Source organism: Lynx rufus, unplaced genomic scaffold (assembly GCF_022079265.1).
Source record: "Lynx rufus isolate CCGP_SWC_20201006 ecotype Redwood Valley unplaced genomic scaffold, mLynRuf1.p SCAF_25, whole genome shotgun sequence".
NCBI classification, from domain to species: domain Eukaryota; kingdom Metazoa; phylum Chordata; class Mammalia; order Carnivora; family Felidae; genus Lynx; species Lynx rufus.
Window position 1 is genome coordinate 17428559 of NW_025814840.1, and position 70961 is coordinate 17499519.

The 70961-nt window shown below is 50.0% G+C and overlaps 1 protein-coding gene across 3 annotated transcripts; it reads right to left on the reverse strand.

The window, feature by feature from the left end:
* Positions 1-5689: 5689 nt before the first annotated feature.
* Positions 5690-50051, reverse strand: CAPN9 (calpain 9). 3 transcript variants are annotated; one of them, XM_047088722.1, is made up of 20 exons: positions 49839-50051; positions 43567-43636; positions 39117-39235; positions 37511-37644; positions 33301-33469; positions 32321-32404; positions 27011-27096; positions 24569-24646; positions 22444-22604; positions 21276-21433; positions 20911-21119; positions 18122-18158; positions 17000-17080; positions 15222-15279; positions 13443-13507; positions 12898-12966; positions 12499-12577; positions 11279-11395; positions 8582-8640; positions 5690-5716 (listed from the first exon to the last, which is right to left on the reverse strand). In XM_047088722.1, the coding sequence occupies exons 1-20, from the start codon at positions 50049-50051 to the stop codon at positions 5690-5692; spliced, it is 2073 nt and encodes a 690-aa protein (XP_046944678.1). The 3 variants fall into 3 exon arrangements, with proteins under 3 accessions (XP_046944678.1, XP_046944681.1, XP_046944682.1); XM_047088725.1 differs by lacking the exon at positions 24569-24646; XM_047088726.1 differs by lacking the exons at positions 39117-39235; positions 43567-43636.
* Between the last annotated feature and the right edge of the window lie 20910 nt (positions 50052-70961).

The window sequence follows — 70961 nt, forward strand, 5'->3', positions numbered from 1 at the left end:
ATTGTCATTCAAAGACTAGGTCTCATTCATCCCCGACCCTGGATGAGAAGTCGGGTGGGCCTCTTGCCGTCACTGGTCTTCCCCAGGAAATAAATCCGCTGGCACTGGAGGTCAAGAAACACACTCTCCATACAGTAATTAAAATGTCTTGTCCAAGGTTCAGATGAGCAATGTGAAGCTGAATCCACTGAACACGGGGGTCCAAGCAAATGCCCATGTGGTTGTTAATGATTTGGGGTATCACCCTCGCAGTCAGGGAAGGAGTGGGGACCTGTCTGGAAATATACCTATTTCACTCAACCAAGCTGATGTCTCTACTATTAAAAAGTTGGAAATTAACGGACAGATTAGCCTACTTAAATGTACTCAAACTCAGCTCAAACTGTGTTTTGTGAAATTGATGGCTACCGCCCTAAGAACTCTCGCCCCATCAAAGATGAGTGAAAGCAAGTATTCTTGAAACTAAGAAAAAAACACGAACACGCATTATCATTTTGACTGAATTAACAGAAACCAGTCACTAAGGTCGATGGTAATTAATTCAATATTATTTATCTGCTTATGCTCTCTCTCAGGTCTCTCTCTGGTCTCACAGATCATGTACTTTTTACTAAAGGCTTTATCGAGGTATTTATTTATTTATTTATTATTTTATTATTTATTATTTATATATAGAGAGAGAGTGAGAGACCGTGCGTGTGCATGCGAGCAGGGGAGGGGTAGAGGCAGAGAGAGAGAGAGAGAGAGAGAGAATCTTAAGCAGGGTCCACGATCAGCGTGGAGCCTGACTCGGGGCTCGATCCCACCACTCTGGTATCGTGATCTGATCTGAAATCAAGAGTCAGACGCTGAATGACCTGGGCCACCCAGGCGCCCCTCTTGAGGTATAATTTAAACATCACAAAACACACCCACTGTAAGAGTACAAACAAATACTCCTTAGTAAATGTATAGAGTTTCACAACCATCGCCACGATCCAATTTTAGAATATTTCCATCACCCCACACTGTTCTCACGCTATTCCGTGAATCCTCACTTCCGTTTCTAGCCCCCCAGCGACTGCAGATCTGTTTTTTGTCTCTAGGGATTTGCCTTTCAAAAGAGCTTTATGCACATGCGAAATTGAAAAAGCGTATATCAACAGTTTATTTTACAATATTTACATTTCATTGTGATGAATTTTGTTAACCTATTCCCCAGTTATGGGTTGGGTTCATTTTTCCTTCCGGCTTTATAAATAAATCTTCTACGGAGCATCATATACAAGTCTTGTGTGTGTATCATGTATTTTCATTTTTCCTAGGTAGGTCATTGAGAGTGGATTTGCTGATGTACATGGTAAGTATGTGTTTAACTTTTAAAGGAAACCCAACTGTTTTTCAAGTAATGGTACATTACTTTCCCCCCAGCAATGGATGAGGGTTGCAGTTTCTATACATCTTCACCAGCACTGGGTGTTGTCAGTCTTTTTCATGATAACCATTCCAGTGGGTCTGTGTAGTATCCCACTATGGCTTCAATGTGACAATGTGTGCATTTCTTTAATGACTGGTGACATTCAGCATCTTTTCATGTGCTTATTTCCATTGGCGTATCTTCTTCAGAGAAAGGTCTAGTGAAATCTTAGCGCATTTAGAAAATTGGGTTGTTTACATTAAAAAAAAAATTTTAAAAAGGGGAGGGCACCTGGGTGGCCCAGTTGGTTAAGCGTCCAGTGTCAGCTCAGGTCACGATCTCACTGTTCATGAGTTTGAGCCTCTTATTGGGCTCTGTGCTGACAGCTCAGAGCCTGGAGCCTGCTTCGGATTCTGTGCCCCCTTCTCTGCCCCTCCCCCACCCTCTCTCAAAAAGAAAGAAATATTTAAAAAAATTAGAAAATCAGGTTGTTGGTTTCCCTATTGAGTTGTAGTTCCTTACATATTCTGGAAACGAATCATTTGTCAGACGTCTGATTTGCAAATATTTTCTTCCAGTTTGTGGCTTTTCTTTTTATTATTATAATGGTGTCTTTTGAAAAGCAAATATTTTAATTCCAATGAAGTCTAATTTGCCAAAGTTTTCTTTTAGGAATTGTGCTTTTGGTGCCATATCTAAGAAATCTTTGCCTAATTTAAGATCACAAAGAATGACTCCTATGTTTTGTTTTAAAAGATTGATCATTTCAGTTCTTACATTTAGGTATGACACATTTTGAGTCGATTTCTGTATATGGTATGACATGACTGTTTTTGTTTTTGTATATAGCTATATGGATATTCAATCATCCCAGTCCCATTTGTTGAAAAGACTATCCTTTCCTCCATCGAATTGATTTGGCACCTTTGTAAAAAATCAATCGACTATAAATGGAGGCGTTTATTTCCTGACTTCTGCTCAGTTTATCTGCATGTTTGTCTTTAAGCCAAAACCATACTCTATTGATTACTATAGCTCATACTAAGTTTTGAAATCAAGCAGAGTGAGTATTCTTACTTTGTTCTTTAGGTAGATTTTATGCACAATATTCAGGAGTTTTTGTTGTGCACAGATTCAGGTCATCTATGAACCTATCAATAGGTGTACTCCTTCCTTTACAGTCTGTTTGCATTTAATGGCTTTTTCTTGCCTCCGTTACACTGGGTAGAACCTCTAGTGTAGTGTTGAACAGAAATGGTGAGCACTGATATCTTTGCCTTATTCCTGATCTTTGGGGGAAAGGATTCAGTCTTTTACCATGGCTCTTACCAGTAAGTATGACAGTTGTGGGTTTCTTTTAACTGCCTTTTATAAAGTTGAGAAAGTTTCCTTTTACTCTCAGTCTTTCAAGAGTTTTGATCATGAATGATGTTGGATTTTGTTGGAGATTTTTCTGCAAATGTTAAGATGATCATGAAGCTTTTGTCCTTTATTCTCTTAGTATGGAGTATTACCTACATGCATTGAAACTTGTTTGCCTAGTATATGATGTAACCTGGAGAATGTTCCATCTGCTTCTGAAAAAGTGTGTACTTATTTTAGATAGAGTGCTCTAAAATGTCTATTAGTCAAATTGCTTGGTAGTGTTATTTAAGTGTCTGCATCTTTGCTGATTTTCTGTCTAGCTGTTCTATCAATTACTGAAGAGGGATATTGAAATATCTAATTGTTAGACTGTCTATTCTTTCAATTCTATGCATTTTTGCTTCATAAATTTTGAGGCTCTACTGTTAGGTAGTGTTACGTTTATAATTGTTATATATTCCTAATGTATTCACACTTTATGATCATGCAATATCCTTCCTTGTCTTTAGAAATACTTTTTTCTGGAAGTTAATTTTGTTTGATAGTAATATAATCACTCTGGGTCTCTTATGGCTACCATTGGCCTGGTATACCTTCCTTATCATTTTACTTCTAACCTATTTGTGTCTTTTTGTGTGAAGTGTGTCTCATGTAGACAGTAGCCATTGAATCTTATTTTTTTAATCCATTCTGATAATCACTGCCTTTTGATTATAGTGTTTATCCATTTATATTTAATATGATTATGATGTGGTTGGATTTTGGTCTGCCATTTTGTTTTCTATTCCTCATTTTTAAAATATGTTCCCCCTTACTGCTTTTGTGCTAAACAACTTTTTTCTAGGTATACCATTTCAATTCCTCTGTTGCTTTACTTCATTTTTGTTATTTTCTTAGAGGTTGCTTTACAGATTAAGATATGCATATAACTTATACCATCTACCTCGGGTTAATACTTGCTTAATTTCAGTAAAATATAGCAATATTGTTTCAATATATCTCAATTTCCTCCATTTCTTTTGTGTAATTATTATATCTCCAAGAATGCTATAAACCCAAGGATATAGTGTTATAATTATCGTTTTATATAATCTTATGTCTTTTAACAAAATTAAGAGAAAAGAGAAAAGAGGTTTAGAAAAGAGAAAACATATATGTATAGTCTTCTGTCTTTGCCCACAGATACCATTTGTAGTGCTGTTCATTTCTCCTGACACATTCGAGTTATCGTGTGGTGTGAGGCCAGCAGATCAGGAGACGGTTGCTGTTGAAAAGGTAACTTGTTATACTCACAGATCCCAAGAGGAGGAGCCCTGCCATGTAGGACCATACAGAGACCCCCCGGGGTTGCTCAGGAAGTGGAGGGAGCAAGAGGAAAACATGGGCAAGAGTCTTAACTGTGGTTTCCATGGGAAGAATGAGTGAGGCAGAGTAATTTCAGCAGGCTCTGGGGCATAGGGGTGCCCCTAGTTGTATGGCACCTGGCCCCGTGGTGATTGGGGGTGGGTGGGTAGAGGCCTGGAGTGTGAAACCCCCATAGAGGGGATGGTTGGGGTATGGGCTCTGGATTGTGTGGCTTGTCAAGGCAAGTTGTTTGCTCTCTCTGGGAATTGACTAGCCCCGAGAGGGGCAGTCCCCCCAGGGACAGCAAGGCCTCAATGTGTCAACGATCAAGTGCAGAAACTAGAAAATACGGCTGTTACACGTCGCTCCTGTCCTGCATCCATTGCTGGGTGAGCTCAGGGAAGGGTTGGGAAGCGAGAGAGAAGACCGTGTTGCCCTGACACCTTCAGCCAGGGGGCAGGGCTCTTGATGAGGTTTTGTTTCTACCTTCATGTTCATCCCAACCATGCTTCCTCCTTCCCTCTCTGAACACCTTTCCATGCCACCTCACCTGCCACAGGTATATAAATAAGAAAGCGAGACCTAGCATTTACTGAGGCAACATCTTATCATGTTATTTTCCATGATCCAGTTTGGTGGGATTTTCCTATGCAGGGTCAGGGAGCTAAAACAAGGCTTCTCCACTCTGTTCTTCCCCCATCATAGTGGAAATGAATGCAATCCAGTCTGACCTGAATCTGGACTCCCGAGAAGAAATAACACTGCCTTTGGCGTTTCTGACCCAAAAGCTTTAGACACAAAGAGTGTCTGGACTGGATGGAGAATTAGTTACCACCTCTTGGAGGAGGAAATAGAGATTTTTGTGTTGTTCCGCTCCTACAAGTAAGCCTCCGGAATTCCCTGATGTTTGCCCCCAGTAAGCAAACACACCTAGGATGAAGAAAATGCTTACTTATGACATCACACCTTTCCCTTCTCATCCCCAACGTACTTACAAAAACATTGTCCTGTGGCGCCTGGGTGACTCAGTTGGTTAAGTGTCTGACTCTCGATTTCGGCTCAGGTCGTGATCTCAGGGTTTGTGAGTTCAAGGCCCGCATCAGGCTCTTCACTGACAGGGTGGAGCCTGCTCTCCCTTTCTCTCTGCCCCTTCCCCACTCGTGCATGCACACACATTCTCTCTCTCAAAATAAATAAGCTTAAAAACAAAACAAAACAAAACCCAAAACATTGTCCTGTGTCGGATGTTTGAGTATAATGATGGATGCTCCGTTGAAGCCAAGGTTCTATGCACCAAGTTACACTTTGGATAATTAGTAGTGGGAAGAGGTGGAGAAGGAAGGGGGAATGCCTGAACCTGAAGGTAAGGCACCAGCCATCTTCGGGAAGTGATTGTACAGAGAAATAGCATAAAATCCGAGGTCAGAGCTGTGTCCATTTCATTCTTCCAAGATCAAGATGGTGGGGCAGGGGGAGGAGAAGGTTGGGTCATGAGAGGAGAGCTCTACACCAAGAGATGTTCTGAAGTTCATGGTCCAGAAGTCAAGACTCAGCCGGACAGAGTGTGTCCTTGCCAGGGAAGCCTCAGATGTTCATTGTCAGCTTGATGAACTGGGAACAAAAAGGAGAAAGAAAGAGAAGGGCTAGTTATCCCTCTAGGTCCCCGCCAGCACTGGCCTGTTGAGTCCATGGCAACTCTGCTATGCGATTGCCTTGCCTGCGAGTATGGACTTCTGCTTCGACATGAAATATTAAAAAAAAAAAAAAAAAAAAAAAAAGAATCCTCAGCACTTTGTTTTCCCAGAGGTCCTGAGTTCTGAATTGGCTCAAGTCAAGTGCAGACGGTGAGAGAGAGAGGGAAGTGTGCTTTCTTCTGGCAAAGCAGCCTTCCTGAGGCTCCTCAGCCGTTTCCTCTTTGATGAGGGCCCCCCCCCCTCTCGGTGGGGACACAGGTGGCCCTCCATCATGTGGAGGCTGCGGGCTCAGCATCCGGGCTCTTTACAAGTGAGCTGGTGGAGAAGTTGCATGCAATTCTCGTTTCCTCCATCCTGCCTCTGCCTCCCCGCCCCCCACCCCAGCTTTCCTATCACAGCATGGTGACGTGGGGGACCGTGCTTGTGTGGGACGTTGTTTTCTCTCCTCTCTGCCCCTCTTCCTGGGCACAGCACGTGCCGAGGCCAGGGTCAGGGAAGGCGGCTGGGTGAAGGATGACGCACAGGCTCTTTTAGCAGAGTAACTGTGGGTGGGGCCAACCCAGGCAGGGCAAGGATCCATTGTTACCTAGGTGGATGGGGGGGGGGTCCCAACTGTGGCTCTTGAACTTGGCCGTATATTGGACTCATCGGGAAATTTAAAAAATATCAATGCTTGGGCATGCCTGGGTGGCTCGGTCGGTTAAGCATCTGACTCTTGACTTTAGCTCATGTCATGGTCCTAGGGCTCTGGGATCGAGCCCCACCTCAGGCTCTGTGCTGAGTGTAGAGCCTACTTAAGATTCTGTCTCCCTCTCCCTCTGCCCCTCTCCCATCCTCTCTCTCTCTCTCTCTCTCCCTCCCCCACCCTCTAAAAAAATGTATCAATGCTTGTGCCCCACCCCGAGAGATTTGGACTTATTTGGTCTGGGTCATGGCCAGGCCACTGGGGTTTTGAAATCTCCCCCAGGTGATGCTAATGTGCAGCCGGAGTTGAGGATGATGGGCTTGCAGGGAGAGAGAGGGAGAAGACTCAAAGATCTTTGACATCTCCCTGTTGTCTTGGAGGTGAATAAGGGGCCGGAGGCGGGAACTTACACGAGATGGCTTGGGTCTGCCGAGGGGAGGGCAGACAGGAGACAGAGCTCGTTCCAGCCCCCACACCCGTGGACGCTCGGTTTGGAAATGACACCTTGATGCTGAGGCAGCGGGATGCTTCTATCATGCATCTGGTGGCCTTTGGCTTCGAGGCCTTTGGCTAAGAGGGTATTGAGTACCACACCTGCCCACTCTCCCCCCGCACTGGGGACAGGCGGAAAGTGTCCTTGGCTTAACAGAGGCCAAACCCTGACGAAACTGAGAAATCTGTCTAGGAGTCCCTCTTGTGTTTGTAAAGGACCAGGGTGAGTACGCACATCTTTCTTTGGAATCCTCAGGCTAAGTCCTTGATCTCTCTGCAAATGGTGACACTGAGGCACAGGGCAGGTGAATGCGTCAAAGCACGGCCCACACGGCCATCAACCTCTTCATCTTGATAGTCAGTAAAATGCAACCCAAATCCAAAGTTGCTGTTGAATTTGGAAAGGAGCCGGGTGTCTGCGGTGTGAATGTGAAAGAGGGAGGGGAGGGGAAAGGGCCCAAGGATGGGAAGGAGACACAGGCTGCCTCCTTTGCTACTGTTAAGTTCAAGGGAAGACAGAGCTGGACCAGAAGACACGGGGAGAGAAAGGAAAATAATGGGAAATAAAAATCGTGGGAACCATTGGAGGAAAGCGCTCCATAATTTTCTCCCTCCTTGCCTTGGGGCAGGAGGATGACCAGCCAGCACTCGCAAACCTTAGTACGTGTAGGAATCCCCGGGGATCCTCCTAAAACGAGATCTGACTCAGCAGGTCGGGGGTGGGGCTTGGTCCTCTGCATTTCTTATTTGTTTGCGTGATTTTTTTTTTTAGTTTTATTTATTTTGGCCACATATAACTGACATGGAACACCGTGTGAGTGGAGGACATACAACGTGTTGATTGGATACGCTTATATATTGCAGTGGGATTATCACGGTGGCGTTAGCGAACACCCCTTTTAGGTCACGTAACGGTCATGTCTTTTTTGTGGCGAGAATAGTGCAGATGGTGTCTTTTAGCAACTCGGGGGCCTATGGCAGTCCCGTGGGCTGTCGTCCCCACGTGGCACTCTGCTGTTCCTAACCAGCTCGCCTCGGTTAATGCCCACGCTGCGGGTCTGCAGACCACGCTCTGGGCAGCGGGGAGAGGGCTGTCTACACCTGGGGCGACCCTTCCGAGCCTCTGAAACTCCGATCCGTGTTCTGCCCTCCATCGCTTTGGCTGTGGTCAGCCCCTGTCACTGGCACAAGCTGTGTCTTTCTCAGGGTTTTTGAGGTGTGTGCGCGCGTGTGCATAGAATCATGAGACCCGCAGGACAGCATGAGCAAGGGGAGTGAACAAATTGGAGGCTAGAAGGCAGACAGGCTGAGGAACCCGTATGACAGAAGGCAGAGAAGCAGTCAAGGTTTGCTGGCTCACTCTGTTCAGGTGATTAAGCTCTTTATGCCTCAGTTTCCACTTCTGCAAAACAGGGATGCTATGAATCTTTAGCTCACAGGGCTATGGCAATGATCGCATGGACTGCTAACCGACGGGTCCCTAAACATATTAGCAAGTTTACTGTTGTCACTGCCCCCGTGGCTCAGTGTAAACTTCACATTCAGTCGCGCATTCAGCAAGCGTTTACACAGCATGGGCTCTGCCTCGCGCTGGCCGGATCGTACCTCGTTTATGTTGAGATGAATGAACTCCTTGTTCTTTGTACTGAGCGCCTGGAACACCCCTAACGGGGAGAGACATGAGAAAGGCATCATTGTGGGGACGGTTCCTTCAACAGGTTCAAGGGTTTCCTGTGACCTTGGGGCCTGCCGGGCTGCTGGTGGAGGAACTGCTCCATCTGGTGGTGAGCACGGGTCTTCTAGAACAGCAGGCCAGACTCAGGCTGACTCCGCGGGGATCTCTTGCGCCTGGGGGAGGCTCTTGAATCCCTGGGATGGCGGAGCTGGTGGCCTTACCATTGGGTGGCACCTGTTGTCATCTACAGTGTGCCAGTCAGCCGGCCAGCTCCCGGGCCCCAAACATCTCCCCTGTGCTAACTTTTTGGGGAGCTACCGATCCCCTGCAATCTACGGACCTCCTCCCCAGAGAAAGAACACACGTACGTAAAGTTTTGCCTGAGTCTTGAGAGCCGTTCAGCCTCCATGAGCCCCTTACAAGAACATGAGCCCCCAGCTGTACCCACACATAGGAGCAAAGGTAGGACAGAGAGCCCTCTAAGCTGGACGCCATGGCTGAGGCGCTGAATAGCCTGGGGGTTACTTTCCTCTCTGGGCCTCAGTCTCCCCATCTTAGTCAAAGTGGCCGAGCCACTCAACCCCAGCTTCCCCCGAGAGTCACCCGGGAACTTGAGAAATACAGCAAAAGGGGGGAAGGGTGGCTGTCCTAGAACAAAACAGACAGGGCCCGACAGCCCAAGGCAGTTGGGTACCTCCCGAGACCGGCAAGCCAACGTGGAAAGACGGCCTGCGGAAGTTGAGCAGGGGCCAGGTCTTAGATGAGGTTGAGGGCTCGCTGAGAGCCTGCCTGTCAGAGATATCGACAGGGGAAGGGACTCAATTTCTGAGGTCTGTTATTAAATAATTCAGGAAAAAAGGATGCGTTAGAAGGACGTCTGAAAGATCAGCAGAACGATCGTTGCTGAGGCTGGTATAAGGCCCTAGAACTCCCTGGGGGAATTTTTATAAATACTGACACTGTGTGTCACCCCCGGATTCTATTCAGTTGGCCTCCCGGGCAGCCTGGTCATCACAAAACATTATTTTTTCTTTTAATCCCCTTCTCCTATTGTGTCCGTCCCCCCCACACTCCCAGGTCATCAAAAAATGCTAGCCCTTCCGGGGGGCGGGGAGGGGCTTTGTAGCGGGTGGCAAAGTTTGGAAACACTGGTGCAGGGCACATGGGGACCGATTGTCATTCTTTCTACCTATGTATGAGTAAAAATTTCTAGAGTAAAAAGTTTAAATGATCCTGGGGTAAAACCCTAGCCTTGATATTTTAAAAACGGTCTCCAGGTGGTGAATCTAACGTGAGGATCCCGGAGTAGAGGGTGTTGGGGCAACCGTACCTTCTCCCTAATAGTCCTCCGTTGTAAGAACACGTTGAGCACCCCTTGCTGGGAAGGATCGGCCCAAGGGGACGCAGGACAGGGGCAGTTGAGAGAAGAGAAGCTACCAAGTCTCATCATTTTTAGGTCGGTTTTGGCCACTGCGTAATTGTACTAAGTGACGATCTTTCAGGAGGCGCCTTCCTAAAATGCACCTCTTACCAGCTGCTGGTGACCGCCTACAGAAGGCACAACCTCCCGGCTTGGCGTACAAGGCCAAGGACCTGCTTGCCTCTCTCAGAGCACCACGATCACCCAGCAGAAGTGTCTTGCTTGTCTCCTAAGCCCAGCCCTCCCAGGGATGACAGCCTGGTGGAGACAGGCTTCAGCAGGGAATCACCTGTGACCTACGTGGCACAAAAGAAGCCGAGGGGGGAGCCCCAGCGCCCTAGAACCGAGGAGCACGGACCCTGCCTTGGTTTAACGAGTGCCTTGAAGTCACCTAAGCGAGCACCCTTTAGAAAATGCCAAGCAGAACGGGGCCCTGATCTGTGGGGCCCAGCGCAAAATGGAAACGTGGGGCCCCCTGTACAAAAATGATTAAAATTCAAGATGGCGACGTCAAAGCATTAAACCAAGCGCGGGCCTCCTCAGGGGTGCGGGGCCCCGTGCGTCAGCGCATTTCGCTCCCCTCCCCCAACCCTGACAGCCACCCCGGTCCTGGGTTACAAGCCCCCGGATGCGTTTCTTTCAGCTTCAACTTTGTGACAGTGTGACGAGAAACTGTAAGGCCTAAGGACCCCCTGCACATAATCTCTTGAGGTAATGACTCTTGTCTGGGATAACTGGGTCAGCGTTCAGACAAGTGTTTGGACAAGACAATGTCGAGTACAAGACACAAAGATAGGGTGGAGGGAGGGGGACAGAGGGAGAGGGAGAAGGGGAGGGACTCCCCTGGTTCTGTGTGCTGTGATAGATTTGACCTCAGATGGGGCCTTCCTCAGATAAGAGGCAGGAGCCCCCCCCCCACCCGTGGCCCTGTCCTCCCACGAGGACACTGTGAATGCACGCGAGGAGAATGGCTCTTAGCAAGCGGAAATGTGCTGGGCCCATAACCCACAGGTGGTGCACGAAGACGCCCCCACCCCCACCCCTCAGTTAACCACACGCAGCGCAGAGATCACACGATGACAACCGTCTGTGGCCTGTCCTCGCCAGGATCTCTGGCAGGTTATCTCTCACCAGCTCCTGGAAGGGAGCCCAGGGGTCGTGGCCCCCCTCCTGGGGGCCCAGGGGGCGCAGCCCCGACGACACTCACGGCTCGCGTTCTCCAGCCGGACCAGGCAGTTGAGGAAGTCATCAAAGCCGAGCTGGAGGTTCTCGTCTGTGTACCTGAGGACAATCAGCTGCAGGAGGCGACTGCTCAGCTGGAAGCCTGCGGGGAAGAGCGAGGAGACCCCAGCCGGTCAAAGGCCGGGCCCCACGGGCGCACCTTCGGGAAGCACCCAGCGCTCTGTCCGCAAAGTGCGGGTTCTCAGGCCCAGCAGGGGGCCACCGTCCTCAGACACTGCGTGTGTCCACTAGCTGACGATGTTTCTGGATGTTTGGTTTACCTGGGAGGGAACCACATTAAGAACTCTGGCAGGGCCTCGGGGGCCTGTCTGTGAGGCATGCTCTGTGAGAAGCACCACGCAGCTTGGCAGGGGCTGTGGGCTGCAGTGGCCTCAAGGCCACGGCTACGTGCAAAGGACGGCCAACCCCAGACACTCAGACCGCCTTGGTGGGGACTGTGGGGGGATGAGAGACGCCCCCTGGATCCCGCCCTTTATGTAGGGAGCTCGTAGATGTTAGGACTGAATCATCTGGTTTGGATTCAGTCTGCTGGTGACAAAGCCAGGGACAGGGTGGCAGATGGCGGAGGAAATCTGTGAGCTCCTCCCTGACCCCCAACCACGGGATCATCCATGATAATCACTGTCCTAGAGTGCAATTAGAGGCTTGGAAGCACCACGGCCTGCCACCAAAGGGCCACACGTACCCCCGCTTGGCCAGGAAGCTCGGCCAGAGGCTGAGAGAGGGGGTGAGGCTAAGTTCAGCCCTACTGGGTACATTTGAAAGACTCCGATATTGCACAGCAGTTTAAAACACGGGTCCCGGTGTGCGGGAGCAAGTCCTGAGCCCAAGGCCTGCCTGCGGCACTGACAGGGCTGTGCTCTTAAGAAGCATGAACTCAGGGGCGCCTGGGTGGCTCAGTCGGGTGAGCCTCCGACTTCGGCTCAGGTCACGATCTCACGGTTCGTGAGTTCGAGCCCCGCGTGGGGCTCTGTGCCGACAGCTCGGAGCCCGGAGCCCGCTTTGGGTTCTGTGTCTCCCTCTCTCTCTGACCCTCCCCCGTTCATGCTCTGTCTGTCTCTGTCTCAAAAATAAATAAACATTAAAAAAAAAAAAAAAAAGAAGCATGAACTCAGGTTAAAGACCGGCCACCCTCTAGGGCACCAGAAGCAAGTGGCTTCTAGTCTCTTCTAGGCTTTTCTTTACCTGTGGCTTTCAGGGCAGTCCGCAGCTCATAGGAGGACATGGTGCCAGACTTGTCAGCATCGAACTGAAGGAACAGGTTCTACAGGGAGGACAGAGGCATTGAGAACCAGAGGGCACCCAGGGGCGCCAGCCAGCGACAGCCCGTGCGGGAGGACAGACTCCTCACAGGGTCGGGCGAGGCCTTCAAAACAGGCGGGTCCCTGTGATTTCCCTTTTCAATTTGGGCGCCAGCGCTGTGGTACTTTGCTAAGCCTGAGACGTGATCTTGGGAATGGAAATTCCACCATAATTATTTCCCTTCTGCCCTCTCCTGGCCGGCAGCACCTTGACCGTTTAGAAACCCCTCCTGCTCTAGGCTCGCGCAAACCCCAGAGGCCAGGCCCCGGCCGGGTTACTTACTGTCCACTTCTGCAGCTTGTCCCAGAACACTTTGAACTCCGCGAACTCCAGCTTCCCGTTGCCGCTGGTCTGTGCCGAGAGTATTAAGGAAGGAAGGGAAGAAGGCAGGTGAGCCGGGTTTCAACCCGGTGCCTCGTAGGACTCCAGAGATGAAGGGGCAAGGGGCTGGCCCCGGGGGACTGGGGACACAGATCCAGGGCTCTTAGGGAGGTGGCTTAATTACAAACCATGCATCTCTGAAGAATGAAAACTGCAGGGGTGAGATGGGGAGGGCACCAGAAGGCTCGAAAAAGCACATTATAAAAAAAACTCCCTTTATTCTCTTAGAGAGGACCCCAAAGTGGTAACAAGATCCCCAAGTCCCTTCAAAACCTTCCCCCCACTGGCCAGTTCGGGCCTCTTGATTCGGTTCCAATTCTAGGGGCGGCCATCTTGGGTTGTTCCCCGAGGAGACGCCTATCCTACCCGTGAAGGAGGCCACATTCTAGAAAGGTCCGCACCGCAGGAAAGCACGGCTATTTCTGCCCATGAATTTGGAAGGATACGTCCATTAGAGAAATGATGTTTTTACAGGAAATCGGGCTGAGCTCCTTGAATTTGACGTCCTTTTCTGAAATCACACACGAAAGCAGAATTCATGGGACGTGTGATAAGATAAACCTATTTCCAGCTGCTGGAAGTCCTACGGGGTGGTCAGATCTGGGGCTGGTGAGGGGGACACGTGGTCACTCCCAGGATGCTGGTGACAGTGGAAACTGACAGGGCCCTTTGTGAGGAAAATTTGCTAAATATAAAAAAGATGCCTTAAAAATGGGAGTATCTTTCCATTCCTTATCCTAGTTTTAAGACTCCCAAACAGGGGCGCCTGGGTGGCTCAGTCGGTTAAACGTCCGACTTCGGCTCAGGTCACGATCTCACGGTCCGTGAGTTCGAGCCCCGCGTCGGGCTCTGTGCTCACAGCTCAGAGCCTGGAGCCTGTTTCAGATTCTGTGTCTCCCTCTCTCTCTGACCCTCCCCCGCTCATGCTCTCTCTGTCTCAAAAATAAATAAACGTTAAAAAAAAAAAAGACTCCCAAGCAAAGAATTACAAATTAAGATTTTTTTTTTTATCATTTGGTCATTAATAATGGCAAACATTTAGAACAGAAAGGGGCAACAATGCAAATGTCTCCCTGTGAGGAATAAACGACACCTGGTATATTCTTACAACGAAACATTATCTGGCCCCAAAAGGGATGCAGTGATCCTGATAAATACTACAACGTGGATAGATTTTGTGAATGTGATGCTAAGTAAAGAAGCCCATGAAAAAGTACTCCCTATTACATGATTTTTTTTTTTCCTAAGTAGCCTTCATGCCCATAGTGGAGCCCGACACAGGGCTTGAACTCACGACCCTCAGATCAAGACCTGAGCTGAGATCAAGAGTGGTCAGATGCTTAACCGACTGAGCCACCCAGGCGTCCCACATGATTCTTTTTATATGAAAAGTCCAGAATAGGCCAGCCTAACAGAGACAGAAAGTAGATAGGTGGTTGCCATGGGATGGGGGCGATGGGGAGTGACAGCTACTGGGTACAGGGTTTCTTCTTGGAATGATGGAACGTTCTAAACTTGGTGGAGGTTGCACAATTTTCCGAACATCCTAAAACATGTCGGGGGTGAATTGTATAGCAGGTGAATTATATCTCAAAGCTGTGACATTAAAAAATAAAATTGTCAAGGGGCGCCTGGGTGGCTGAGTCGGTTGAGCATCCGACTTCGGCTCAGGTCATGATCTCGAGGTTCACGAGTTCGAGCCCCGCATCTGCGCTGACAGCTCAGAGCCCGGAGCCTGCTTCGGATTCTGTGTCCCCCTCTCTCTCTGCCCCCTTCCCCACTCGCGCTCTGTCTCTCTCTCTCTCTCTTTCAAAAATAAATAAACATTAAAAAAATAAAAAATAAATGAAAATTGGATCTATCACTTAATGACAATTATGTGTGTGCACATATATCCACACACTGAGAGATACAGACGACACATACATGAAGATACACACACGTATCTTAATAGTGGTTATTTATGGGCAGTTGATTATTGGTGGCTTTGGTCATTGTCTTGGGGCTTTTCTGAATATTTTAGAATTTTCTGCCATAACGGGCTTCGTTTTTGTAATCAGGAAAGAAACAACAAAAGCTATTTTTAAAGTCTACCTAAGGCCAGCCCTGGAAAGCAGGGAACCTGGGAGAGCTGGAGGGGACCCAGGAGGTATGCAGTCACAGGTCACACGTCCCCTCCATAGGAGCCCTGGGGTCCCCGGTGGGTGGTGGGTATGAGCACTTACTCTTTCGCAGCACAGCGTTTAAAACATATTCCAGTTTCTCTGCAGTTACCTCCATGTCCTGTGGGAGGGGAGACAATTGCTTTTGATGGCCCATAGCACCTTCTTTGTTAGCTGCTTCCAGTTCTGAGCTTGATTTGGCTCAAGCAATAGCCCGGCCCTCAAGGACCTTGCCACGGGCCCGTGTGCCCACGTCGTGAGTGACTGCAGCCCGCTGAACTTCTCAGGGACTATGGCCAACCCAGAAAGGACGGGAAGGCTGGGCCCCACAAGGCAAGCTTCCCCACTGAGCTGAAGTTCCCAGGTGCTTATGTCAGAGCACATTTATGTCTGGTTCTCCAAGCCTCTGTGCAGCAGAACCGCCTGGAGAGTATTAGAAATGCGGGCATGGATTATTCCCATGGATTGTTTTCAAAACCTCCAGGGTGAATTTCAGAACCGCTTCTCTAAGGCCGTCTGCTCAGTGCGCTAAATCTCGGCCTCGAGGACACTGAGAAGCTGGTTAGAGATGGGGAGGTCCAGGCCCCGCCCCTGACCTCCTGGTGAGGAAATCTGCATTTTCCCAGGATGCTCAGGCGATGTGTCTGTACGTGACTGAGCAGCGTGGACTTAGGGCTCCTTCTGTCCAGGGTTTTGAACCAGCATGCGAAACAATCACCTGTGAAGTTACTTCCGCACACACCTGCCCAGGTTCCACCCCGGAGCTTCTGAGGCCCAGCTGTTTTTTGGTCGTCAATACAGTTTGAGAGAATCTCCTGCAACATTCCTCACTTCCCTTTCCAACCCGGATCTCCAGTTCCAGCAACTTCTGTCCCTCCTACGCTAGGAGGGGTTGCTCACCCAGGCCTGTCCTCCGGATGGCATCAGATGCCCGAAGTTAACCATTCACTCCCTTCCCCACCCGGCCAATCAGCCCCGGAAGGAGAACAGATGGCCGCTTTGCCTGCACGGGCCCCCACTTTTCTCCACCCAGACTGTTGTCCCCAGGCCTCCCTGACCTCTCGTTTATGGCACTGCTTGAAATCCCACTGTTAGGGCTTCGACCCCAGGGGCAGGGGTCACACGGGTTTTACGATTGAGGAGCCCCATTGGGGCAGGAAGCTAATGAGGTCATTAGCACCGGCCATGAAATGGTTAACTCTATTTATGGCTACCAGGGAACACAGGTGGGGACAGTTTCTAGGAGAACGGAGGAGGCGGGGCCAGGAGATACCCAGGGCCCCCAACAAACAAGCTAAGTACTGAGGGGGCAGGGATGGGGTCGGGGTCAGAGAGCGGGAGGTGAGGGACAGATCCTCTCCTTCCCCAGTGGCTGGCCCCGGCCCGACTGCCAAACCTGGCCACGCTGCTGATGCCACTGGACAGAAATCATGTTTGTAATTTAACGGTGACGTCCAAGCAGCACCACCCTCCCCCGGAGCAGAGAGAACATTTTAATGGCGGTGGTCTACGGGTAGAGTTCAACGAGGCACATCTTCCAAGCTTTCTCTAGCCTTTCACAGAACGCCTCTGGGCCGGGCTGAGCTCCTTTGGGTGCTATTACCCCACGGACAGTGGCAGACCGGCGTGAGAGTGCGGTGGGGGAGGCGGTCCTGAGAGCCTCTCAAGGGACTGGGGCTGGTCTTCCAAGTGACCCGGGCTGGCCTCACGTTGGAACTAGGTCCGCCAGGCCCCCGGGAGGCGTTGCTGACCAGCACCCTACTGCATCCCTGGGCAGAGGAAACCAGGCCCCTGAGCTCTGCAGAGGATCAAGGCCAAATGCAGCTTGCGGCCAGCCCTACCTTGCCGGCAACTTGTTCAAACAGGGCCCGGAACTGCAGTTGCTCCTCTGTCTCCTGGCCAGCTGGAGTCGGCTTCGGAGGCTAAAAAAGCAACCAGAGGAACTCACATTGGGCCCCACGAGAAAGGAACTTGGCATTTGCTTTCCCAAAGAGATAGCAAGAGAAAAAGAGGCCCGCCCTGGAGACGGTGTGGTCCGTGGGATACGCTGGGACCTCGCTGCTGTGTGGGGCGGGGTGGGGGTGGGGGACAGAACTGGCCACCGTCTGTGGCATTAGGAACGGCAGCCTGATTCCTTGCGACGGCTCTTGAGAGGGAGAGTCTGGAAGGACTAATTAGTGGGACTTTGCAGGTAAGAGCGACAAAGGAGGCCAGAATCCTGACCGAGTTGGGGTCCCGGCCAGGGTGGTCACAGCCCCCTGTCTGACCCTCACCACTCTTGACTGCTTGACTCTTACTTGCTTCACCATCTGTGTTGACAGATGGTAAACTCTTTGAGGGCAGGAGTCTGTCTCTAGCCGGGAGCCCAGGGCCTCGTGCGTGGAAAGAGCTCAGTAAATGTTTTGGGTGTTTTGTCCTGTGCGGATCCGAGCTGACTTGGGAAGCGTCAGACTGTTCCGGCTATACCTCAGCACCTCTCGAAAGTCTCAGAGCCCTTGGACAAGTATAAAACCCGCCCCTCCCTCTCCCCCTCCCCACACACGTATCGTCAGGAAGAAGTAATGTGTTGCCCTAAGTCCGCTGTAAAAGAATCCACCAACTACTCTCGTTTTCCTCTTATCGCTTATTTTTCTTAAATTGAATGCGCTTTAAAGATAATTCATCCCCTTTGGAGGCAGCAGCCACCTCTCAGGGAACAGAGCGAGTTGGTCAGCACAGAGAAAGATCGGTCCAAACAGAGCTTCCTTCCGGGCACCTACCTCGTCCCCGTGCCTGGTCCTGGTGGGATACGAAAGACTTAGAAGGTACTTAACCTCTTCTCCAGGAGGTTAGAATCGAGGTACTTACCTGATCGCAGATAAGACACTCCCCAAACTCCAAAGTTTTGAATGATGCTGTGACTGAAGGCAGCTTTCAGGACAGACACTGAATCCCACCCTCCAGAGTAACATGAGAAGGCTCACCTCGGGAAGGTCAATGTTCACATCTCCATCCATGTCCCTGGGTGGGGGGGGAGGGGGGCAGAAAACACACCGACTCACTTGTGGATTCACTTCCTCCCTGGGATCTGTAGCACTAACAGGGGCCCAGAGGGCTTGGAAGGCTCCGGCCCATTGAAGCCCTTCTTTTTCCATGATGTTTATGTGTCACAGGGTCTGCAGACCCCCTGCGTTGACCTCCCTCTCTCTCCCCTATCACTCAGACCCTGCCCAGCACGAAAATGAGAGGGAGGCTGTGTAGCCATCAGCCAAGGAGAACTCGTGAATCCTGGACTTCTAGAAGTAAAAGAAACTACCAGCTACCACCCCCTGTTTCCTGGATGCACTTTCGCAAGGGGTATTTATGAAGTGAGGGTTGGGCTGTGTGTGTACGTGCCTATGTTTGGGGAAAAGAGGAAAACTAATGGAAAGGTTTATTTTGCTGTTCACATATTTAGGGGAACCGATAGTGTTTGGAAAGCAATAATATTGGCAGCAGGAGGGGGCTTCAGCTTTTAGTGAGACGAAAACATTTGGAAGAATCCAATCTTACAGAGGAAACTCGAAGCACTCCCCAAGAAAAACTGCTAAAAATTCAGAGGGAAGACCCATAATCAAACATTAAAATGGAGCCCAGATTGGGGGGTGGGCAGAACTGGCCGCTGCCTGTAGCATTAGGAACTGCAGACTGAGTCCTTGTGAAGGCTCTTCAGGGAAGAGTCTGGAAGGACTAATTTAAATTAGTGGGACTTTGCAGATAAGAGCAACCAAGGAGGCCAGACTCCTGACCCAGTTGGGGTCCCGGCCATCCCCTGGGCATGCACAAGAGAACCCTTTCAGAACTTTTTAAATTGTTTAAGATCCGGGGCGCCTGGGTGGCGCAGTCGGTTAAGCGTCCGACCTCAGCTCAGGTCACGATCTCGCGGTCCGTGAGTTCGAGCCCCGCGTCAGGCTCTGGGCTGATGGCTCGGAGCCTGGAGCCTGTTTCCGATTCTGTGTCTCCCTCTCTCTCTGCCCCTCCCCCGTTCATGCTCTGTCTCTCTCTGTCCCAAAAATAAATAAACGTTGAAAAAAAAATTTTTTTTTTTAAATTGTTTAAGATCCTCTCAAGAGCACGAGGCCAATGGCAGTAGAGATCACTGTGGTTCTTCAGTTACTGAGCTACAGAGCTGGTGTGTATGCTCAAGATCACAGCAGACGAAAGTACTTTGTTTGGAGGCCCCTGGGTGGCTCAGTCGGTTAAGCATCCGACTTCGGCTCAGGTCATGATCTCACGGTTCATGAGTTCGAGCCCCACGTCAGGCTCTGTGCTGACGGCTCGGAGCCTGGAGCCTGCTTCGGATTCTGAGTCTCCCTCTCTCTCTATTTAGCTGATGGGAAAGAACCACGCCTTTTGTAATCAGCTCGGGAAACCCAGCCAGACTTGAGAACCGAGAGTATTCTCAACGCCCGCCACCAGTCCAACTCCATGCCACGAAACACGAGATAAAACCGGAGGCCACGAAGTCACCGCTGACTCCATCTTGTTTTCTCAGGTCGGTCCTCAGTGGGGGGTGCATCTAGCTCAAATACAGAATTCTCTGCGATCCCTCGAATGCCTCTAGAACGTCGCCCTGATGGCGAAAAGGGCAGCAACGGGAAATTTTTTCTTAGAAGTATCTGATACGGTCTAATTTTTTGCTAAGACGCTGCAAAGGGGAGGCGGCAGAAAGTCGGGTGTACAAAATGGAGGGCAGACTTGGGTAAGGTAAGCACTTGACCATTGGCTTTGGTGATTGTAAGTGCCTGACATTGCGTTCTGGACTGTCGAGGCATCCATTTCAAAGATCCTCATCTCAAATAAACACATCGCGAGCGACATGGCTAGATAAAAAGCCCAGCTACCCCACCCATGAGGTTGCCCCTTTTTTTAGAAAGCTCCGGTAGTCCATTTGACCCACTGCTTCCTTTGCCTTCAAGCATTTTAATTCACTAATAGTGACCCTTTTGAAACTCTAGGCTCCTACCCTCGACCCCAATAAAGGCAGAACCCCAGGCCTGTGTGCACGCTCTCTCTCTCTCTCTCTCTCTCTCTCTCCCCTCAAGATATTGCTGTGTGACTCCAGGGGTGCTGTGTATCCTCCAGAACCTGTGAGCAATAAACCTTGTCCTTTCCAAGTTCCCTGGGTCATTGCTGAGATGCGCCTGCCCTCAACGGTGGCTCCAGCTGGGGAACCATCTGGGGGGGCTCGCCACAGGGAGTACAGGCCCAGGTGAGTGCCCTCAGATGTTCCTAGCTGATGGCATCACTGTCCCTAGGCTGAGACCGACGACCCAAACAACTTGGCAATATTTATTAACTGATGCTGAAAGAGCAGGTCATGCTAGAAACTTTCTAGAAACCTGTTCCAGAAGGAACTGGTCATTGTAATAGCCACCCCCCTTCACTTTGCTCAGAAATAAGTCCTAGCATTTCTAAATGTGGGTCCCACTCCAGAAGCTTCTTGGACATAGGGTTTGGAAAATGAAGCGCTCCACCCGAGGGGGTCTGGTGAGCATGATTCTGGAAGTGGTTGGAGAGAGCAGCTTTTCAGTGGCCTGTTTGAGGGAAGGAAGGAGCAGAACCAAAATAGAAATGTATCCCACTTTGCAAATGGGTGAAGAGACCTTCCTGCCTGCTTTCTCAGGTGCGTCGTGGAGAAGAGAAGAAAGGGGTCAAGGCTCCAACAGTCCCCTGGTGACTTCTCGGGGATTGAACCACTAAATGAAGAGGGATTCTTGAACCTGTTACTCACTGGGTGATAATTTTCTTCTCCGTAAAGATCCTTAGGCAGAAATCAGCTTCCTGATGGGGCTCAAAAGTGCTGGGTATCAGGATATACTCCCCAGGGGGCAGCTGGAAGCGGTCGGAGACTTCTCTCAGGTTGATGAACGTTTTGCTTCTGGCCTGGGAAGCATGGTACCTGAAGAAGTCTTTGTTCAGGTGTTCGTCTTTGCGGGGGCTCTGCAGTGGGAACGTAAGAGGGTGGTTCTGTAAGGAGGGCCATTGGTCTTGGGTATTTGGACACAGTTTGGGGACTGACCATTGAGTCTCGGGCATGTGGCTGAGAATCCAGCACGTAGGTGGTGGGCTCTAAAGCTCAGCTTGGTTCCTACCCACCTGGTAAATGGCATAGCCAATGGTCAGCATGTCGGCACCAAACCTCTTGAGTTTCCTTCGATCTTTCTGCATCAGGGCTACAAGGAACGTGCAGTCCTCCTGCCCCTCATCTTTCTCAGTCAAGGACAGTTTTATCTGTGGATTGGTCCAGAAGGTATCTGCCATTGAAAGAAGTGAATTATTTTGCTTTCCTTTAGAAAAACACAAAAGACACCCCCCTACACACACACACACACACACACACATGCACCATCCACCCCCACCACAACCTCCCAAACCCGAGAAAGTCATTCATTTCTTCTCTCCCTGTTCTGATGGCCCTCGTGCCCTACTTCCCATAATCCCAGTGAGAATGCCAAGTGCTCTCCCTTTTCATTTCCACCTTCTCTTGAACCATTTCCCACAGAACTTTTAAAAGACATTCTTCTGGGTCTACTCAACTACAGTTCATTCCATCTTATTTTGTCCGTGTGGTATTTCAAAGGAGAGTGCGGTGCCCTTGGAGTTGTGCAACTGGAACAGAATCCACCCCACTCCGGCTCCAAGGGTGAACACTGAGTGATTTACGTTCTCCCCTGTTGCCTCAGACAACTGGAACAAAGCCAACCAGCGTGTAGCATTCACCAGGCAATATGGGCTCAAGGAATTCCCAGTAGAAGGGAGTTGAGGACTACTGTTGGATGACCCTCGGGAGCTCTCACTGTTCATGCAAACGAGGGCTCAGAAAGTCCTGAATGCTGCTGCCAGCCCTCCTGTGACTCTAAAGAAATCCAGACTGAGGAAAAAGTCAACAGAGGGAAGAGGGCAGAGCAGAGGATTACAAACCAATGCGTTGACAGAACTATGCCTGAAGGCCACCCCGCTTCTCCTCTGAATTTTTCAGTTATGTAGGGGAAAAAATCCCTTTTTATTGCTAAACTAGCATGAGTTGTGTTTCTATTATTTGTGATGGAAAAGAACCTAAGTGGGAAAACAAGAGAGTTTCCTTGAGCAATTCTTATCCAACTTCCTGCTCCTTCTTTGCAGCCCTCACCGGCCATCTCTGAAATCCTACTGTCTAAACTCTACACTTCAGGCTTTCTCCAGGGTCCTGGCCCTGATCCACTGACGTACCCCAGGTTGGACTGGACACTTGGCAATGACAGAGAGTGACAGGTTGACGACCAACCTAGAAAATTGCGGCAGCCCCCGGCGGTGGAGCCCCGCACCCAGCTTCCTTGATGGACCGTCACCTCCCATTTGTGGACAGCATCCTCCTCCAGGGCGTCAGGAGTCAGGTTGCAGATTTCTACCTTGTCAAAGTGGGTCTTGAAGTCCCTAAACGCCATCCTACAACAAGGTGGAGAGACACCAAGGCGTAGGAGGTGATGGTGATGCCATGATCCACTCAATCGCTTAATCATCTAACCGACCACTAGTGAGTGTCTGCATCTGTCCTCAAGACTCAGGTGTGGGCAGACAGAAAATGCACAAAGGCAAGGAAAACCCAGAGCCTCTGTACTCAAAATTCAAGGTAAATGCATCTCTAATTTCCAATTGAATGGCTTGTTAATCTCTCAAGCTTGTGGATCCTACGTGTTTTCCACAAATTTCTTTGACTCATGACCTCATGGTTCCTGAAGCAGGCCACCAAAGTTCACCCATCAAAATGGGGCCAAGGACTGCAACCCACTCCTTCCATCTAGAGTGGGGTGTAAGCAGTGATGTGTGGGTCAAGGCTGTTGGAAGTGGGGGTGTCTTCTCCAACCTTTCCTGTTTTTCCTCTTCTGCTGGCTTCCTGCAGGTGACTGTGTGACCCCAGGGGAGGGGGGAGCCATACAGAAGAAGGGGCTTGGGTTCCTGAATCACTGCACAGAAAGGGCCACCCACAGAATAAGGGTGTCTTCCTGGACTGTTATAATGAGTGAGAGATAAACTGTATTGCATTTGAGTCTTTATACATCTTGAGTCGGTGACAGCAGCTGGTGTTACCCTAAGTCATTGGTGCCTTGAAGCATAGAGCTGCCATGACCGAATTCTAAAATATGTGATATCAGCTTAGCATATGGGAAGGTTTCAAGGACATATTGGAGATAGAAAATGGATATTCATGTTAGGAATGGCAATATATGTATTAAAACTGTAAAAATAGGGGCGCCTGGGTGGCTCAGTCGGTTAAGCGACTGACTTCGGCTCAGGTCATGATCTCGCGGTCCGTGAGTTCGAGCCCCGCGTCAGGCTCTGTGCTGACAGCTCAGAGCCTGGAGCCTGTTTCAGATTCTGTGTCTCCCTCTCTCTCTGACCCTCCCCCGTTCATGCTCTGTCTCTCTCTCTGTCTCAAAAATAAATAAACGTTAAAAAAATAAATTAAAAAAACCTGTAAAAATATGGAAGACAGAGGCTGTGCTCTGGGGGAAGAGAATGGAAAAAGCTGGAATATTCATACGTACCGGTTTTTGCTTAGGGTGTTTAAGAAGGTATGTAAGAAAGAGGTGAGCTCAGGTAAGAATTGACTGGTTTGCTCACCAGGGAATAAAGCTAGAAATCCGAAATTTGTGGTCTTACACAGGGGAAGAGCCAACGGTTTTCTGAACCCCACAGGAAGAAATATGATTAAAAAAAAAAACTTCTAGAGATGAAGGTCCACTAAAAACTTTCAGTTAGGGGCGCGTGGGTGGCTCAGTCGGTTAAGCGTCCGACTCTTGATTTGGGCTCAGGTCATGACCTCACGGTTTCGGGGGATTGAAAACCACGTCGGGCTCTGCGCTGACAGTGCGGCCCCTGCTCGGGATTCTCTCTCTCCCTCTCTCTCTCTGCCTCTCCCCCACTCGTGCGTGCTCTCTCTAAATAAATAAATAAATAAACGTTAAAAAAAAAAACACCAAAAACCTTTCAGTTACGCAAAGAGATTCCACCCTGTGGAAAGTCCAGATTAGGAATGTTTTGTGCCCACTTCAGTCTATATTCAGCTCTCAAGGTCGCTGCCTTCAGGGGTCCTTGTCATCAAGTGGGGCGAAGGAGTAGCCCCTGGGAGCAGTGGGGCTGCCTGCCTTCAAATTCATGGTGCAAACTCGGATGATGGGTAGTTCGGGGGAGGGGTGCCGGTCTGCAGACCCAGGCTCGGCCGCACGTACAAATCAAATTCTCTGCCAACCTGGGTGAATGCGAGGGGGTTGAGACAGATGCATTTGCTTTACCAGAGAAATCAAACAAAGACAGACAAGGGAAACATGCAAGTGAGCCAAGGGCCATAGGGCGCTCTCATACCCGTTATGTCGTTAATACAGAAAGGAAAACAGAGGCCAGCACTGTACCAGAATTCCCCGTCGTCGAGAGAGGTGTGACACAGGCGCTTCTGCTCAGCTGGCCCAACTGAAAGCCACTCGGAGGAACTAGGGATAAGCAAAGTCAGGCTTTAGGTGGAGGGTCTTGCACAGCGGCCGAAACAACACTGGCCTTGGTGGAGAGGAGTGTCCCTCCTGGGGAGGCAGGGTATGCGGCCATGGGGGGAATGGTCCCGGTCAGTGACTGCTCCCTGGGCCCCAGAAATGTCCCAGGGGAACTGGAGGCTGGTTGAAAAGTGGGGGTCCAAAAGCAGCCGATGGAAAAGGCCCTTGGGGTCATTTGAACCTCCTCCATGGGGGATTCTCATGGGGCCGTCATAGGATGTTGAACACCAGCAGGGTAGCAGAAACTTCCAACTGGAAGCCACGAGTGGACCGAAATGCGTGCCCGGGAGCACCTCCTGGCCTCGCCTCTTCGTTTGTAAGCGACGTTTTGACAAGTGATGGTAATAATGCCTTCTGTTCACCTGGGCTTGAGATTCCACACGCCAAACACCTTCTTTACGTGACCGTGCTGGGAGGCCAGGTGGGGTTCTGTGAGGTTCACGGGCCCATTTCGTGGACCAGGGCACCCAGGTGGGCAGCCGTCACCACCCGCCTCCAAACCCAAGAGTTCCACCTCGCCTCCGAGTTCGCTGTGTCTCCGCGACCCCCGCAGCCGCCCCCAGAGAGTTCAGGCCGAGTCACCACCACTGTGGTGCTCAGCCAAGGCTGCCCGCCTCACCCACGCCCTGCATGGCCCCCTCTCCAGGAGGAAGGAGCCCCTCTCCAGGTCCTGCCCGCCAGGGCTGGAACAGCAGAACTAAGAGCCATTATTTTCTTTTTGAACCATTACCTTCCACGGGGCTCACCCCCCCCGCCCCCCACCAGATAGTGGGCAGACTGGCTAAGGAGCACTTTCAGCACTTCCGTCATAACAGGGGGTCAGGATCAGGAATCAGGATGGGGACTTGCCCTCCATCACCCCAAGGCTGAGCGGGAGCGTCCGGCCTTGACCCCAGTAAATGCACTCTCCTTATTTCGCCCTCTGCGTGTTTCGCAGAAGGAGAAAGGGGCCCCTCGCTCTTTTACACTGCGTGTTCTCTAAACTGAAGGACGTGATGAGTCTACGCAGGATAGGAAGCTGTCTTGTTCATTTGGCTTTCAGTATTTCTGTGCTTTCCATTTCTGCCAGGAGAGGGAGGCCGCTCTCTTCCCTCCTGTGATGCTGCTCGGGTGTGAGTCCATCTCGGCCACAGCTCCCCGGCTCTGAGGAGGCAGGAGCCGAACCGGGGCGGCAGGTAGGGGGACAAGAGCAACCATGGGAGGCCTGGCCTCCGCGGGGGCGTGTGCTGTGCCCTCGGGCTGGAGTCAGGTTAACGGAGACACAGACGCGCTGACGATTGTGCCGCGGTGGCTTTGTTGTGAGCAGAGGACAAACACGAGCTCAAGGTCTATTCAGGTTCGAGACTAGCTCAAGATCTATTCAGGTTCGAGACTTGCCGGAGGTCTCCCCAGGGCCCACGAGCCATGAGCGGGCGGGGCTGGGACAGCAGTACCCCAAGACGGCAGGGGCAGGGTGGGCCCCGCCTAAGCATATCTAAACATTCCCTGGTCCCCAATCACCTGGGCTGCTTCCCGGGGGACAAGGAGGGGACACACACCTGCAAAACAAAACGTTCTTTATAACTGGGGACCAAATAAAGAACCCTGGCTGACTGCTCTGTAATGGATGAATTTCCTGTCGCGCTTCCTCTGTCTCTCCACTGGGCCACCGGGCCTCTGGCCGGTGGTCACTGACCAATGAGAGAGAACCCTGGAATGACCTGCCTGGTGATATTTCAGGGATCCTCACACCCAAAATACTCATTGCCACCTCCACCCCCACCCAAAACACATACATACCAAATATCAAAGCTACCATAATTGGAGATCAAGCCTTTCACAATACCATGGGGATATGAACTATTCCCATGGGAGGGAATACATCCACTGACATAAATACAATTACTGGAAAGTTTAAAAAGACATTAGGGGCACCTGGGTGGCTCATTCGGTTAAGCGACCGACTTTGGCTCAGATCATGATCTCGCAGTTTGTGGGTTCTGTGCTGATGGCTCAGAACCTGGAGCCTGCTTCAGATTCTGTGTCTCCCTCTCTCTCTGCCCCTCCCCCACTCTCTCTCTCTCTCTCTCTCTCAAAAATAAATAAACATTAAAAAAAATTTTTAAGCCATTATAAGGGTGTTCCATTTTGACTACATGATGGACCAGAGGGCTAAAAAGGGAGGAAGTAAGGCCACCCAGAAGCAGGACCCTGAACAAGAGTCAGGAGGGAACTGGGAGCTGTAGACCAAGGGCCCCTTCTTCATACGTCTGCGCAAACCAGTGCTGGCCCCTCTGTGCCCCAGAAGGCAAGGAGGTGGGGACTGACCTGTCACTCCAGGACCCGTTCCACTCAACCTGGCCCCAAGGGTTCCGGACTCTGATGAGCTCCACGTTCCGGCCTTGGAAGTTTACCTGGAGGGGAAAAACACCAGGGAGATTATATATTCCCGTGTGAACCTCAGAGTGCTTCACCTCCAGCCCGGGCTGGATTTATTGAAAGCCTCTTGACTGTGACACGCTAAAGCCATGTCCAAACTCATCAATTCTTTTTTTTTTTTAATTTTTAAATGTTTATATTTGTTTTTGAGACAGAGAGAGACAGAGCATGAGTGGGGGAGGGGCAGAGAGAGAGGGAGACAGAATCCAAAGCTGTCAGCACAGACCCCGGGGCGGGGCTCCAACTCGTCAACCGCGAGATCATGACCTGAGTCCGAGTCTGCTGCTCTGGTGACTGAGCCACCCAGGCGTCCCGAAACTCATCAATTCTTCACTGGCCCTTGGAATTTTCTAGTTCCTAGTGAACATAATGGCTAGCCTTACCAACACCGTTATACCAGTCACCCACGGTGGTTGCACTGCAGCTGGGAAATAACGTAGGATTATAAATAACAAGAAACTAGTCCACATGAATCTTCAGATGAACGAGTTTTCTCTCTGGACTGGAATCTCCCTAGACGCGGAGACCAAGTCTTATTTATCAGTGTACCCTCAGCGTCTAGCACAGCGAGCGGTAAAGAAGAGTGGCCAGAAGTACTCATGGAGTGAGTTTTCTTCATCCTTGACGTCTTACTCATGGATGAGTGAAAAGTATGCAAGCACACACAGGAAATTTAAACAATGAATAAACAAAAACCACTTGCAAGCCCTCTGAATCCAATCTCCCCCCACTTTCAGGTGTCAGGTGAAGATTTCTGCTGTCCATATGGAGAACCCTTGGGCCAGTAAAGAAGGATGATGCAGTCATGGCCTTCATGCTCTGCCCTGGACCAGGAGAGAGGGCCAGTGCATTTAGAAAGATTTCGGAGGGGGCGCCTGGGTGGCGCAGTCGGTTAAGCGTCCGACTTCAGCCAGGTCACGATCTCGCGGTCCGTGAGTTCGAGCCCCGCGTCGGGCTCTGGGCTGATGGCTCAGAGCCTGGAGCCTGTTTCCGATTCTGTGTCTCCCCCTCTCTCTGCCCCTCCCCCGTTCATGCTCTGTCTCTCTCTGTCCCAAAAATAAATAAAAAAAATAAAAATAAAAAAAAAAAAAGAAAGATTTCGGAGGAAAGAGAATAGAAGTAAAACACTTTTGTTCATCAGTGAACCAGAAATTTTAGCTCAAAACTCTTTACCCTCATGCACTGGGCACAAATTATATTTTTGGCGTGTAAAAATTAAGTTAGTGTAACCTCTCCAGGGTCCAAGATGCAGCCCGCAGCTAAGATGTCCATCTAAGGCATCTAAGATGTCCATGAAGAGAATTGTTCACGGAAGGTAAATCCCTTATAGGTGGAGAGAAAGGAAAAACAACTGAACAGATGTGATGAAAGGTTTCTATTTCTTAAAATAATATTTGGAGGATGTAACATTAAAAATCACCTGCCAAAAAGAAAAAAACCCACCTGCCTACCCAAGTGAGTGATTGGCAAGGCATTATGGGTGGGAAGGAGGAGGTAAGAACACTTTGCAAATAGTTTTAATTCTAAAGAATGCAACTGTATCCCCTGGTGAGGAGGAAGGACTGGCTTCCTTCTGCACTCCTTACTCCCCACTCCTCTAGACTGGGTTTCTCAAAACATGGGTGGCAACAGGAGGAGACCAGAAGTGCCGGTGCCCTCTACAAACCGGGTTTGAGACTTGTCCAACAGAAGCATGAAGTGGGCAAAGACAAGCCTTCGGACTTTGTTGAACTTGAACCTGAGAGGATACAGCCCTTGGCTTCTTGTCCTCCTCTTCCAGGTCATCCCCTTTGCTTCTCTTTCCCACGTGTCCCCCCAGGAGTGCTTGTCCAAACCAAGCACTCACTAGAAGTCAGGGTGGTGTGCACGTGGGTTTGGAAGCCCCTGGGAATCAGTTCCACCCTGGACTATAGCTGCAGAGAATAGGACTTTTGAAGGTTAATTTTATGTGTCACCCTGACTTGGCCACTGGTGCCCAGATATTTGGTTATACACCATTTTGGGTGTGTCTGTGAGGGTGTTTCTAGAGGAGATTAGGATAGGTAGACTGAGTCAAGCAGATGGCCCTCCCCAGTGTGGGTGGACCTCATCTGATCAATTGAAGGTCTGAATAGAACTACAGAAGGTGGAGGAAGGGGAGAATTCACTCTGTGTCTAACTGCTGAGCTTGGACTTTGGTCCTCTTTTGCTCTGAGACCAGGACATGTACCCTTGGTTCTCCTGGTTCTCAGTCTTTTGGACTTGGGCCAGAACATCATCCCCAGCTTACAGATGGCAGACTGTAAGACAGAAGTCACAGGACTTCTCAGACTGCATAATCATGTGACCCAATTCCTCATTATCTATCTATCTATCTATCTATCTATCTATCTATCATCTATCTATATTTTAAAATTATTTAAAAAAAATTTTTTTTTCAACGTTTATTTATTTTTGGGACAGAGAGAGACAGAGCATGAACGGGGGAGGGGCAGAGAGAGAGGGAGACACAGAATCGGAAACAGGCTCCAGGCTCTGAGCCATCAGCCCAGAGCCCGACGCGGGGCTTGAACTCACGGACCGCGAGATCGTGACCTGGCTGAAGTCGGACGCTTAACCGACTGCGCCACCCAGGCGCCCCTAAAATTATTTTTAAAGTATATTTTAAGAGAGAGAGAGAGAAAAAAAATTTTAAATGAGAGAGAGAGAGAGAGAGAGAAGGAGAGAGACAGACTATGAGCTGGGGAGGGGCAGAGAGAGAGGGAGAGAGAGAATCCCAAGCAGGCTCTGTACTGTCAGCACAGACTGTGAGATCATGACCTGTGCCAAGATCAAGAGTTGGGCACTTAACCGACTCAGCCACCCAGGCACCCCTCATCTATCTATATCTTATTGGTTCTGTTTCTCTAGAGAACTATGACCAGTACAAGACTTGTAGAATTAGGGTAGAAAAGAAAGAAAAAACAAAGCCCAGGCTCCCACACCAGCTAAACAGGGTTGTTACTCTGGTGGAATCACATGTTTCTCTCTCTCTCTCTCTCTCCCTCTCTCTCCCATTTTGCTCTTTTGAATTCCAGCTGTCTCTCATCCTTTAGATGAGACATCCTCAAAAATATCTGAAAGTGTGGTTTAGACTGTGATGCCCTGAGGGTTGCTTCAAGATTCACAAATCAATCAGTAGGATACACCACATTAATAAAAAAAAGTATAAGAAATAAGAACCATATGATCCTGTCAATAGATGCAGAAAAAGCACTTGCAAAATACAGCATCCATTCTTGATAAAAACCCTCAACAAAGTAGGGATAGATGGAACATATCTCAACATCATAAAGGCCACATATGAAAGACCCACAGCTAATATCATCCTCAATGGGGAAAAGTTGAGAGCCTTTCCCCTACGGTCAGGAACAAGACAAGGATGTCCACTCTCACTGTTACTATTTAACGTAGTACTGGAAGTCTTAACTACAGCAACCAGCCAACAAAAAGAAATAAAAGGCATCCAAATCAGCGTGGAAGAAATCAAACTTTCATTATTTGCAGACAGCATGATACTCTACGTAGAAAACCTGAAAGACTCCACCAAAAAATCGCTAGAACTCATACATGAATTCAGCAGTTGCAGGATATAAAATCAACTACAGAAATGTGTCGCATTTCTATACACCAATAATGAAGCAGCAGAAAAAGAAATCAAGGAATCAATCCCAATTGCAATTGCACCAAAACCAGTAAGATACCTAGGAATCAACCCAACTAAAGGGGCAAAAGATCTTTCCTCTGAAAACTATAGAAGACTTATGCAAGAAATTGAAGAGGACACAAAGAAATGGAAAAGTATTCCATGCTCATGGATTGGAAAAACAAATTGTTAACATGTCAATACTACCCAAAGCAATCTACACATTTAATGCAATCCCTATCAAAATACCACCAGCATTTTTTGCAGAGCTAGAATAAACGATCCTAAAATTTGCACGGAACCACAAAGACCCCTGAAAAAGAAAACCATCCCGAAAAAGAAAAAAAAAAAAAACCTGGAGGCCTCATCAGGGAAATACAAATCAAAACCACAATGAGACGTCACCTCACACTTGCCAGAGTGGCTAAAATTAACCACACAAGAAACAACAGGTGTTGGCGAGGAGGCGGAGAAACGGAAACCCTCTTGCGCTGTTGGTGGGAAGCAAACTAGAGCAGCCACTCTGGGAAACAGTATGGAGGTTCCTCAAAAAAGTGAAAATAGAACTGACATATGATCCAGCAATTGCACTATTAGGTATTTAACCAAAGGATAGAAAAATACAGATTGGAAGGTGTACATGCACCCCAATGTTTCTAGCAGCACTATCAACAATAGCCAAACTATGGAGAGAGCCCAAATGCCCATCGGCTGATGAATGGATAAAGAAGATGTGATATGTATAATGGAATATTCAGTCATCAAAAAGAAGGAAATCTTGTCATGTGCAACGATGTGGACGGAGCTAGAGTGTATTATACTAAGTGAAATAGGTCACTCGGGGAAAGACAAATACTATATGAGTTCGCTCATATGTGGAATTTAAGAAACAAAACATGAAAATATGGGAGGGGTACTCTTAACGAGATCATACTCTTAACGACAGAGAACAAGCTGAGGGTTGATGGAGGGAGGGAGGGAGGGAGGGGATGGGCCAGATGGGTGAGGGATATTAAGGAGGGCACTTGCGATGAGCACTGGGTGTTGTATGTAAGTGAGGAATCACCGCATTCTACTCCTGAAACCAATATTGCACGGTATGTTAACTAAAATTTAAATTAAAAACAGAAAAAATAAAGTAAAATTTAAAACCCTTGAAGTCATTGGCAGTCGGATACATACAAATTAAAACAATGATGCAAGATCACCTCATACCCGTTTGTTTGGCAAAATGCAAAGACCGGCTGTTGGCAGAAATTTGAGGAGGGGACAATTTGACACGTGTACTGGTGGAATCGTAGCATGTTGCAACCATTCTGGAGAGTAATCTGGCACTATTTAGGCAATTAAGTACATGCCTCAGATCCCGCAATCCTACCTCTGGGCATGCATCCTCCAAAACGTTTTGCCTAAGTGTCTGAGGAACCATGTTAAAAAGAAAAAATATATATAATGTGACGCACTAAATAAGTACAAGGGACTAGCACGACCGAGGCTATTCCTATACCCTGTCCGTAGGGGTTCACATCGCCTACCTGGTCAATTCCTGTCACACTGTAGGCATGGCCCTTAATGAGACCAAAAGGTGTCCGGGCTTCAGACTCTGTAGCATTTCGGATCTGGAACATGAAAAGAGCACCGTTGGACCCATTGGGGACCTTAACCCTTCCCTCCCTGCCCAGACCGAGCTCCAGGCCGGGGCTGGCCCCTTCGAGCCATGTGCCTGAAGCATAGCCTCGCGCCGGGGTGAGGAGACCCTGAATCCCGCGACAAGTTCACTTTTTGCCCCCAAACAGAGCAACTTGACCGCCCCCATCATGCAGCACGGCACAAGATAGAAGATCCCATACACCCAAGAGAGGATAGCCGGCATTTAACAGTAGACAACCCTATGTCACACGCCTGAAAGCGCAGACGAAATGGATAATTTAGTAGCAAAGAATACATGCCCAAGGTCGACCCAAGAGGAGACAGAAAGTTTGAACAGGACTCTAACAACTAGCTGGGATAAAATTATATGCGTGTGTGTTTGCACGCATGAAGACATTGGAGAAATACTGTCAGAGTCCTCTCTACAGATACGAATTTTTTAATGATATACAAAGCAAAAAAAAAAAAAAAATTCAGGCAAGTATAAAGTAAGATTCCATTCAGTAAAACCAAACTAAACTTCTGCTGTGGTTGTGTATGTATGTGCATGCCTGTGTGTACGAAGAAGAGCGGGGTGTGAAGGGCACACATCCGGTGTCACAGGGCTGGGACTTGGGGAGGGAGATAGGGATTTGCCTTTATAGATCGCACGATTGTCCCACTGGCTATAGTAAGTACACCCCAACTTTGTAATTTGGAAAACATGAAATTGAAACCTCTGTTTTAATGAAAATAAATAAACATTGACACCACCCTCCCACTGCCTGAAAGTTATGTTCTTCCTCACACGGGACCAGGGCAGCTGGCCCAGATCCCCAGCCCCAGGACAGCGAGGGGCACGTGAACAAGCCAATGAACGACTTACATCAATGGAGCAGCCCACGAGAGAGCCCCTCTTCAAAGCCTTCTCTAGAATCTCATAGAAGTTCTCTGGAGCCTCTTTAGTTGCAAAGGTCTCTGCTACACCCCCGGTGAAGTCTTCCATGGCCTCGATGGCGCTGCCTCCCTTCAGAGCCTCATAGCTACCGCTCAGCCTGTAAGGGCGGCAAGGAAGCACGGACACCGTTGCAGGGAACCAGGAAGACCACCAGGTGGCGCCCCTTGGCCAAAGATTTTCTAACTTGTAGGGCCCGTCGTTCAGGGCCTTGCCCTGGCTGGGTGGTGCGGAAGGAAGATGGGAAGCAGGCATAGGGCTTTATCTGGAGTTCCAAGGATCCAGGCTCTCTGTGAGACAGGCAGTTGGCTGTGGTGGTAAAGGGCGTGGACTCTGGTCCCTGACCGGCTGCAGGTTCAAGGGCTGGATCCACAATGTACAAGCTGAGTGCTCTGGGGACACCTCCCTTACCCACTGCTTCAGTTTCCTCATTTGCAAAATGGGGGTGATGGGTGGTGTATGCTCCCTCCAGGGACTGCTGTGAGGTTTAAATGAGTCTCTCTCTCTCTCTCTCCTCCCCTCTCTCCCTCCTTCTCTCTCATCTTACACACAACAGGGCTTGACCATGAAGGTGTCAGCTATATGTAGACCTGAGACAAAGTTGAAGCTCTTTTTCTTCCTTTCTGGTCTTGCATAATCCCAACCTTTTTTCTCATAGTTGTATTTTTTATTAATATAAGTTTTATTAATATAAATTCGTATAAGGTAAAGCCCTATGCCTGCTTATATATTATATATAAATTTATATTAATATTATTATATGAATTTCTATTAACATTAGTTGTATTTTTATTAATATTATTAATATAATAACTTATATTAATATAATATAATATAATTAATATACGTGCACACACACACACACACACACATAGGCATCCTGCTTGAATTTTAAAACAAACTTTCCCATTTAGAACAGTTTCAGATTTAAAGAAAAAATTGTACATAGTACAGAAAGTTCCCATCTACCCCCACCCAATTTCCCCTAGTGTTAACGTCTTACGTTAGTGTGTTACCCTTGTTCCCGGTGACTGAACCCATACATTGCTATTATTAAGGTCCTTACTTTCTTCTTATGTCTTTAGTTTTTACCTAATATGCTTCTTCTGTTCCAAGAACAGAAGATATCCCATCCAAGATATCACATCACACTTTGTCCTCATGTCTCTTTGGCTGTGGCAGTGTTTCGGACTTTCCCTGTTTTCTATGACCTTGACAATTATGAGGAATACTGTCGGGTGTTTTGTAGAATCTCTCTCAATTAGGATCTGTCTGTTGTTTATCTATTGGTTAGACCGGGGTTATGGGTTTGGGGGAGGGAGACCACAGAAGTAAGGTGTCCTTCTCATCACGTCACATCCAGGGTCCATAGTGTCACCATGACTTATCGTTGCCCATGGTGCCTTGACCACCTGGGTGAGGTCGTGCCTGTTAGGTTTCTCCGCTAGATAGTTACTCTCTCTCCCCCTGTCCACGCCGTCCCCTTTGGAAGGATGTCATTACGTGCACCTAAGGAGCAGGGAGTTTTGCTCAACCTTAGATGACTTGCAGTTCTTCTATAGGGTAGATTTATTCTTTTCTCCAATTTATGTATTCGGTCATTTGTTTATATCAGAATGGACTCATGGGTATTTGCTTCGTACTCTGGCTTATAATCCAATACAACTTTACTTATTTTGTTCCTCACACTGTTCTAGGTTTGGCTATTTTCAGCTTCTCCAGCTGGCTCCTGGGTCCCTTTGACATAACCCCATCAGTGTGTGTGTGCGTGTGTGTGTGCGTGTGTGTCTAAAACGTGTTCTCACTCCTTACTACTGCAAGATGCTCTAGGCTCATCTTATGAATTTCCCACCCCTGTCCTACAATCAGCCTTATCTCCATGGAGCCTTGGTTCCTTTCACTGGAAAATGGTATTTAGAGACCAAGACCCGAGAAGTAGGAGTGCTTGTTGCTGTGGGGCTGCCATTCTTTCTAGGCCATCTCTGCTGACAAAGTGGGGAAATAATGTATATACACTGACCCTGTATATATACATATATCTTTATGGAACCATCTCTTTTAAACAAGACGTGAGTTCAGCTTGAGTCGCCAGCCCTAACCCATGACAACACGCATTATTCCAGCCTCCTCCCCTTGCTTCTTTGTAACCTCCTCTCTAACTGTGAGGAACCTAGCTCGACCACCTGCCTTAATTGTTCAATTCACAATTATATACATGTATCATATATTATATATGAAACATATATATTACAAAACATATATATGATACATGTATCTACGCATAATACATGTATTATATATATGCACGCATATATAGCACATATATCATACACATACACACACACACACACACACAATTATATATGTATAATGGTATCAGAATGTTGTCCTGTGTCCCTATGAGAAACAACTTTATCAGCCCGAGTAGAATGCTCGTGTATAATTCCTCTTGCCGTAATCTTACAGACCCCACTCATCTCCACCGTTACTCAGGTTAGCTCCCTTTTCTCCTACCCTCCAGTGAGTTTGTCTCATAAATTTGTGATATAGGCAGATGAAATGCATAGCCCGCATTTCATCCTGGGATTCTTCATCCTTCTCGATGATTTTTAAATCTTCTTGTATTAAGCTTCATTGTTTGTGCCGTAAAGGGTTATGGGTTTGGTAAATGAATGGCATCATGTATTTACTATTACAGTCTCCTACAGAATAGTCTCACCACCCTAAAAAAAGATCCTTTGTGCTCCACATATTCATCCCTCCTCCTCTCTGTCCCTCCCCCTGAACTCCTGGCAACCACTGATCTTTTTATTGTCTCCGTAGTTTGGCCTTTTCCAGAATGTCATACAGTTGGAATCATACAATATGTCGTGTGTTCAGATTGGCTTCTTTCACTCTGCAATATGCGTTTAAGATTCATCCATTTCTTTTCATGGCTTGATAGCTCATTTTTTGAAATCACTAAATAATGTTTCATTGCCTGAAATTACCACATTTATTTACCCATTCATCTTGAAGGACACCTTGGCTGCTTCCAGTCTTTGACAATTGCGAATAATGGGGCTAAAAACATTTGGGTTCAGGTTTTTGTGTGGACCTAAGTTTGTATCCAAGTCATTTGGGTAGAAATGGCTTTTTACCCGACTCATCTACCAAGAAATGTGACTGATGATTCATTAGGTAAGAGTATGTTTAGTTTTGTAAGAAACTGCCAACTTGTCTTCCAAAATGGATGACCCATTTGGGCCACCATGGCTCCCCCCATGGCCATTCATTGGCTCCCCCCACCAATGAATGAGAGTTCCTGTTGCCCACATCTTTGTCAGGAATTGATGCTGTACGTGTGTGGTGGTATTTCGCTATTGTTTGTAATTTACAATTTCCCAGTGACAAATGATGTTGAGCATCTTTCCATGTGTTTATTTGCCCCCTGTCCATGTTTTCTGGTGAGGTGTATCCCAATCATCTTGGGCCTCTTCTAATGACCAACAACCGAACACAGATTTTCTTTTTTAGGAAACTTATTCTTCACTCTTTGAGTGAATACCCTTCATATTCCACTGACTCCTACCAGCTGGAATTCTTGACCCAAAGCCTTTTCCAGGGCTGCCGGGGGAGGATTTCCCTGTGCTGGGCTCGCCGAGAAGGAAGCTATGCCCACCCAGCCCTGGAAAGCACAGGCTGTGGCCCCTGGAGGTGACGGTTGCACAATAATGTGAATGCACTGAATGCCACTGCACTGTATACTGAAAAAGGATCAAAATGGTCAATTTTACCACAGCCCAGATGTTTGAGCTGTAACAGCACTCGGTGGGAAGTCGGGAGAGCCAAGATCTGTCAACACATCCAGAATTTCTTCCACCTCCCCTCCCAGCTCTTCGGAAGGCCAGACTCGTGACACAGGGAGAGAAGAGGGACGTGTGTCACCACTCTGCCCAAGGATGGGCACAGCTAAGCCATGACAGGAAAACTATCCACGCTTTCCTTTTCCACCTCCGAGCCTGACCGAGCCCCAAGAGGGTTGGCCACACCTGTGAACTCTGTGTCCCTGGTCATTGAAGCTCTCTGAAAAGGCTCTGGGGATAGAGCCCACTTCTTGGACCTGCCTGGCCCTTGGCCTGGCCCTGCAGGGGGCACTCACTTGGCGTAGGCTTTTTCCAGCAGGGCGCTCCAGAACTCTCTGTGGTCGGCCGAGTGGAGGAAGATCAGGCGGTCCCTGAAGGTGGGCAGTCGGTCATCGATGACCACATCCAGCCATTCGCTGTGCTGCCAGAACTGTTGGCCAGATGGAGATGGAAACCATGGGGGTGAGGCACAGGGGAGGTCCAGCCCCATCTGTAAAGGCTTGGCTCTTTCTCCCACCCTGGGCTCCCTTGGCACTTCCTCCCTCAGACCAAACCTCCCTTAGGGTCTTGAGGAAACTCACACGTGGGTTCCATGATGGGTCCCCTGGACTTTGTCCACCAAGCATCCCACCCCACCACTGGCAGCGGATTGGAGACCCAGTGTCGACCCATCAAAGCCAGGGTCACACGTGGACACTGTAGGGTGGGCCGAGTTAGCTCCTCTCTCCCAAGCGAAGGGGGTCGTGTGGGGTTTGCTCCGCTCCTGCCCAGCTCGCGTCTCCATGTCCCTCTCTCCACCAATCGCAGGTTATCTTGGATGTCCCTGCCTCTTGAGTTGCCTCTTTGCCCGGGGGCGGAAACTCTATAACTGATCTCTTTTGGCCATTCACACGCAGAGAGAGGCTGTGGTGGGGCACACTCGTGCCAGGTGGGCCGACACCAGGTGAGTGTGCGTGCACCCGTATGTACGCGCGCACGCGTTCTTGTGTGTTCACACACGTACCCATAAGTGAGTCCAGCTACGTGTGTGAGCGCATATGTTCACATACGTGTACGCGTGCATTCGTGTGCATGCATGCACACGTGTGTGAGTGCATCCATGTCAGAACTCAGATTGCCGGCCTTGGGGATGGAGGGGACGGGGCTGGCCCAGGCATGTCAGGACAGAAATGCGTGCCTGCCCCGTGCTGCCCCCTTCATCGGACCTTTTAGTTCTGTGAACACCCCACGAGCTCGATGTCAGTCCTTGTTTCTCCAGACAGCTTGTGAAGGCCGGGGTCCCTAAGAAATCTGCCTGAGGTCACCCACATAGGCACAGGGACGGGCGGGCATCCGTGGGTGGGCAGCTCTGCACAGGGACTACAGGGAGAGGTGGGGAGAGGAGAGGGAACGGGGTGGAAAGAAAACTGCAAACCGATTCCCAGGCAGGCCGTGCCCACGTGAGGCTCTGCACGGGTCCCACGGGGGCGACGCGTGTCCTGCCGGGACCCCAGCAGGTGACGTCTCAGTGCTTCTCTCTGTTTCTATTTCTTACCCTCACACACGTCTCCAAATCTGTGCTTCTTCAATAAGGAGAATCTCTTGGTTTGAGACAAATATGAGAAATAATCCACTCCCTGAGAGGTATAAGGGTTTTAGGCCATTTATGCTGAACGCACAAGATATTCCAAAGACGAAAACCTGTAGCGTGGGCCTGCAGACTTGCCAAAGTTCTACCGGATATATTCCGAACGTGGTCCTTCGAGTGCATTTAGACGTTAGCCCTTGACAAAGCCCAGTTTGGGGTGCGGCTTTCCCACAGATGGGGGCGCATTCCTCCCGGGATTCCCAAGCAGCTGTAGAGGCGGGTGGCGTCACGTTGGACCCCAAAGACCTAGTCTACCGGCCAAGGCCCCCTCTTACCTGGAAGTGGAATATCCCGGCATAACCGGGTCCAAAGCTTTGGTCCTGGGGGACGACTCGAACCAGAGCTTTTTCATTCAGCGTCAGGGAGGCGATGGCAGCTAATAGCCAGCAGTCGCCTGCGAAATGAAGGCCATAAATCACAGTTTTCATCGCCCAGTTCACAGTAAATTGGGAAACTCTATACGCCAGAAGGAGAAGTGGGGGCGTTCCAGATGTGGCCGCGTCTTTTCCGCGTTTAAGGAAACGGACGGAATACCACCAAAGACCTCTGCTCCCCAACCCCCCCCACCCCCGCCACCTTCTGCCTCCCTTCCTGGCTCTTCCCTTGCCCGGTTTATCACGCACAGCTGTTGTCGGCTGGCCAGCGTTATAGGATTCGCTCACTTGGGTTTCAGACATATGCTCCATTATGCATCAGCTCTGTGCGGTTCCAGAGACTTCCCCTCCAGAGGGCGAAGCCTCCATATGTCCGTGTCAGCGTGCGCTGGGTAAATAGGCAATTCGTAAGCGCAGCCCAGGAAATTGGGGGGCCCTCAGAAATAGCCCTTGCAAGTGCCTGGGGAGTATATTTCCGGCACCGAGGCCTCCCCATAGCCCAGACTCCGTGTAGTTAGAGATCGCAGTAGCTCCAATTATTATTTTTAAAAATTTTTTTAATGTTTATTTATGAGAGAGACAGAGACAGAATGCGAGTGGGTTGGGGCAGAGAGAGAGGGAGACACGGAATCCGAAGCAGGCTCCAGACTCTGAGCTGTCAGCCCAGAGCCCGACGCGGGGCTCGAACTCACGAGCCTCGAGGTCACGACCTGGGCCGAAGTCGGACGCTCAGCCGACTGAGCCACCCAGGCGCGCCTCCAATTATTTTTCATTGTCAAGATTTGCTGACTGATCTACGGATTTCTGCAGCGATGTCTTCATGATGACACACATCTAGAGGACAACTGCAAGGTGCAGTCAGATCTCAGACCGAACTGATCCGCGCTGTACCAGACGGACGCAGCCACTTGCCCGCGTTGAGAATGGAATGAGCCCCTCTCTTCATTGCTGCTTGGGAACGAGGGGTGGGCAGATATTTGGAAGTATCCATTTAACCAACGGGAACCCCTCTGTTTTCTCCCAGATCTATCTGTTTGCCATAGATACCACCACCGTCGTTGGAATTCAAGACCCCGTCGCCCTCAGCCGGGCTTCCCCGGGGCTCACATTTCTGGAAAAGACCATATACCCCATGACCCCTTTCTGATTGTTGTGCACAGGCAGGAGAGACTCACAGAAGGCCTAGCATCAGGGAAACGACTCCCAGAGTCGCTCTGCTTCTGGCTTTCCCTAGGGTGTCCCCCAGGGGGCACATGCCACAGGTTTCGAATGCCTCAGCCGCTCTTTGGCAGCCTGGGGTCCGGCCTTGGGGAGATGGTAATGAGAAAGGACACAGGATCATTTGTTCAGCAAGGTTCACTGAGTGCCTCCCGGGAGGCGGTCCCTGCTTTCAGCTCTGGGGTCTGATGGAGGGGCCCCTGCTGTGGCGCTGACCTCCTCCCCACTCTTCTCCGAGTTATGGCTTTGCCTGGTGCAGGAAAATGCCTTTCTTTTCTTGAGAGTATGGCAGATCGTGTCTCTTCAGCCAGGAATGCCCTGAGCGTTTGAAGGAGGAGATTCAGAAGCCGGTGCTATTCACACAACTTAAACCAAAGGGGAAGACTCCAGAGCAGAGCAATATTGCTTTATCTCTGCTGGGCCCGTACGGATGCAGGGTATTGCTTATCCCAGCGCTATGCCCAGAATAAGGGTACCCTCTCAAGGTCAGTTTGTTGGGCAGCCGGATGAACAGACAATAGAAGGCAGGGGGCCGCCAACCGGGAGAGGTGGGAGATGGTGACGTTCTAGCTTGTATTTTGGGTGGCAGACTCACAGCTGTTCATTTTATTGTTAGCCCTCGTTGTGCACACATATGTACGGTATTTGGAAATAATAAAAGTGTCATAAAAGTGCACACATATGCACAGTATTTGGAAATAATAAAATTGTTATAAAGTACTAGTTACAGGGGCACCTGGGTGGCTCGGTTAAGCCTCCGACTTCAGCTCAGGTCATGACCTCGCGGTCTGTGAGTTCGAGCCCTGCGTCGGGGTCTGTGCTGATGGCTCAGAGCCTGGAGCCTGCTTTGGATTCTGTGTCTCTCTCTCTCTGCCCCTCCCCCCCTCATTCTCTCTCTCTCTCTCTCTCTCTCAAAAATATAAGCACTAAAAAACTAAAGAAAACAAAATAATAGTTACAATCAACACCAACTAAGGTTAAATATGCAGTTGTAATTCCAAATGGGTGTTTGCACTCCTGTGACAAACCAAAACTTTGAAACACAAAGAAGCCTGTACGATGACTTTCTAAGCGAGGGGGCAGTGAAGGGAGATAGAGGAAGAGTTTGGGGGTGAGATGAGAGAGAAGATGAGGAAGGGACAGAGTCTTCCGGAGAAGGCTTACCCTCAATAAATGAAGACCAATCTGAATGTAAATAGTTTTGGAAGGTCAAAATTCTAGCTAGGCTGTCTAATTCTATCATTTATGTACAGTTGACCTTTGAACGACATGAGGGTAAGAGACACCGATCCCTGGCACAACTGGGAACCCATGTATAACTTCTGGCTCCCCCTAAAATTAACAACCGGTAGCTTACTGTTGACTGAAGGCCTTAGTGATAAGTTGATTAACACATATTTTGGATGTTATATGTATCCTGTAAGGCACGCCTACAATAAAGTAAGCTGGAGGGGCGTCTGGGTGGCTCGGTCGCTTATGCGTCCGACTTCGGCTCAGGTTATGATCTCACGGGTCGTGGGTTCGAGCCCCACGTCAGGCTCTGTAATGACAGCTCAGAGCCTGGAGCCTGCTTCGGATTCTGTGTCTCCCTCTCTCTTTCTGCCTCTCCCCAGCTCGTGCTCTGTCTCTCTGTAATGTTAAGTGTAAACATTTAAAAAATTTTTAAGTAAGGTAGAGAAAAGAAAATGTTAGTAAGAAAATCATGAGGAAGAGAAAATCCATTGGCAGTACAATACTATATTTATACAAAAAAAACCCATGGGTAAGTGGACTCATGTTGTATCATTGTATCTCTCTTTGTATCTATCATCTATGTATCTATGTATCTATCTATCATCTATGTATCTTTTATGTATCTATCTACCATCTATCTATGTATCTTCTATCTATCTTCATCATCATCATCTATGTATCTTATCTATCATCTATCTAGGTATCTTCTATGTATCTATGTATCTATGTATCTATCTATCTATCTATCATCTATGTATCTTCTATGTATCTATGTATCTATTTTTCTATCTATCATCTATCTGTGTATCTTCTATCATCTATGTATCATCTATCTATCTATCTATCTATCTATCATCTATGTATCTTCTATCTATCTATCTATCTACCTATCATCTATCTATGTATCTTCTATGTATCTATGTATCTATCTATCATCTATCTATGTATCTTCTATGTATCTATGTATCTGTCTATCTATCTATCATCATCTATGTATCTTCTATCATCTATCTATCTATCATCTATCATCATCATCATAATCTATGTATCTTCTATCTATCCATCCATCTATCTATCTATCTATCTATATCATCTATCTATCTACCAACTATCATCCCTCTAGGTTTGTGACTCTGGGTTCAATGTTTGGGTAGCTGGGTCATTGAGCATGGTCAGCTGTGAATCCGGGCCTCATAAGCTTACAGCTCCACTGTTTGGTTTTTTTTTTAGAAGGTCCTTTTTTTTTCCATAAATAGAATAAAGGTAAACCCAGTCCAATGTTGGACTAAATCCTGAAATGCAAGATCCAATGTAACTGACTTGGGGGCACTCTCGGATCAATTGTAGGAAGGAGATTGTGAAGGTCCGGGGTGGGGGGGGGTGCCCCAAAGTTTGAGCCCCTGGGCGGCATAACGGTTAAGAGCAAGTTCAGATCCCGACCGCCCAGCTGTCGCTCCTGTGACTCACGTTACGTAGCCTCCCTCAGCGTCGGGTTCTCATTTATAAAATTGGAAGGGTCACTGGGAGGCTGACATGGTGACGAGTTAATGCGAGTATTAGCTGTGTCATGGTGCAGGGAGCCAGACCGGCGTCACCGGGCATCTCTGTTCTCTGTAAACTCCTGGGTCGCGAGCCCCACACCGTAGGCACATCCGCCCCCAGGGAACAAGAGTACAAGTCGCCCAGAGTCTGCTGGGGGCACAGACTGGCAGACTGGAAGGGAGGAGAGGAGGAAGCAGCAGGGGGCAGCAGTGCTGTTCCCCCAAACCCTGTGCCCCTTGGGTTTCCAGGGTCCCGTGCTGCCCTTGTCACGGAGGCAGCTCAGAGGCCCTCTCCTGCTGGCCCCTACGGGTGCTCTGTCCAACCCCCTCTCTCTCCATGCCCCATCTCCCCCACTTACCAAGCTCCCCCTGGCAGATATCTGTCCTGGTGGCCCCTCCAAGGATGAATTCCGGGTTTTCCACTATTTCCTGGAAGAACAAAGGCATTACTGAAGTGAGGCCCGCCACGTCCTGGGCCGGTGTGCTTGGAGCAGGTGCAGGGTCTCTCTCCGTTCTGGGAGCAGAGGGCTCTTTCCTGTATTTGATTCTTTTCCTAAGGAGGGACGCCACAACCTGGGCCTGTCTCTGGGAGACATCCCTCAGCCCCTGGGGAGAGGTCCTACCTTCTGCGCGGTCCCTCAGTGCAGTCCTCTGGCCAGACAACTCCTGCCGTGCCAGGCTGCAAAGCAGGACCAGGAACCGAAGGTTCCCACTGCCTCTCAGGCCCTGGGCTAGGAGTCGGGGGGGGGGGGCATGAGTTCGAATCCTGACTCCCGGCTTATGGGCATTACACCTTCTGTGGGCTTCAAATGCCTCATCTTAAAATGGGGTGATACAGGGGCACCTGGGTGGCTCAGTCGGTTAAGCCTCCGACTTCGGCTCAGGTCATGATCTCGCGGTCCGTGAGTTCGAGCCCCGCGTCGGGCTCTGTGCTGATGGCTCAGAGCCTGGAGCCTGTTTCCGATTCTGTGTCTCCCTCTCTCTCTGCCCCTCCCCTGTTCATGCACTGTCTCTCTGTCTCAAAAATCAATAAAAACATTAAAAAAAATTTTTTTTAAATGGGGTGATACACACACCACAGACTCGTGTCTAGGATTAAATACAAATTTCCACTCTCCCCACCCAGCTTCTTTCTTTTTTAAAATATGTATTGTGTGTATATATATATGCAGTAAAACCTTGGTTTGCGAGCATAATTCATTCTGGAAACATGCTTGTAATCCAAAGCACTTGTATATCAAACCGGACTTCCCCATAAGAAATCACGGAAACTCAGATGATTCGTTCCGCAACCCAAAAATATTCATATAAGAATGATTACAATACTGTGATATAATATAACAAAATAAGGAAAATGCAAAATACGAAGAAAAAAATAAATTAACCTGTACTTCCCTTCGAAAAGCTTCGTGGCTGGTGTGAGGGAGACAAGAGAGAGGAGGGTTATTGTGTAGGATGACTTTCACCATCACTGATGGAATCACGGCTGTTTGTTGGTTCAATGGAATCTTTTTCTTTTCGTGCAACTTTAACAAGGAACCTAGCCAATGACCCAGAATGAAGCAAAGCATTCCTAAGCTCACTCTTGTATGGAAAAGCAAAGGACTGTCCCTAGGTGCTCAGAAGCGACAAGAAATACACGAGTCCCAGTTGCGGGAACTTTCCAACATCCTGAAAAATCTCTGATTTCTGCCAAACACCATGGCCTGAGACTGAGCATTTGAGCATGGGAGACGATCGCCCACAATCCTGCGGTGAGAGACAGAGAGACAGAGAGAGAGGGAGAGAGACAGACAGAGAGAGAGAACCATTGGCTCAGTTGTGGTCATGTGACGTTGGGCATCACGTACTACTTGTATTGCAAGACATTGCTGGTTTATAAAGTTAAAATTTACTAGAAATGTTTGCTCACCTTGTGGAATACTCACAGAACAAGTTACTTGCAGTCCAAGGTTTTACCATATATATATATATATATATATATATGCACACACATATACACATGCACATACACACTATATAGTGGGAGATATGTGCATATATCTCGCATGTCACTTTACCTCAGTGCATTATATATATTCTATTATATAGTTCACATATTATATTATTGCGTATACATAGTTATTTATACATACACTTATATATACAGAGAGATACGCATAAAACATTAACAAAAAGGCATTTGAAAGCAATTGTATAAAACTCATATATTCTTTCCAGTTTTCTGGGGCACCAGTCTCCATTCCTGGCACGGACTATGGCAAAGACCAAGACAGAGAAACCCCCTGCCCCCTGCCCAGTGAGGGGGGACAGACCGGAAACAAGCGAGCAGACGTACAAGTTCAGGAGCGCTAAGCACCGGGATGGAAAGTGATGGCGTGAGATGCAGGCTATTTTAGCTGGAGCAGTCAAGGAGGGCGTCTCCCAGAAGCAGGCCGTTGAGTAGGGAGTCGGGTGAAGGTCCAGGGAGAGGAAACAACAAATCATGAGACAGAGAGGAAAGTTCTGGCATACAGCAGATGCTTGGTCATTTAAACTGGATCTGAGTGCAGGCTAAGGGACTTTCCTGCTTATTTCCAGAAACAGGACTGGAAGGAGAGGTCCTCACCAGTCCCGGGGTCGATGCCTCAGGGGATAGCTCTGCCCTGAAGGGGTTTCCTCAAGCTCCCCGGGACCCTGCTGCTCCTCTGGCCCGTGTCCCAAACAATCACCAGAGGATGGCGATTTCTTTGCGGGGAGGAGGACTTCTCAAGGCAAAGAGCCAAAGATACAATGATGGTGCTCTCTCTGCAGCCCGCAGGATGCGCCCGCCTGGCACAGTGACGACCCCCAGAACATCTGGGGGAGAGCGCCGCTTGGCTTCATTTTCCAATATTTCAGGAAACTCGGGCCAGGGGACGGGCAGGAAAGGCAGCGCAACGTGGTGGGGGGCAGCTCCTCGACCAGGCCGGTGGGGACCCTCTCACACGCGCTGTGTCCCCTCCGTGAGCCCAGTTCCCCAGGGGGGTTGCAGGCGGCTCAGGGCCGGGCCGTGGGAAGGTGAGGTCCCCGCGGTAGCCCTCCCCGATCAGCAGAGGGGCTCGGCGCAGGCCATCTAACCTCTCCAGCCTCTGTCGCGCGACACAGAGACCGCCCTCCTCCACCTTGGACATTCGGCGCCAGGTACAGAACGTGTATTGGAGCCCCTGCCCCGAAGGGGCACCCGGGGGCCTCCCACGGCGCTCCCTGCACAGCCAGCCGCCATCAGGGGGCGCTATAGGGCCCCAGCAAGCAGGACCCCCACTGCCGCGGTGGCTCACTCCCGCCGGCCCTCCCGCCGGCCCATCCCCCCCCCCCCCCCACTGCACCCACTACGCCCGCAGCTGCCGCGGCCTCTGGGCTGCATCTTGCAGTCACTTGTCCAGGAGACTTTTATCGATGCATCCAAACTGTGGTTTGATGGAGGAAAATACAAAGGGAGAAGACTCAGAAACTGTCACCAAGTGAACACCCATCAGCCAGCCGGCGTCAAGCCCGGGGGTCCCCGGATGCGCGGCCGGGGCAGCGGTCCCTGCCGGGTGCCAGTGAGCGGCGGGGGCGGGCGGTACGGGCGCCGTCCTGGGGGTTCCGAGGATGCGCATGCCCAAGGAAGGGGCGCCGCGCGGCCAAGTGTTCGATGCCATGTGCCGCGTGACCGCACGTGTTGAGGGATGTGAGTTTCACGCGTGTGAAACGTGTGCGACCCGTGTAGGCGTGGGGCACAGATGGCCCGTGCGCACGTCTCGGGTGCGTGCTGGCTCTGCGTGTATCTGGGTGCGCTGCGGGTTCATTCCCGAGGCATGTTTGCTCGGGGCCTGTTTCGTTCACTTGGTACATCATCAGGGGCTCAGCCCCACGCATAGACTTTTCTGCACTAAGTAATCAATTTAAAAGGGGGCAAAGTCACAGTTCTAACAAATTCGGAGAGGCCGGGCCCTATGATTGACGGGGGTGTGCTCCCCAGGGCCGCGGAGGTACGTGGGGACACGGGGTTGGGGGGGGAGGGTCTCAGGACAGCCCGCGGCCTCTGGACGCACAGGGGTAGGGGCGAGCCGCCTGGGCGGGGCAGTCATGGCCCCATGCCACAGTGTACCCAAGCTAGAGGGGTGTGGGCGCCTTTACAAGGAGGTGCAGCCCGGGGTTTAGGCTGCGAAGTGAGGGAGGGGATCACATAGAAGAAAGCAGATGGACGCAGGCAGACAGGGAATCGAGGAGAAAAAGGCCAGATGAGACACTTGTGATCCAAGGAAGTCGGGCTGCGGGGGCCCAGGAAGACAGGCCCCTGGTTGACTGCACCATGGCCCGCCGTGCCCGAGACCCGCCCTTCCCCACTCAGACCCCACTCACGGCCCTTTCCAGGCGGCCCCTTGGAGGTGATCTCACCTTCTCCCCAAGCAGAATGTGTCACCCCCCCTCCACTGCGGGCCCCCAGGTGATCCCCTTCAGTGCACCCTTGCCCTGGGCTCCCTGGAGGGCAAGGCTGGCTGCGGACCGCCCTCTGGCTTCTCTGATTCCGGCCACTCCTGTGCTCATGCCCGGCCTGCAAAGCACAGCCGTGTTTGACAAGAAGGTGGTGCTGGGGAGGGCACCCCGCCCCGCGGTCCCCCTGGGCAGCTCCGCACTTGCGGCCCCAGCAGGCACCACCTAAGTGCAGGGCGGAAATGCAAACGGCACCCAAGCCACACAGGCCTTCTGGAGGGACGTTGCTGCCATTTCCCTGCTGCCCCCCGGCCCCCCGCCCTGTGCCAGGGACCCTGGACCTCCGTCCAGCAAGAGGAATATCAGTCCTCACCCCCGACCCAGGCCCTTGCTCCCGATTTCACACAAGTCTGCAAAACCCCTCGGAGAGGAAGCGGAGAGGTGTGTTTCTGGGAATGAGGACAGAAGGGAAGGTCTGTCTCAGGTGCACGCGAAGTGAAAGGCAGAACAGACTCTGAGAATGAGTCCACAGGAAGGACAGCAACCCAGTCGACCTGAGTTAAGATAAATAAAGACGTCGTTGGGGCCCTCGGCCGAGGGCAGAGGGGCTGGGGTGTGCCGGGGGCTCTGGTCTGTGGGTGGCGGCCTCACCCATCATTTGGGGCAATCCCAAGGGAGATCAGTAGCGAAGACGACTACCTCCTAGAGCTGAGCTCTGGGACTCTGGAATCCCTCGGGGGTCCCGGTGGCCCTTGTTCCGCGGGGGGCCCGCCTCCGGGAATGGGAACAAAGGCGTTCCCTGCCCTGGCCTGTGCGCATCAAGCTTTTGTGCTGGAGAAAGTCCGACTCTGGCCAAGAGAAGGGGAGTTGTGGGCAGCGGAATGACAGGTTACGCCAGAGGGTGGAGGGGCAGACTGCGGGGGCAGGGCGCCTCCCGGGCCCGGGAGGTGATGGTGTCCGGGTACAGTGACAGAGGGCAGCGATGACAGTGACACTTATTTACAGGCCCCTTTCTGTGTGTCCTACATGTTAGCACAGGAATCTTTGCAACAGCTCAGCACGGGAAGCAGCATCATTACCCGCCCCCCCCGCTTCTGTGGAAGACAGAAGACCCCCCAGCAGCCAGGAGGGTCTTGTTCCCCCGGTTGGGGGTGCTGAAAAAGCTGCCTCTTCCAAGGTCATGGCTTTCAGGGGTACCGCATCCCGCCACTCATCAGTGAAGGGCACAGACACAGGTGGGCCTGTCACCCCCACACCAGGCGACTCTGAGAGCCCATCCCAGCTCCAGAGCTCCCCGTGCGGCTGGCCGAGGCCTTCGTGGGCCCTATCCCAGCCCCCCGGGGCTCCTTCCGCCCACCCCTGCTCGTCTTTCCACAGGTATTGGCCCCAAGGGCACCCATGATAAACTGACAAATGTCCTGCGGGCACTCTTTGTGCGGGGGGGGGGGGGGGGGGGTCCACCCAGCGTCTCAGCCCAGCCCTTTCTGTGCTCGCCCTGCCCGTGGCGACCCGTCCCCACGGGAGCCGCTCCCAGCCCAGTCCCCGCCTGGAGGGAATGACGGCCAGCGGTCGTCCCCGGGCAGAGGTCAAGGCCTGACTAACCAGCACAGCAAATATTGACTCCTCGTGCTGGCGCCCCTGGGGACCATCTCCTCCAGACTGTTGGGGGTGGGGCAGCTCGGACGCCGGCTCCCCTCCGGGAAGGCAGACGCGTGGTTCGGGGAGAGAAGCCCTGTGTTCCGAGGGTCCCGTGCATCCCCTTACTGAGCACTTGCTTGCTGAGCGACTGTCCACACCGAGCACCCCGGCTGTGGCCAGAAGCTACGGGCACGTCACGTGCGCCCATGCGGCGAGAACGTGTCACCGGAGACTTGGCTTGGATACGCTTTGATCCCCACTTGCGGCCGACTGACAGGCCCCTCTCTGGAGCCGGGCCCCAGTCCCGGGCTCCCCTGGGTGGCAGTCAGAGAGCTGGGGGTGGGGTGTAGCCAGACACCCGGGAGCATCCCTGACCTGCCCATATGTGCCCCCTGCGTGTCGTTTCCCGTGCAAACTGCCCGGCATCTCAGCAGCGGACTCGGCCGATGTGCCTGGCAGATGTGTGTGTGTGTGCAGCCCGCCCTCCCAGGACCCCCTCTCCTGGGCTGCTGAGCCCCCCCCCCCCGCCTGCACCCCCCGTTCCTGCTGTACTCACCCCTGGCCGTTTCCACACGAAGGGGATCTGGGGCCTCTCACTGTAGAAGAGCGAGGAGCTATCGGCTGGGAAGTCTGCGTCCTCGAACAGGATGCCCTTCTGCGCACACTCCTGCCTCAGCTGCTCGAAGCTCTGGCCCGAGGAGTGGGTGGCGCGGGCGTCCTTGGGAACCGGGTGCTTCTGGGGCCCTGGGGCCCGATAGAGGTAGGGCATGGCTGCTCCCCTGGCGGGTGGGCTCCCGATAGGTGGGAAGAAGCAAGGCGACCGTGTCAGGCAGGAAGGAGCCAGCTCGGGGACACCTGGGCTGAGTGGCCCTTGGCCTCCACCTGTTTGCCTGGGAACCTCCCCGTCACGACGGAAAGGAGGCACACGCCCTGATGGCAAACTGTGGAGAGGGCTCTCTGCCCTCCCTCCCAGGGCGCCTGCAGACCCAGGGGGAGCAGTGAGCCTGGGCCGATTCTGCTGAATGCACCGGGAGACCCCGTGGGAGAGAGAGGATTGCGTTATGGGGAAAGAGGGCAAGAGGGCCGCTGCGTGAGGCCCCTGGTCTTCTAAACACTTTACAAGGATTTCTCTGCGATTCTCGATATAGTCACGGTCGGCGTTGGGAGTCACAGGGTCTTGCGTTAAATGCCCGGGACGAGGGTTTTTACGGGACCCCCCAGTTCCCAGGAGTTTCAGCTTAGTTCCACACACTTTCTGTCGGGTGGACCCTGCCTCTTGCTGTACCGGGAATGTGTAGACCTCAAAGTTGTGACTCATGGCTTGAACTTCCAGTTTTGTCTAGGGTGACCTTGGACAGTCCGTGCCTGTTTTCTCGGAGTCAGGACAACAGCCAGGCAGACAGGTGTCGACAGTATGAGGGTCATCCATTTCTGGTGGCGCCTCCGTCAAGGAAATGATCACCAGCCCAGGTTTCTGAGAATTTCCCCTTCAAATGCCCCAGGGGAAGTGAAATTCAACACCGACCACGCCATTTAATGTGGGGCCTTCCCCACGCGCCAGGAATTTGGGTCCTTATTCCATTCCCATTACGTGGGTCTCTGGACAGGGGTCTTTCCGCCTGGACCTCTCCCGTGGACTGAAAGAACCAGTTTTGTGCTTTTGGGTTTTGTTTGGTTTGGTTTTGTTTTGTTTGTACGTTTCTTGTAATAAGTTCTGCCTGCTGGTCTCTAGCCCAGAGACGCGGGTGGCTCTGAGCCCCGTCGGCCTCACAGGGCCCATTCGTCATCTTAGCTGTATTTCCTTCCCCTTGGCAGAACAATCTGCTGAAGTGAATTCTAAATTAATTGATCCTTAGCGGGGCCTCGGGGGGCCTTCCAGTCCCGCCCTCCGCACACTTGGCCTGCAACGAATACGTTTTGCTCTCCTTTCTCCAGAGCAAGCCCGGGTGTTCGTGCATGGGACAGAGGGATGCAAGGATCTACCTCGGGGCGGGGGGCGGGGAGGTGTCTGTGACGCCTCTGGGCAAAACTCAAGAACCAGTGGTCTGAACCCTCACCCGGGTGCAGCCACTTGGTCCTCGGACTCCAGTGGGCTCGGACATTACCGCAGGGCAAACGGGTCACAAGTACACAAAACAGATTTGATCCTGTACCGGGGGTTGTCCTGTTTTCCGCGCCTGGCTCAGCAGGCGATGGGTGCCGTTCAGGGCTGGCCACCTGCTGTGTGGGGAGGGGTGGAGGAAGACACCAGAAGGCAGGTGAGCCGGGGCGCATGCCCGGTGTGCAGGTGGGAGGGGCGTGGCTTGCGCCAGCCAGGGGCGGTGGGAGAGACTGGTGGGAAGGGACAGGTTCTTTTCGGAGGATTAGTAGTGTCAGGCCTTCCTTGTGGGGTGCTGGGACCCCGACCCGAGTACAAGAACGGATGAGGGGTAGACCTAGACGTTCAAAACTTTGGATATGATGGGAGGAAAATGCCCTCCTCGTTGCTGGTGGGAGTGCAGGGTGTAAACTGTTATAAGCACTTTGGACTGTGGCTTATTAAACTCCATCAAAGGGGGCGCCTGGGTGGCTCAGTCGGTTGAGCGGCCGACTTCCGCTCACATCATGATCTCCTGGTTCCCGAGTTCGAGCCCCGCGTTGGGCTCTGTGCTGACAGCTCTGAGCCTGGAGCCCCGTTCAGGTTGTGTCTCCCTCTCTCTCCCTGCCCCCCACCCCCCGGCTCGTGCTCTGTCTCTCTCTCTCTCTCTCTCTCTCTCGAAAATAAATAAAGATTTAAAAAAAAAAAATTACAAACACCCAGACCCCCTGAGCCAGCCATTTCCTCCTAGCAACTTCTCCAGCAGATAGACCCACACCCATGCAAAGGGAAAGACGGTGCCCGCTTATTCATTTCACCGCCACGCTGTTGACTTTAGAGACCAGCAGTTTCCACGGTGTCAGCACGGAACCATCTGCGGGGCTCGAACCCTGGCTGGTCTCTCGGCTCTGCCGCCTCCACCCCTGGTCAGGGCAACGCCTCGGTGGCAAAGGTGACCCTTCCTTCTCAGCCGTGGAAGCGGTCACGGCCGGGCTGTCCAGCGTCATTCGAACCCCCTTCTGGCAACTAGAGAGTTTCCCCTCTTAGAAACCCCATTTCCTGGACCTGATCCCCAGGTCTTCCTTGCTGCCCAAGGCTACGTAACTCAAGCTCAGATGCGCCTCAGATGCCCCCCACCCCCCGGGAGAGACTGGTTCAGAGTGACAGGTGGAGAAGCAGGAGAGAAGGAATTTGTTTTGTGTGTGTTGTTGGCGCTGGTGGAGGCATTCTGGGCCTGATGGCCTGTGTGCGGCAAGCTTTCGGTATCCTGTGTCAGCCTCCAGCGTGTCGGCCTGCGACACCAGGTCTCTGCCGGCCAGTGACATTTCTATAAAGAAGCCTCATGACGGCGCTGGCCATCGCATCCGGCTTTGTTCTGGGCCTCTGGCTTCCCTGTACCCTTTAACCAACGTTCTTTTGCTTTTTTTTCTTTAAAAACTTTTTAAAAATGTTTATTTATTTTTGAAAGAAAGAGACAGAGCGTCAGCAGGAGAGGGGCAGAGAGAGAGGGAGGCACAGAGTCCCACGCAGGCTCCAGGCGCCGGGCCGTCGGCACAGCGCCCGAGGCGGGGCTCGAACTCCCGGACCGCGAGATCATGACCTGAGCCGAAGTCGGATGCTTAACCATCCGAGCCCACGAGGAGCCCCACTTTTGCCGCGGTGGCTTGCAACTAGGAATCCTGGGGCCGGTGTCTGCTCCCACAGATGCAAACGGCACCCGGCACAGAGAGCACTGTTTGCAGAGTCCTCTACAAACGTTTGGGGTTTTCTACTGCGCTCCGTCTGCAGGTTGAACCGAGAGGAGTGTTGGGTGGGTGGAGGCAATGACTTCAGACGTGGAACTCATTCTCACCTTTGACTTCTCCCCACCGCCCCCCCCACCCCCACCCCACCCCATTACCAGGAACATTTCCCCCTTCCTCTCCGTGCCCTGTGGGAACTTTTCTTATGCCCTTACACTCCTTCTCTTGGACTTTTTGACTTAGAGAGGGGGTTCGATGACCTTAGTATGCCAGGTTTGGCTCTAGGTATGTAAGGTAGCTCGGGAAGCTTAGAGAAAATGCTTTCTCAACTGACTAAATGTGCTTAGCTTCAGACTGTTTCCTCACCGTGGACTTACAATCTCTGTCTGGGAGCTCAGGGCTGGGCCCTTGGCTGGCTTCTGTCCTTGTCAGGTGATTGTCAGTGTGGCCACGGAGGTTTTGCAGCCGCTCTGGTAAGAGGAGGGTCTGTGTTCCCACCCTGAGTCTGGGCCCGGCCTGCGAGCTCGTCTGCACCGGGACACGGTTGCAGATGCACTGACGTGTGAGTCCCCGGGCCCCTGGACACCCTGGGACTTCTGCCCGGTCCTGAGAACCCTTGTGGCACCGTGTCCACAAGCCCTGGCCAGCGTGCTGCCGCGCGAGGGGCCGCAGGGAGAGAGGGTCCAGCCATCTCGGCTGTCCAGAGCCATCCCAGCTCCGTCGTGCCCTTCCGAGCCAGCTCTGGTGGAGATAGCAGAGCCCGCCCAGAACAGGAAGCCCGGCTGAGCCCCATGTGAAACACCAGCCACGGGCTCATGAAGGACAATGTGCTGTTTAAAGCCCTTCAGCTGGAGGTGGATTGTTATGCAGCGAAAGCTAACTGATACACCTCCCAGGAAACAATAAATATGGGGGCCCGTCATCCTGAGGTAGCCAGGAGCTCAGCATGATGGGGGGGGGGTGGGTAAACACCCTCTGGTTTGGGATTTAGTGTTGAAAAAAGATCCCTGGGGGCGCCTGGGTGGCTTAGTGGATTGAGCATCGGACTCTTGATTTTGGCTCAGGTCACGATCCCAAGGCGCGTGGGATCGGGCCCCGTGTCTCTCTGGTCCTCTGCCCCGCCCCCTGACTCACGCGCTTTCTCTAGCTAAAGAAAAAAAAAAAAAAACAAGTGAATAAATAATTTTGAAAAATCCCTGTTACGCATCATTTTCTAAATCAGATAAATTTGGTCTGGGGAGCCTGGGTGGCTCAGTCGGTTAAGCGTCCGACTTCAGCGCTGGTCATGATCTCACGTGAGTTCGAGCCCCGCAGCGGGCTGTGGTGCTGACAGCTCGGAGCCTGGAGCCTGCTTCGGATTCTGTGTCTCCCTTTCTCTCTGCCCCTCCCCTGCTCACTCTCTTTGTCTCGCTCAAAAATAAATAAACATTAAATAAATAAATAAATAAATAAATAAATAAATAAATAAATTTGGTCTGAGCTCCCAGTCTGCAGATCTGATGAGAAAGGTCAGTTCAGTTCGTTTTGGGGAGGGCTCTGCTGAGGGTTGTACAAGGTCTCCACAGGTCGACCCACGACGGCCGGGGGTCTCTCAGGGCGGTCACCGCCGTCGCTGGGGCTTCCTGGCCTGGATGAGAAAGCAGAACACCAGAGCTAGAGAAACTCTCCCCTGTGGCATTGATCCCCTTGGCTCTGTGAGGGCGTAAATTGTCCTGACCCTAATTCTGCTGCGTAAGATCCCTTATCTCAGATGTTAAACGGAAACATGGATTGGGGTGAGTCTGGAAGATTCCTTCCCTCGTTTGCAGAGATACTATGGGGGATTTGCTCTGCAAGGATCTGAAGGATCCTTCTATCCTAAGTTCAAGCACCACATCGGGCACCCTCTGATGCACCAGAGGAATTATCCCAGAACATCCAGGCAGAACACTCAACCGTCCTCGATCGTCCCCAATCCAGGACGCCTCACGATTACTTACACAGCCTGTCCCAGGGTCCTGGGATGCGTCCAGCTTAGCTTTGAGGAGCCCTTGGATTTACTGGAACGTCAGACATCATGAACCTTGATTTTATTTTGAGCTCACTTTTAGGGAGATTGGAATAAGGGAGGCCCGAAGCCCCAGGGGACTTTGAGAACAAGCCACATGGCTCTGGGCATGAATAATGCGGAGTTGGGAATAATGTCCTAAAGCATCTCCCATCGTGTAGGAGGAAGGACAGTCACCGGAGGCGATTTTCGTGCCTGTCCTACAGGTTCCTGTCACCTGGGACTTTTTTCTGCCCAGTCAGCAGAGTCCAAAGACATCTGTTGTGTGAGAATCTACAGCTAAGATTCTCTGGTTGTCATTCGCAACCCTGCCGGCTAGGCTGGCCCAGGGACGCCAAACCGGAAACCCCGAAATAATCTATGGTCCCTGCTCATTTTTCTAGGTAGAAAATCCACAGTTTTCACCGGATTCCCCAATGAGCTTGTTTCCCTGGAGTTAAAAACCACTCATCTCCAACGTGGCATCCACGTCTACTGCTGTTGTGATTTTTGAGATTCAGTAACACAAAACGATGATCAGAACCAAAAAGATACTTTCGCCTCACATCTATCTTATTATTATCAACGATATCATCTGATTGGGCATTTATTGTTTTACAGGGAACACTGATGAAATCATGGCTCGAGAGAAGCAGGAGCATAGTGACCACAGCATCATTCTTGTGAATTACTGCTGACAAACAAGGTTCTTTGCTACCAGAGGTCAAAGCTTGTGTAGCTTTTCTGTAGCTGAAAGGGAAGGAATAAAAAAAAGAAAAATCCTCTCATCGTAGGCATTTGCACATTTTCCACAATGCTGCCGCGTTTATTAAAATAATTAATTTAGGGGCGCCTGGGTGGCGCAGTCGGTTAAGCGTCCGACTTCAACCAGGTCACAATCTCGCGGTCCGTGAGTTCGAGCCCCGCGTCAGGCTCTGGGCTGATGGCTCGGAGCCTGGAGCCTGTTTCCGATTCTGTGTCTCCCTCTCTCTCTGCCCCTCCCCCGTTCATGCTCTGTCTCTCTCTGTCCCAAAAATAAATAAACGTTGAAAAAAAAAATTTAAAAAAAAATAAATAAAATAATTAATTTAATTGAAAAGACCCCCATTTGCGCCCTCTCGTACATCACACACCCAGCTGCATCTTGAGTAATTGGCACGGATTTGATTTAATTCCCGTCTCTTTCCGTGGTACAGGTTTATCTTCCTGCGTCTCATCTTTCGTCATTTTTCGTTTCGTCTTTTGACACATCGTGTTCAGATTCTCGTAAGTTGTATTCTCCCACGTTGGGAAAGGCGCCATTAGGCAGCAAACACATGCTACATTTGCGCAGGATGAATGGCTCAGGAGAAGAACTATTTGTCTCCTCTGAGCTAATGGCCTTCATAAAATCTCAGAGCAATCCTTGTGCTCCAACTTGCAAAGGGGATTTATTATTAGCTCAGGCTCCCATGGAAGAGATAATTTATAAAGTCGCTGACTGTCAGTCCTAGCTATAAGGACATAAAAGAATACAATAATCGCTCCTTTTTGATGGGGCTCTTGTCACCAGAGTACTGTGGTAGGAGCTACTACAGTAACAAGTTCGATTACGATGTCTGATTTATAAATAGAGGTTCCTGCTTAACTTAGGTAATTAAAAAATGCGTGAGCTTCTGGGGACGTAAAACTTCGGAAAATGGTCCAGCAGTTCCACAAGTGATTAAACACAGTTACCGTGGGACCTAGCCACCCCATGCCTAGGCATCTCCCCGCCCCCCCAAAAATGAAAATATATGTCCACACGAAACCTTGTTCATGAGTGGGTATAGCCATATTATTCACAGTAGCCCAAAGGTAGAAATAATCCATATCAACTGCTCAATGGATAAACAAAATGTGGTGTAGCCACGCAGTAGAATATGAGCAGGTCATAAGAAAGTATGAAGTGAGGACACTTCACGCTCAACTGCAGAAACCGTGGAAATGTTGTGCCAACTGAAAGAAGCCAGTCACAAAAATCCACATATTATACACTACAGACCGAACGTCTGCGTGTCCCCCGACCCCACTGCCAAATTCATGTGTTGAAACCTAACCCCCGACGTGATGGTATTTGGTGGTGGAGCTTTTGGGGGTGTTAGGTCATGAGGGTGGAACCCTCATGAATGGGATCACTGCCCTCTGCAAGAGGTTCCAGAAAGCTCCTTCGTCCCCTTTACCATTGGGGGCGCAGCGAAAAGACGGTCATCCGCGAACCAAGAAATGGGTTCTCATCAGACACCCGATCTGGTGGTGCTTTGAACTTGGGACGTTCTCAGTTTCCAGATCTGTGACAAACAAACGTTTGCTGTTCAAGCCACACGGTCTGCGGCATTTTTGTTACCAGCCCAAGCGGACCAAGATATTCTAGGATTCCGTTCACGTGGATGACCAGAATAGGAAAATCTGTAGAGACAGCAAATAGGTTAGCGGGTGCCCGGGGCTAGGGGAGAGCAGGGGGTGGGGGTGATAACTAGAGGATCCGGGGTTTCTCTGTGATGAGAATGTGCTGAAACTGGCTGTGGTGGTGGTTGCACATACCTAATAAACATTGTTGAATTGTGTCCTTGAAGTAGGTGAATTGTGTAACGTGTGAATTATATCTCACTGAAGCCGTTTGTGAAAGGTGTGTGTGACTTCTGTGCTCCATTTTGCCCCTGATATTGTTTTATAAAGTTATGTGCTGCAAATGTGATTTAGGGTTTAATAACAACCGTAAAAGCGGTACAAGCAATAACCAGCGCATAGGATTCCTGGCCATCCCCTGCACGCAGTCCTGTACGTTCTCCTTCAAGTTATGCAGATCAGTGCATGTAAGTCAGGCAGAAAAGCGTTTACCAGAAGAGCTCGGGAAGCCCAGAAAATGGACAATGGCTGGCAAAACTAAGAACGGAACACAGAGGTGAGCAGGAGGTGGGGTAGATCCAAGAGCAGGGAACAGGAACATTCTCAAAGCAGGGTTGGAAGCCGGGGTGAATGGGACCCAGCTGTCCCCACCGTTCACACCCCTGTGCTTTGGATTCAGGCTTCAGATGACTGCCTGTTAGCCTAAGGAGGGCAGAGTTTCCAACTAAAGACCCTTCCAGATGCTACCAAAGAACCATAGGGGTCCGGGTGCCAAAAAGAGACTGGAGCACACTGCAGTCTCCAGGGACATTTTTGGTTCGGTCCAGGGCGAAACTTGTGGCCCCATCAGGAAATGGAGCTTCCAGAGTTTGCAATTTGGCCCCAAAGTACTGCTCGCAGAATCCCATTAGATAGTGTAGAGGCATGTGGCTGACTTAGGAAAAATAAATCTGGAGCAGAGAAAACATTTAATTAAACCCTGAATACGCGAGTAACACACTCCCTCCTTGCTCGGCCCCTGTTTGTATTTTGGACCAGGGTTCATGCTCCAGATGTGGTGAAAATCCTGGGGAAACAGAAATGTTTGAAATAATTTTTCTGATCGAGACCAAAACAATGAGAAATCAATCAAGTTAAAAACAACAACAACAACAACAACTTTGCGTTAAACCTTTACATATAAAGAATCTGTTTCAGAGTTCGGAGGCAGAAAACTATTTTAGGGGCTGAGTATTACTAAACACACATGTTTTCTTAGCTGCATCAATAGATGAAAGATACGTGAAACCTTTGGATTTAGGGTATCGTCTTTCTTTGAGTTTTGATACCCTTTTCCAAACTCCCCGACATGTACAGGAGGCATTTTTATTTCATTTTTATTTTTATTTTTTTTAATGTTTATTTAGTTTTGAGAGAGACAGAGCACGAGCAGGGGAGGGGCAGAGAGAGAGGGAGACACAGAATCCGAAGCAGGCTCCAGGCTCCGAGCTGTCAGCACAGAGCCCGACGTGGGGCTCGAACCCACGAACCGTGAGATCATGACCTGACCCGAAGTGGGATGCTCAGCTGACTTGAGCCGCTCAGATGCCCCGTGGCATTTTTCTTTTAAATGGTAAAGTCGGGGTCCTGGGAAGAAATAGGCGATATACCCAATGGGGCAACTGAGAAGAGTTCAATCAATGAACTATTTACCAAGATGTGGGCAGGGAAAACACAATAGGTTGAGCTGGGGCTCAACTTTGGAGCATCGGGGGCGCCTTTGGAACCTCCACATCTGGGAGGGGGTTGGTAGGGGGGTGGTTCCAGGATGGGGGTGGGGGGTGGGCAGGAGCTGATAGAAGAAGGTGCACTCCCCGGAGGGACTCCTATAGAAATCAGGGGCTGCAGGGGTGGTGGGCAGGATAAATAACGATCATCTCCCCCGCTGGCAACGACCAACTGGAAGCCTGGCCAAGGGAGCCCTGTGACACCATCCATGTAGATCAGCCTCCCGGGGGAAAGAGCAGGGCGGTGAAGGCTGGAAAGTCCGTCTAGAGGGACAACCGAATCAGACAGCCCAAGACCCAAGTGCTCAAAGGGGTTCGGGCCTCCGATAGTGGGGCAGGGCCTTGGTGGGGGGCCAAGCGGGACAAGGGTGGCACCTTCCCCTCATGTAACCTCTGTACTGAGGTTTTCAAAAGGACCGTCGATGAATTTTGACAACGATCTTAAAAAGTTAAAAATAGTAAACACGGCTTAGAAATCATCTAGTTAGAGGTAAGCAATGACGCCTTGGTCTGCTCTACGAAGGAGAAACAGCCTAGCCGATTGTTTATAGAATGTACGAGTTACATTCTTCACCGGAGACTTTTTGTGGTAAAATACGTGTAACATAAAAGTTACCGTCTTAACCATTTTTGAGCGTACAGTTCGGTGGCTTTAAAGTACATTCACCAGGGGGCGCCTGCGGGGCTCAGCTGGTTAAGCTTCCGACTCTTGGTTTTAGCTCAGAGGGTCGTGATCTCGTGGCTGGTGAGTTCGAGCCCCGCTCGGGCTATGCCGGCAGTGCGGAGCCTGCTTGGGATTCTCTCTCTCTCTCTCTCTCTCTGCCCCTACCCTGCTTGCTCTGTCTCTCTCTCTCAAAAATAAACTAAAGTACATCCAAAATGCCGTGTTGGCCATCACCCCCATCCACCTCCAGAGCTGTTTCATCGTCCCAAACTGACACTCTGTGCCCATGAAACAACAGCTCCCCATTCCCGCTCCCCCAGGCCCTGGCAACCACCATCCCGCTTTCTGTTACTGCGAACTTGACCTCGTATAAGTGGAATCACACTGTATTCGCCCTTTGGTGAATGACAGTATTTCACTCAGCACGATGTCTTCAAGGTCCATCCATGCGTAGCCTGTCTCAGAATTTCCTTCCTTTTTGAAAGCAAGCGATCTCCCATTGCGCATACATCCCGCTTTGCCTATCCGTTCACCCATCGGTGGAGACCTGGATTGCTTTCGCCTGCTGGCTGTTGTGAACCAAGCACAGGGAATATGAACGAAACAAACATAATGCAAACACACTCATACACAAACTCCAGTGTGTGCCCGTGACCCCACCAGGGGTCGTCCATACGACGACGAAAGAGCATCCGTACGAGAGAAATAGAAAAAACGTGTGCCGCGTGTGTAAGAGACGGGATGAGAAGCTTCGACGGATTTGAGTTCAGCTCCATAGAAGTGGATCTCAGGCTGCTGCCTGAGCCCTGCCTCTCACCTCGAGGGGGAGGGTGGTGTCCCTGAATGCCTGGTAGGACAAGTCTTCAGAAGGTGGACTCCGGATAGACAAGGTAGAAGACAGGGCACGGGGGTGACCCAGTGGGAGGCCAGCCAAGATGAAGACTCCAGTCCTCATCATCGTGGCCCTCCAGTGGCCCCACCAAACCAGATGTCACAAGCGGGCAGAGCCTGGGGTGACGCAGTTGTGGAAATCCACGTGATCAGAAGAGTTCACCCCGTCTGGCCTCGTTGCCACGTTTTCCAGAGGAGAAGTCGGTCCTTCAAATGCTTCCTATTTTCACAGAATAGTAAAGGTGCCATTTTGGCATGACCGGGTTTATTACCTTGTCGCGAATGAGACAGCTTTTTGGGGGTGCGGGTGCAAACAAATCTCCTGGTAAGAACAACAGCCTTATGACCAAAGGGGCTCATGGGGTTTCCTGATGGTATTTTTTCACAGGTACTTGCTTCCACAAGCTTTAGCCTTTAGATCTTTTGTCAGTTTTAAACTGGGTGAGCACGTACAGGGCGCCCGGGTGGCTCAGTAGGTTAAGGATCTGACTCTTGGTTTCCGTTCAGGGCATGATCTCACGGTTTGCGAGTTCCAGCCCCACCTCGGGCTCTGTGCTGACAGCGCAGGGCCTGCTTGGGATTCTCTCTCTCCCTCTCTCTCTGCCCCAGGCGTGCTCTCGCTCTCTCTCTCAAAATAAACTTTAAAAACTAAACTAAACTAAATTAGGTGAACGTGTAAAAGTGTGCTTGGAAACAACTAGTAACGACCTGGGTTTAGGAGCTGACAGAAATATCCTATCATTTCAATCAGAAGGAATTTTCGCAAAAAAGGGCTGAATTTTAATGGGCCAACTATTTGTTTGAGCCCACCCACGCCCCGGGTTGGTTTTAGGTACCTCCCTGCATTCCTTGGGCTCATTCTGTCCACCGAGAAAGCCAGGGCTGATCCCCCTTGGTGAGCACACCGATTTTTAAGACCTCCCTGTGGCCAGACACTGTTCTAGGTGTTGGAGATATTGCAACAAAATCAACGCTCAGCGAGCTCATCATACGTAAAGCAATACACAAACAAGATAGTTTCATGTGATGCTTATTGGTACAAAAGAGGGAAAGAGGTGTCGTGGGATAAGGTGGGAAGGGACGTGTGGGGCCAGGGTGCTTCTCTGGGGTGCTCACGGAGACCTCCGAAGGGAGAAATTTGAACTGATAGGTGAGTAATGAGCCCCTGCTCACAGATCTAGGAAGAAATCATGCTCGATAGCGGGCCATATATGGTTTCCGTGTCCAGGGGTTCAGGAATGAGGTCAGAGTGGTTGGAGCCCAAAGGACAAGGTGGGGCATGTAGTGAGTGGGGCTTAGAGAGGAAGGCAGAAGTCAGGTTGTGTGAATGGCTCCGCGTGGCAAGGATTCTGATTTGTCACTAAATGCAAGGGCTGCCATTGGAGAGTCTTGCTCCTCGAGCGAATACGATGTGATTTACACGGAAGAAAGAGCTCACTGCGTGCTGTGTGAATAACAGATGGCAGGAAGCAGGGAGTCTAGGAAGGTGGCCAGTGGGACATCCGGGGGAGCCATGCATGCATTCGACCAGCGGTGATGGGGCACCACTGGGGACACTGAATCAGAAACAGGGTCTTCTCCCAACCCAGAAATTCTCTCCGCAGAGTAGTGGAGAAAGAAAATACTTTGATGAGAGAATAAGCATTAAGCCCGAATGTGATGGGCATCACAGGGAATCCACGAAAAGATTGCCGAGCAGACACGACCATTTACACACATGTTCTCAAGACAGACGATAACTGGTCCTCAAGTAAGAGGACTTGATGGCACTGTTGGTCACGCAGAGTTCATCTAACTTTCCCTGGTAACTGGGGTGACCATGTGTGTTAGCTAAGTGGCTTTATCCAAAGGAAAGACACGCTTCTCACGTCTGTATGACGGGAGGTAATTTCATAACGTGGAGCCAGGCGCCACGCACGTTAGTCTCCGACTGCACACAGGGCCTGGGAGACCAGGGCTCTGTGGCCCTTAATGTTTGCATTTCAAAAAGAAGAGAAAGTGTTGGCAATGACAAGTTTTCTAGAAAACAGATGGTGGGGAGATCTCTTCTCCCATTCTCAACAGGGAGAACGGGGTCTCTCATTTATAATCTGAATTTGTCCTTACACGGCCCTCGGTGTGTGGGAAACACTGCCCAGGAGCACGGGACGGCTGGGCTGCGGACTAGTTGGGCGCCATCAGGCTCTTGCTGGCTATGGACGAAAGTCCAGGGACAGATGGAAAATGGAGGTCAAAGGGCAGTGTGGGAGCCCAGCGAGGTAGATGGTGGGCAAAGTGCACGAGACAGAAACCCTATAGGGCTCCGGGTCGGGTGGAGGGTCAGGTTGGCTTTGCGTTTCTGTTTGCAATCAGCCCAGCCAAGTTAGCTCCTTCTCCAGCCTATTGGCTTAAAAACCACATCCCCAGCTGCCCTTTCACACTGCGTGCCTAACACTCACATATGTTAACCCATTTCATCCTCATTACGACTCTTGAGATAGGAATTTTTCTACTGGGGATGGCAGAGGATGTAAAAATCAGCCTGCTATGTTCCCTAACCTTAAGGAAAGAGTATATGACACGAGAGCAAGAATAATGCAGGTGCCCAAAGCGCTATAGCACGTATTATATGGTCTATCCTTTTACCACGTGCCCTGTTATGGATCATGGAAATGAACTGGCAGATGTGAAGTCTTAGAAGGGTGACCTGTACATTAAAAGTGCTTAGTAAGCAGCAACATCTTAGAGTTGTTGCTATGATTCACGGGTGACATCTTTGTGCATAAATAGGACCTCGCCAGCCTGACATAAGACCCTTGAAGGCTGAAGAACTTCCTGTATTGTGCCTCCCAGTGGCAGGTCAGGACCTCATACAGAATACGTGCTCAGTAGTTGTTCACAAAGGATGAGGGTTATTGGTCCCTTAGAAATGGCTAGAACTTGCCATTCCCCTCCCCCGCCAACCCCTTCCCCACCCCCCCACCCCCCCACCCCCGCCGCCCTGCCAAAGCATGGTGTCTTTCTGGAGGATAAAAGTTCAACAGAACTTTGTATGTCCTCCTCAGTTACTTGCTTAAGGTTTCTCTTACTTCTCGAGCCTGTATTGATTATTTGAATTTTGCTAGAGAATTGTCATTATCACTTAGGTTTTTATGCTTCCGGGCATAAACCCTTATACAGTATTCTCTCTCAATTTCCTAATGTCCTTTGTAACTGCAGTCTGTTTATATGTGTTCAGTCAATATTTACTGACAGTCTGATCGATAGTTTTGGCTTATGATCATGGCAGAACCCAGCAAGCGTCGTTGGGTATTTGTCTCCGGGGGAAGACATCTGGGATTCACAGCTTGGATGCTTGGTGTTATGTGATGGTCTTTCTGCTCCGGCCTGGGAAATCATTGAAACCGGTTCAGGTATGACAAGCAGTTCTTGGCACAGGGGATCACTAAGACTGGCACAAGGAGTTGAAGAGAATTGTATTTTTCTCTGGCCTACCATCTTGAGGAAGAGAGATCATCCTCTTTTGGGCATCAGAGTCATACCCGAGCACCACGGTGGGATTTTAGGGCCCTCCGAGGCCTACAGGGGTGCCGATTTCATGCAACTTTGCCAGAAAGTCCGACCGTTCATCAGTCACAATGCCACCTTGACTCCAGAAGGCCGCCATTGTCATGACCATCTAGGAGAAAGGGAGAAGGGAGGGCTTCCGGATGCCTGATCCAAAGTCCTTATTCCTTACTTGGACAGCCATGGCGTCTTCTGGGAAAATGCCTTGAGATCCAAGGGAATGACATGAGGTGGAAAAACAAGGATGGGGAGAGACAGCGGCTGAGTTCCCTCAGTAAGGCTCTGTGGGATGGGCAGGGGAGAAAAACTGAAGACAAGAGGGAAAACGAGATGGCTGGTCCTGGGGATTGCTTGGAGCTCTGTGATTCCTTCAGTCTGAAGAACAGACACAGATGACTCTTGACTGAGTTACGGAGCAGGGATGTTTGGAAAGGGTGTGAGAAGAGATTCATGCACCTATCAGACTCCCTATTGTTGACTAAGGATACAACAAAGTAACGGAAGTGGTCTGCCCAGCGAAATGTTTTTGTTTGTTTGTTTGTGAACATTGTAAGTACAAACCAGATCGAACCCTCTTCTTCTTTGGCTCATCGCATGACATCTTAGACCAAGCCCTTATGTCCAGACAGCTTGACCACTTGCCAGGGAGCTATTTTTACAAGGCCACTGGCCCCGCTGTTGGTGAGATGGGCAAAGCAATTGTGGTCGGTACGTCTCTTCCTAAGGAGGTTTAGCTCTCTCCACGACAGCCGGGGGGAGGCCCCAGTGGTGACCCAGGGGTCCCGGCCTCCACTGTAGGGCTGGCTCTGGCCAGCAGCCTTTGCCCACGCTCCTCCAGTGCCTGACGCCCCCGCCACCTCCCCCCCACACACTCTGACTTCTCCCCTCCTTCCTGTTTGCAGTCGCTCCCTAATCGTTCTCTTCCCAAATTTCTTTGCAAAGTTTTCCATGGCAGAAAAGCTGATCATTAAGCAAATACTATTTCTGGCACTCGGTTTTCGCAAGAGAGATGTCTCAGGCCCAGAAGGACAGCATTTCTGTCATCATAGCTCTGGCGCTTTGGTGGGAAAAGGGTGACAACATTTTTCCATTGGACAGCCATTCGTTATCTAAACTTATTAAATGGGGAGCAGCACTGGGTTCTGTAGACTTTTCCCAACCACACGGGTGCCAAAAGAAACACTGGAGTCCGGCCACATCGCTGCAGTAACACAGGCGCAAGACGGTCTGCAGGGAGAAAATAGACTTAGAAAGTAACACCATCGGTATGTTCGTTCATGGCACCTCCGTCTACTGACACAGAAAGGGAGCCTGTCCAGAACCATCTCCGAAACGCAGAGGAGCCCACAAAACAAACTTAGGACGCCCGAGAACGTTCCCTCTTCAATAAGAATACTGTAGTCAAACTGCTGTGACTACTGGCGACTTTTCATTGAAAACATATTTTCTGGAATAAAAGCCATTAAGCCCATTGTAATTCACTAATCAATTTCTATTATATAGCGTCATTAAATCGTCTTTATTTTTCTTAAGTTAATGAAACATTTTCCATTTTTATTTCTCAAAAGGGATTTTCATCAGGATACATTCTTTTCCATTTAAAATTTATCGTGAAGAGCTGATTAATCAATTCGCTCTGGTCCTCATCAAATTGTCTTGATTACGGCAGCTGCTACCCAGAGTTTCCTTTTGTTTTTCTCTCCCCTACTCACCCTTTGGTCAAGTCCAATGTCTCAGGCAGATCTGAATTTGCCAATGGTATTTTTTAAAAATTTTCTGTCGATGACCAAGTTTGTAATGGGGAGTTCTAGCCATCGTCTGGATAGGTTATGTAAATCCTTTCTACCCGTCCTTTTCATCATGGGGTGGATAAAATAGGTCATCCAACTTTTTTTGAGTCATTTTGTTCGGAATTTTCTGGATAGTCCTCCATTCATGCCGGCAGAAAATAATAAAATTATACACAAAATAGGTTCTGTAAGCACAGTAGATGTTTCCAACGCTAATATTCAAAGAAAAGGATGACAGACAAGTATAGATAGATACCTTTGTCACTGACGATCTGAATTAACGACATAGATTAGGTTCAGCAAACTTTTTCTGCAAAGGGCCAGGTAATAAATATTTTAGGGCCATCCATACGTTCTCTGTTGCAGCCACTCCGCTCCGCGGTTGCAGCCTGAAAGCAGCCATAGACTGTATGCAAACTCATGAGCGTGCCTGGGCTCAATTAAAACTTTGTTATTTATATTTTTTTATGGAAGTGTAATTAACATACAATGTTATGTTGGTTTCAGGTGCCTGACCTCGATGCAGCAACTCTCTACGTTACTCAGCACTCAACACCTTAAAGCCACCCGTTTGTTCTCTGTGTTTAAGAGTCTGGTTCTTGTCTTGTTGTATTTTTTCCATTCCTCACGTAAGTGAAATCGCACGGTATTTGTCTGTTTCTGCCGCACGTATTTCACTTCGCACGATACTGTCCAGACCCATCCATGTTGTCACAAATGGCAAGATCTCATTCTGTGCCTAATACTCCATTGTGTGGATACACCCCATCTTCTTCACGCACTCATCTCATCAATGCACACTCGAGTTGCTTCCACAATTTAGCTATTGTAAATAATGCCGCCGTACACATAGGAGTGCATGCGTCCTTTTGAATTAGAAAGAAGTGTTTTCCTTCTTTTCAGGTAAATCCCCAGGAGTGGAAACCCTGCCTCAGATGACATCTCTAGGTTTAATTTTTTTTTAATGTTTATTTACTTTGAGAGAGAGAGAGAGCGCGCGCGCGAGCGAGGGAGGGAGGGAGGGGCAGAGAGAGAGGGAGACAGAAGATCCGAAGCAGGCTTTGTGCTGAGGGCGCAGAGCCTGATGCGAGAGGCTCAGATCCACGAACCGTGAAATCATGACCTGAGCCGGTCAGATGCTTAACGAATGAGCCACCCAGGCACCCCTCTATTTTTAATTGTTTTGAGGAATGTCCATACTGTTTTCCACAGGGGCCGCGTGAATTGACATTCCCACCGACAGTGCACGAGGGTTCTCTTCTCTCCACATCCGTGCCACCATTTGCTAGATTTTGTATTTTGATGCTAGCCCTTGTGACTGGTGTGAAGTGACAGCGCACTGTCCTCCAACAAAACTTTATCTATAGAGCTGTGCTCCAGATCTGGCCCGTGTGCCATTGCCTGCCACTCCCTGGAACAGGTTAATGTTGTTCTGTTATTTTATCAAAGGATCCTTGACTTGCTGGGGTTGACCGTAGACTACGGTGGATAGAGAGCTCTTGGAATGCACATTAGAAATGGTTTCTCTTCGCCCAGCCTCTCAGGATCAGAGCCTCGCACACCAGCAATATGTGTATCAGCAGGGTCATACCCAGTTTTCTTAGAGGAGCTCATCACCCTGTGGAATTAAGTCAAGAACCGTAAAACCTCCTGGGGAGGGGTAAAGGGAAGATAATTGTATTCCCATCGTACTGAAAATGGAGGCAGGGGCACCCGGCTGGCTCAGTCGGTTAAGTGTCTGACTCTTGATTGCAGCTCAGGTCATGATCTCACAGTTGTGAGATCGAGCCCCGCGTTGCTCGCGGAGCCTGTTTAAGGTTCTCTTTCTCCCTCTCTCTCTGCACCGCATCCCCCCCCCCAAAATGGAGGCAGAATGACCCTCCAGACCTTCATCACAGGGTTAATTACAAATGGAGCATATTGCATGCCAAAATAAAAACGAATTGCAAAGCACAACATGATGCTAGCCTTGTTATTCATCCCAGGCTTAGAGTTTTCATGAGTCTCATCTGGGCACAACAGATGAGGTTCTGAATTTAACTGGGAAATTGTTACACTCTAGACTCAGAATACTCCCGTAAATACAAAAGCTCCATGCCCAATGCGGGGCTTGAACTCACAACCCTGATATCAAGAGTCGAGAGTTCTACCCAACCGGGTCAGCCAGGTGCCCCATGTGTCAACTGTACTTAAGAAAGAAAGAAAGAAAGAAAGAAAGAAAGAAAGAAAAGGAAGGAAGGAAGGAAGGAAGGAAGAAAGAAGGAAGGAAGGAAGGAAGGAAGAAGAAAGAAGAAAGAAAAACCAAATATCCAACTCAAACAAATGTGAAAAGGAAACCCCATTACAAAGAGGCTAAAGTTTGATGGGAAATTTACTGTACTCGGCAGAATTAAATTTTTGGCCTCTCGGTGGGAATGAAGGTTATGTTATTAGGGATGAAGTCCCTATTACTAGCTGAACAACTACACATTGTCATCTACAAACGCTACTATTGTGCTCAAACAAGCAGAGGTCCAGAGACAGACAATTGTTGGCGCTGGCTGGGCAGCTCTGGGCCAATCAAAAGCTCAGGTTTTCTCTAACATTCTTAGTTTGTCGGCCTTTGGTCTCTATGTTTGTTGTGTCGCGGCTGCAAGATGGCCGGCCTGTCCGCGGACGTTACCCAACCTTTGAGGGAGGAAGAAGGGGTAAAGTCTGAGCCACCGAGTCTGCTTACACAAGGAAAGCAAAAAGACTCCCAGAAGCAAGCCCTCACATTTCTGTTCGTGTCTTACCAGCCAGAACCATCTTACTTGACCACTGATGTAATTAATGGTTATCGAGGAGGCTACGAAAGTGCCTCATTACTTTTCCCAATTTCCACGCGGATGTGGACAAAGGAGAAAGGTGTAAGGGGAGAGGAGAGGTCCACATCCAACAGCGTTTGGCATAAATTTCATTGCTACTTTTTACAACAACCCGGAACTGGATTCACTTGCTGTGTCACTTAATATTGAACCGGGTAGGAATAAATAACCCACTTCTTATGTGTACAACAGTCATCGGTGACCAGGAAAAGCCGTCTGTTGGGCTGTCATCTCTGAAATACGCTCCAGTCCCAAGATTTCTCAGACTTTGTTATCTCGAATCCACATCTCCTCTAGCCCGATCTTTGCTGCGTCTAAATCAGCAGCCGCACCCACCATGCAAAGGCTGCGTACGGAGGTGTGCGGGGCAGGGTCCAGGGCATCCTGTGATGTCTGGGAGACCTAACAGGGAGGGCAGATGCCTCCTGGTGAGGTGGGGGAGGGGGACTATTTTGTTTTATTTATCAGGAGTCTAAAGCCCATGTGAGCTGAGAAACCCGTCTTCACATTCGAGTACTCTTTATCGGAAGGAGATGGACTTCCCCCTAATGAGCCCATTTTACAAACTGGGAGCCCCAAGAGCTGGTCTGGCGCAGAGGAGCAGTGAGGAGGACTCACAAGTCGTGGAACGTGTCCTTGTCATAAAAAGAAAAACTTGGACGTGGGACAGGGCCCGCCTCCCGGCTCCCTCCCTGATTCCAGTAAATGACGTGCTGTGTAGTCATGTGTCCCGGACCAGGCACATCCGTGGGACAAGAGCTCTGATGCAGGCAGAGACAAGTCCCCCGTGAAATCATTAGTTTTGTCCCAGAAGCAAAAACAGAAACCCAGTTCCTGTGTTTACCCCACATTCTTTCCTTACTTCGTTCTACCTGGTTCAGAGTCCGATTGCATCACGGACATAAAGAAAGCGTCTCCTACTTTCCCGGTTTGGCTTTGTTTTGCTTTAGAGTAGGAGTTTGTGTTTGTCCCTTGGCTAGCTGGTTGGTCAGGAGTGGGGAGAGGGGGAGTTTTAACTCAGACTGATCCTCAGCTCAGTCCTCACCACAGTCCTCACCACAGAGTGGCCTTGACCCCCAGATGTCATCAGCCTGAGTGCATCGCTGTGGCCCAACGCTGCCTGCTATCCATGGCTCCCTTCATGGGCCCAGTTCTGAGGGATGGCTTACTCAATTTCATGGCCAGTATTTCCTCTTTGTTCAACAGCTTTCCTGGAGCCACAGATAAACTGTACCTAACTTCCACTGATGGAGTGAACACACGAGAAATTGTACCTGTTATTAAAAGAAAGAAAGAAGAAAGAAAAAGAGAGGGAAAAAGAAGGAAAGAAGAAAGAAAGAAAGAAAGAAAGAAAGAAAGAAAGAAAGAAAGAAAAAGAAAGAAAGGGGAAAGGAAAAAAGAAAGAAAATAAAAGAAAGAAAGAGAAAGAAAAAGAAAGAAAAGAAACAGGAAGAAAGAAAGAAAGAAAGAAAGAAAAGAAAGAGAAAGAAAAAAGAGAATAAAAGAAAGAAAGAAAGAAAGAGAAAGAAGAAGAAAGAAAGAGAAAGGAAGAAAGAAAAGAATGAGAGAAATTGTACTATCAAAAAGAAATTGTTCTAAATCTGAACCAGGTCAAAAGTTGATAGCCTGTTTGAGTGGCTACTTCTTCTGGGAATAATTTACGGTCTGGATAAAATGCTCTAGCAATTTTCTGATTTATTTTAATGAGCTTAAAAGCCCGGCATCGAAAATTCACCCAGCCGATGGTCAGCCTTGGGAGCTGATTAATGGCCTTTAACCAATCTCGAAAAAAGTTGACGCAGACATCCTTTACTGTGTCCAACTTAACAGTGATTGCTTCCTTATTTTTTCCCCAATAACCTGTCATTACCAAGAGCGAAATTTCTGCTTAGAGACCTCTCTCCACCTTGCAACAAGTCTGAAATGAACTTTGACGTGTGTTGGAACCTCTGAGACGCTGCTTT

Excerpts from the sequence above, each read along its gene's own strand:
- CAPN9 (XM_047088722.1), bottom strand. The coding sequence starts at position 50,051 with ATGCCCTACCTCTATCGGGCCCCAGGGCCCCAGAAGCACCCGGTTCCC. Across the intron at positions 22,605-24,568 it reads CTCGACGACGGGGAATTCTG|GATGGCGTTTAGGGACTTCA; the intron begins GTACAGTGCTGG and ends ACCTTGTTGTAG. Across the intron at positions 12,578-12,897 it reads ACAAGCTGCAGAAGTGGACA|AACCTGTTCCTTCAGTTCGA; the intron begins GTAAGTAACCCG and ends TCCTCCCTGTAG.